This window comes from Girardinichthys multiradiatus, chromosome 11 (genome assembly GCF_021462225.1).
Source record: "Girardinichthys multiradiatus isolate DD_20200921_A chromosome 11, DD_fGirMul_XY1, whole genome shotgun sequence".
NCBI lineage: Eukaryota > Metazoa > Chordata > Actinopteri > Cyprinodontiformes > Goodeidae > Girardinichthys > Girardinichthys multiradiatus.
Window position 1 is genome coordinate 25731987 of NC_061804.1, and position 61495 is coordinate 25793481.

Below are 61495 nucleotides of genomic sequence, written 5' to 3' on the forward strand. Positions count from 1 at the left end.
GCAGTGGTCTGATACTCCTTCCATTTCAATATGATTGCTTGCACAGTGCTCCTTGTGATGTTAAAAGCTTGGGAAATCTTTTTGTATCCAAATCCGGCTTTAAACTTCTCCACAACAGTATCTCGGACCTGCCTGGTGTTCCTTGGTCTTCATGATGCTCTCTGCACTTTGAACAGAACCCTGAGACTATCACAGAGCAGGTGCATTTATACGGAGACTTGATTACACACAGGTGGATTCTATTTATCATCATCAGTCATTTGGGACAACATTGGATCATTCAGAGATCCTCACTGAACTTCTGGAGTGAGTTTGCTGCACTGAAAGTAAAGGGGCCGAATAATATTGCATGCCCCACTTTTCAGTTTTTTATTTGTTAAAAAAGTTTGACACATCCAATAAATTTCATTCCACTTCACGATTGTGTCCCACTTGTTGTTGATTCTTCACAAAAAATTTGAATTGTATATCTTTATGTTTGAAGCCTGAAATGTGGCAAGAGGTTGAAAAGTTCAAGGGGGCCGAATACTTTCGCAAGGCACTGTATGTTGCGCGTTCTCGTTGATGGGTTCGAGTGCGTAGTGTGTCCCAATTCTCCAGAGTGGTTCTTAGCCTCGCCCCCTTTGTGCCCTCAATCCGCCCTTCGCCGAAGTATATTACCCACAATTCACTGCTGCTGGTGACGTTCTGTGCAAAAACCAATCACAACCGTCAACGTAATCAGCCATCAAATCAGAATAATAAGAACTGCGTAAACTTTAGACAGCAAGCCGACAAATATTTTTTTTTACCGGTTTTCCAGGCTCACCATTGTAAGATACCACTGGGTTCAGAGTGAGTCTGGGCAGTCAGTAGGCCATAACACTGAAGTTACCTTTCAAACAAACACTGGCGCAGCGAGAGTCTGGTATATAAGCCTCCGTCGCTTCCTACACTTTCTTCTCCTCAAAACAATTGCTTGTTGCAGTTTTAAATATTTTTTTTTAGCAGCAAGACTTTGAAAACAGCGCTGGTTCCCGCCCTTTTTGATGTTGCAGTTATGGTGCAGAGGTGCAAGTCGATGACGTAACCCTTACTGTCCCAATTCTCCAATTTTGCATGCTTGTAACCTGCGCACTTCAACCCCTACATGCACTTGTACAAAGTAAACACTTCATAGAGGGGCGTAGGGTGTAGTGTGGGTATTGGGACAGGGCCTATTGGCTGCCATTGTTCTGAAAAGGAGCTAGCAAAAACAGCTAACTTAACTTCTATCATGTCGCTAAAGAAGTCAGGAGCATTGTGGATTTGGACGTAGATAGTGCTGTTAGTCGGGATAGTTTACTTTATCCTGTTGACTCTAACTGAGAGAATACTCAGGGCCATAATGAGGCTCAGCAGCCACTTCCTAGAAGCTTGACCTCAGCCAATAGGTGAGAAGCTGAGGCGGTGACGCTGGTCCAAAGACCGCCCCCTCTGTCTCAGTCCCGCCCCGTTCGTATTTACATTTCTTCCTGATGTTGAGGAGAAGACAATACAGAGACCAAGTAATGTGAAAAAGAAAGATGGAAATAAATGGGCTCAGGGAAATCCATTGGGTAAAAAAATACAACAGGGATATATTAGAGCGGAAAATATATTGGTGCTTAACAAATAAAAGGATGGTACAATAATTTGAAAAATAATATATTTTCAAGGAAAGAAACTTGTTTTAAATATATTTGAGTGGTAATAAATTTCAAAGAAATAAAAGGGGTAGGAAAAATAAAACAGCAAGAAATCCAGTTATATTAAATAAACAAAGGAAAAATATCGAGTTCGAGAAAAAAAATATGATTTGAAAATTTGTGGTTTAAATAAAAATAGTTGATTAAAATAGAAATATATATATATATATATTTATATCTGATTAATTGATCAATAATTTATTAAATCTCTTCTTTTTATTATGTTTTTGCATTTAATGGCACACTAATTTATATTTCTAGCTACTTTTTGGCCCATTAATTATTTTATTGAGTCATTTATTTATTTTTATATTCATTCTTAATTATGGCAGTTGAAGAAGTTAAAAAAAGTTAAAAATAAAAAAAAGTCTGAGGGGTAAAAGTGTGACAAAAAATTCATTATCAGAATTTCAGCCCCCACCAAAGTGGAAAACAATTGCTGTTTCCACAACCTCCAGCCACCAAAAATCAGCTTTCCAATGTGCCACAAACAGATGATCCAAAGTAATTGGATTAAGAGTGTTAAATTATTTCATTTTTAGGTTTTCTCTTCAGAACACCTTATTTACATTGTGTCAAGTGTCTGAAGGTGACTGCTAACCTCTCCTTTGGTTACAAAGTTGTTCTGAATATTCTTTGTGTATAAAATGTCTCTTCTTGTGATTTTTGAATGTAGGAGTAGGACATTGTCGCAGTATAAATCACACCCACACATATGAGCGGTGGTAGAAAATTAAAAGACTCTTATTCTGTCCAGTTGACTCTCGGTTACAAACCTTCAAACACTTCAAAAAGCATCCATGAAGACCCCTAATCCAGGTACCCCATTTTCTTGCAGGATCCCTCAAAAATGTCCCAGACATGGTAGAAGGCCTCCCTGACAACCAAATTCCCATGACCTCCGCAACAATTTCTGAAGGTAAATATCTGACCCACTGTTTCACAACTTGGGTAGAAGCCTCCCTGTTCCCATTTAATATTAGGATCGCTGATCAGTTAAAGCCTCAGTTGTTCAAGACTAGAGTGAATTTTTCCTGGGGTTGAGAAATGTGATTTTGTGACTGCCAGAACATTGTCTCTGGTCCCCTTTTTAAAAACTAAGACTGATATCTTGGACTGCCACCAAAGAGTTATTGTCTATTGGACACTGATGAAGTAAATCACATAAATCACAGACAGTGCAGAGTTTTCATCTTCTCAGAGCAAACTTAATCTATTTGTCAAAGGTTTGAACTTACACTTTAAATCCTCCCATGACCTCTTAACCTCATAGTTCCCCACCCAACCCAAGCCTGTAAAGAAAACTAATTTCGTTTTCTGAGATATTGAACCCTTCGCCAAAACCTCAAGCAACCGAAAGTATTAACAGCTTCCATGAAAACAGAAGTCTGAGTACTTTTTGACACTTATTACCTGTCTGATGCTTCAAAACTCTGCAAAAACAGCCAAGTGCTAAAAGGAGTCCTTTAGCCTGACAGCTTTCATCCCTTCATCTATTCAGTCCATTAGTTGTCATGGTGACAGGCATCATCAGGCATCACCTGCAGCTCCAGAAGGCTGAATTTGCAATACAAGTTTTAAACATGGCCATTTAGATTCTATGTCTCTAACCACCCTCAGGACATGATAATAGCTTTCCAGGAGATGTGCGTTGAAGATTTCATGAACAGGGGCATGTGCCAACCCACCTGCTCCAGCAATAATATACCCACCACAAATTGACCTTGTACAGGCTTAGGGATACACAGTTGCGCTTTGCTAAAAAGGCCTCTGGGAGGCAATAAACTGAACTAATAACCTTGTATCCACAGACTGAGCTCTTGTCTAAAATCAGTGACTATGAAACCATTATAATAAACTGTTCATTTAGTGGGGGTCTATGGCAGACAATGGGCATATTTAAACAGGTTACCAGTCCATTGCACCCATCGCATGCATGTTATTGTATTGTGGGGTGAAGCTGGAATAGCAACAAAAAACCCAAGCATAGTTGGGGTTTAGAACCTTCTTGCTCAAAGGCAAAAGTCCTACCACCTGAGACAAGGGATGCTAGTGCCTATCTCCAGCAGTCTTTGGGTGAGAGGCCAAACAAACAATCATGCGCCCACACAGTTATCCCTAGGAGTGATTTACAGGGACCTGTTAACCTAACAGTTATGTTTTTGGGCTGTTGGAGGAAGGCAGAGTATCTGGAGAGAACACACACATACAAGGGGAAAACATGCAAACTCCATGTAGAAAGATCCTGGGGTGGGATTCAAAACCAGGACCTTCATGCTGCAAGGCAACAATGCTACCCACTCTTATTTTTATCATATTAAGAAATTAGTTTATCTTTTGACTGTAACTCAATGAGCTTCATTCAGCCCTGGTAAAAAGTCTGTGCAGATGTGATGTCACAAAAGGTTCTGCTCAGTAATAAGTACATCTCAGCTTCAGAGCAGACTGTGTTTAGGGAAGTGAACATTAGTCGTCAAGACTTAAGCAGGACAGTTTGGACACATCAGACAAAAACAAATCAAGGGAAAAAAAATAGAAGAAATGTACAGCAAAGGTTACAAAGAGAACATCTCAACTACGTGAGTGTCTGGATGAAACAGTGTACTTTTACTTGTTTCTTTTGGCCTTTTTACGTATAACATAAAATGACGGTTGACTTACATAATTACTGGTGTTTGAGCAGAGAAAGCAAACACCTGGGTAAAATATTTGATTTGGCTTTAAGAAAATATGGACAGACAAAGGAGCTCCGTGAAAAACTAGTCAAGCAAGACCAGATAACTGATGTCAGAAACAGAGCAAGAAAATCAGTCCCTGGCCAACAGACTTGAAGAGTAAGATACCAAAGAAACTAACTTAAACGTTTTTACAGGAACCATGAAATTAAAATGACTGCGTATATGTATGCTCTCTGTTTAACGTCAGACATCTAGTTTTTAATATGAGGCTGATCTAAAAACAAGCTAGGCACTGATATTCGGACTGCCTCTCAAAGTACTATCTTCATTTTAAAAGACCAGACAAAACGTAAAAAAAAATCTATTGAAAATACAGAAATCCTGCAGCAGAACCATTCAACAGAGAATAACATGAAGCTCAGAAAAATGGTGAGTGATGAACCATGTATTTATTACAGTTCTTACAGAGATCAACTCTAAGTATATTGGTGTTGGTTCTCATTTTCTTGTTTGACTTTGTTTTGTGCAGAAAGACAAGCCTAAGGAGCTGATGGAGGAAAATGAACAGCTGGCTGAGGAACAGGATGAACACAAAGTGTTGAGAGAAATAAGCATCTGCTAAGAGCCTGGTTGTCAGGAACCAAGCAGTACAGAGTAGAGGACACAGGTGTTGAATTCAAAAAAGTGGGTTTTATTTACCCAAAAAACATGAAAAAATGGTTAACAAAATGGGCAATTATACAGGCATGCCAATAAAAGAGGTCAACTCAAGATACTAGACTCAAAATCATCACTGACAAGACTCATACAAAGACAGATACAAACTAAAACCAACCTCCTGAACTAACACAAAAGGAAAGGGAATGTACCAACGGGAGTAATAACGGGAGCGCTCATGGTGACCCGAGATTGACAGCAATCGAGTGGTGTTTGCCCCCATTTTCACAACGACTCCTTCAAATTTTCTGCTACTGGACTGCATTAGGTGTGACAGATGCAAATAGTCATCCTTAAAACATATTTCAAGTGCTAAGAGCTCACAAATGATCGCACTATAAAACATGATATGAATATATTCAACAACTTGGTAAAAGATACGTGGAAAATGTCTAACATTGGCATCCAGGAGGAGCTTGGAGTAGAGCCGCTGGTCCGCCACATCGAGAGGAGTCAGTTGAGGTGGCTCGGGCAACTGTTTTGGATGCATCCTGGATGCCTCTCTCCCAGGGAGGTGTTCCAGGCACGTCCCACCAGAAGGAGGCCTGGGACATGCATGGGAATGCTCAGGCTTCCCCCCAAAGGACCTGGAGGAGGTGTCTGGGGAGAGGGAAGTCTGGGCATCCCTACTTAGACTGCTGCCCCCAGGACCCCGTCCCCGATAACCAGAAGATGACAAGTACAAATATTTTGAGTTATTTAGCTTGTCATCAGAGAAAAAAAATGGGGGTCAATTTTTCAAAGTCATATTTTCACCATGTCATTCATACATTTCTAAATGTTACAGTTCCAAACTAAATATTTAATTAGCAAATTAAATAATTAGTTTTCGAACTGAATATTTAGCTTGCAATTTAAATATTTAGTTAGCAAGCTAAATATTTAGTTCCAAACTTAATGTTTAGTTTACTGTGATGGCAAACCACACATGGCAAGATCCACACATCACCATTAGTTTGTTTCCCTTTAGCTTACTTTGTAGCCACTACTTAAAATAGATTTTCCTCATTGTTTAATATAGTGTTTATTATTTTTGGCTTATTTTTCCATAACACCGTACAATGTTTATATGGAATGCACATACATGTATATCAACACTGCAAGGTCAACATTCTGTTATGTTGTATTAATACTTCTTTCTTTGTTTGAGTTACCTGGGGGTTTGGCTTCTCCTTCCTGGTTGGCAAATCTTCGTGTCTTGCAACCAATGTTGTAGGTGCATAAAGCTACCTACTGTACCCGAGTCTGTAATCTCAGGGATTATACTTCCGGTTTCATTCTAATAAAAAAAAACAAAACAATGTAACATGGACTAAACATGCATCTTTTAGAAATACAAATAACGCTTTACACCCTTCACTTATATTTCTATTAATACCCAATATTCCTTCCAAGTCCGATCCCCGTCCCAACTTATAGATCCTATCATGCATTATACTCCTCTCATAATCATATTTGCTACACCTTTTAAGGTGTAGCAAATATGATGAATATGATTCTTCACATTCATGACACACAATTATCCATTAAATAAAGATTTAATGGATAATTGTCCTTATGTCCTTTAGTATCGGTGTCCCACCTCTCCTGCCATATATCCTTCAATACTGCTCTTATTAGTGATTTGGCCTCACCCTTCCCAAATGGAACATTCATTATTTAATCATTTTTTAACTTTGACTGCTCTCTTTGCAATCTCATCTGCTTTTTCATTTCCCTCCTCACCAACATGTGCAGGAACCCAGCCGAATTTTACATCAATTCTTGTTCATTTTTAAGAGCAATATAAATATAAATATTTCCATCAAAAAATCTCTATTGCTGTTTCTTTTTAAATCAAACTATTTAATGATGCTGTAGAGCCTGAACAAATGAGTGCCCTATCAGGTTTTACCTCCTCTATCCATTGTAACCCTAAGATTTTAGCAATTATTTGAGCTGTAAATACAGACAAGTCTTTTACATATTTCTACATTAAACTCCGGTATAAATACATATATATTTATATGTATGTATATATCCTTCATGAACATGCATGTCAAAATTCACACAGCATAATATAAGAAAGTTATAACAACCTACAGTATATTATTTTCATTCACACAAGTTACTCATATTAGTCGAAACTAGAGTAAGATTCAAACATGAAACTATATTTTTTGTAACATCTACCCTAGTACCTCTTCCATTATTAATACACAAAAGCGATCTTGTAAAAATAACTATTTTAATATTCCCTCTGGGGATACACAATTATATCACTATAATTCCTGTATAGTATTTACGCTTTTATATGTTATATTATCCTGAATGTTATGCATCCCCACCTTGTTTCCCAAGATGATCTAATTTAAGTGCAGTGTACCCTAACATAACAAAGTCTAAGTGTGGTTTTAACCATGTTTCTGGAAGACAGATAATTTCAGGTTGAAATTCCAATTCAGCCACAACTCTCTTGAACTCTTGTCCATTGGCAATTAGGGTTCTAGTTTTTCATTGTAGGATAAGAAATACCATAATGAGGCAATCACCTTGAGACATTCTATCTTGTTTAGACTTGGACATCTTTGTTTTCCTTTGCATTGATTTGTTGTGTGACCCATTCTTTGACGCTTGAAACGTCTCAATAGTGCTGGAATGAACTCTCTGACCTCATAAATGATACAACCTATGTTAAGTTTCTTAACGTTTTCAACCTCGCAAACTACTGACAGGCTATCAGTTTTAACCACCTTTCTTTGAGTTAGCAATCTTGTTGCTTTCATCACCTTTACATCTGTTACTTCACTATGGTGAGGTACAGGGGATGGACAATGAAACTGAAACACCTGTCATTTTAGTGTGGGAGGTTTCATGGCTAAATTGGACCATCCTGGTAGCCAGTCTTCATTGATTAATCCAACAGGATTAACTGTGGACGCAAGAGGAAGCTCTCTGAAAGGGATGTTCGGGTTCTAACCCGGATTGTATCCAAAAAACATAAAACCACGGCTGCCCAAATCACGGCAGAATTAAATGTGCACCTCAACTCTCCTGTTTCCACCAGAACTGTCCATCAGGAGCTCCACAGGGTCAATATACACGGCCGGGCTGCTATACCCAAACCTTTGGTCACTCATGCCAATGCCAACGTCGGTTTCAATGGTGCAAGGAGCGCAAATCTTGGGCTGTGGACAATGTGAAACATGTATTGTTCTCTGATGAGTCCACCTTTACTGTTTTCCCCACATCCGGCAGAGTTACGGTGTGGAGAAGCCTCAAAGAAGCGTACCACCCAGACTGTTGCATGTCCAGAGTGAAGCATGGGGGTAGATCAGTGATGGTTTGGGCTGCCATATCATGGCATTCCCTTGGCCCAATACTTGTGCTAGATGGGCGCATCACTGCCAAGGACTACCGAACCATTCTTGAGGACCATGTGCATCCAATGGTTCAAACATTGTATCCTGAAGGCGGTGCCGTGTATCAGGATGACAATGCACCAATACACACAGCAAGACTGGTGAAAGATTGGTTTGATGAACATGAAAGTGAAGTTGAACATCTCCCATGACCTGCACAGTCACCAGATCTAAATATTATTGAGCCACTTTGGGGTGTTTTGGAGGAGCGAGTCAGGAAACATTTTCCTCCACCAGTATCACGTAGTGACCTGGTCACTATCCTGCAAGAAGAATGGCTTAAAATCCCTCTGACCACTGTGCAGGACTTGTATACAGGTCCTTCTCAAAATATTAGCATATTGTGATAAAGTTCATTATTTTCCATAATGTCATGATGAAAATTTAACATTCATATATTTTAGATTCATTGCACACTAACTGAAATATTTCAGGTCTTTTATTGTCTTAATACGGATGATTGTGGCATACAGCTCATGAAAACCCAAAATTCCTATCTCACAAAATTAGCATATTTCATCCGACCAATAAAAGAAAAGTGTTTTTAATACAAAAAACGTCAACCTTCAAATAATCATGTACAGTTATGCACTCAATACTTGGTCGGGAATCCTTTGGCAGAAATGACTGCTTCAATGCGGCGTGGCATGGAGGCAATCAGCCTGTGGCACTGCTGAGGTCTTATGGAGGCCCAGGATGCTTCGATAGCGGCCTTTAGCTCATCCAGAGTGTTGGGTCTTGAGTCTCTCAACGTTCTCTTCACAATATCCCACAGATTCTCTATGGGGTTCAGGTCAGGAGAGTTGGCAGGCCAATTGAGCACAGTGATACCATGGTCAGTAAACCATTTACCAGTGGTTTTGGCACTGTGAGCAGGTGCCAGGTCGTGCTGAAAAATGAAATCTTCATCTCCATAAAGCTTTTCAGCAGATGGAAGCATGAAGTGCTCCAAAATCTCCTGATAGCTAGCTGCATTGACCCTGCCTTTGATAAAACACAGTGGACCAATACCAGCAGCTGACACGGCACCCCAGACCATCACTGACTGTGGGTACTTGACACTGGACTTCTGGCATTTTGGCATTTCCTTCTCCCCAGTCTTCCTCCAGACTCTGGCACCTTGATTTCCGAATGACATGCAGAATTTGCTTTCATCCAAAAAAAGTACTTTGGACCACTGAGCAACAGTCCAGTGCTGCTTCTCTGTAGCCCAGGTCAGGCGCTTCTGCTGCTGTTTCTGGTTCAAAAGTGGCTTGACCTGGGGAATGCGGCACCTGTAGCCCATTTCCTGCACACTCCTGTGCACGGTGGCTCTGGATGTTTCTACTCCAGACTCAGTCTACTGCTTCCGCAGGTCCCCCAAGGTCTGGAATCGGCCCTTCTCCGCAATCTTCCTCAGGGTCCGGTCACCTCTTCTCGTTGTGCAGCATTTTCTGCCACACTTTTTCCTTCCCACAGACTTCCCACTGAGGTGCCTTGATACAGCACTCTGGGAACAGCCTATTTGTTCAGAAATTTATTTCTGTGTCTTACCCTCTTGCTTGAGGGTGTCAATAGTGGCCTTCTGGACAGCAGTCAGGTCGGCAGTCTTACCCATGATTGGGGTTTTGAGTGATCAACCAGGCTGGGAGTTTTAAAGGCCTCAGGAATCTTTTGCAGGTGTTTAGAGTTAACTCGTTGATTCAGATGATTAGGTTCATAGCTCGTTTAGAGACCCTTTTAATGATATGCTAATTTTGTGAGATAGGAATTTTGGGTTTTCATGAGCTGTATGCCAAAATCATCCATATTAAGACAATAAAAGACCTGAAATATTTCAGTTAGTGTGCAATGAATCTAAAATATATGAATGTTAAATTTTCATCATGACATTATGGAAAATAATGAACTTTATCACAATATGCTAATATTTTGAGAAGGACCTGTATGTCATTCCCAAGACGAATTGACGCTGTGTTGGCCGCAAAAGGAGGCCCTACATCATACTAATAAATTATTGTGGTCTAAAACCAGGTGTTTCAGTTTCATTGTCCAACCCCTGTAGGTAGAAGCTGTTTGATTACGGACATGAAGAACAAGGAATAGAAACAGAAGAAGAAGCTGCAGCAGCCTCCATCTCGCACCAGCAGCAGCAGACGTACAGAGGACCTTAAGGACTGTACAACACAAGTTAACCAGAAGGGGGCAGCACAGTAACTTAAGGGAAGCCGGCTGCCTCTAAAAACGCCAGAAGAAGAATCAGAAGCCCTTTCCCTTGAAACTTCTTCCATGCTTTCAAAACCCCTCATAGAGTCGCAGGTATGAAATGTTATCCATGAAAATAAGATCTGCTGAACTAGGGGCTTACAGTTAAAGCTTTAAATCTGTGTAAGTAGATTAAGGTCAGAGACGTCCCGGTGTTTGCATTGAGGACGCTAACTAGCAAGGCTAGTTTCTGTTTCAGCCCACAAAAAGTAAAGGCTTGTTCATTCACGGAACCACCCAAGCCTTAACTATGTGTAATGTGTTATGTTTTCGCAGATATCTCTGAAATGAACTCAGTCGAAGAAACACAAAATATTATGGGTTAGTACATGGTGTTTGAGCTGTGGTCAGTGGATATAAAAATGAAGTAGACACTTTTGTAGAAGAGTCTCAGATGAAGATCTGGGCATATGACAAATGTTTGTCAGTCTCAGATTGTCAGCCACGAGTGTGTTATTGTTGCTAAAGAGGCCAAGTCCCCTTGTAAGGGGACCGTATGGCTTAAGAGGTCTTAACTAAATTATGATGAATTGTTTCATATCAGTTTTAGTCATTATACAGTAGTTTAACAGTGTTTTGCTCAGCTATTTATATTTTTCTAATTATTTAAGCAATTGAGTCAATTTTTTAACATGATCATTTTAGCAGTAATAATAGATGTGTTATTATTAAAAAATTATTTAAATTATTTGTGACAGCGTTGATGTCCAATCTAGGTGCTGATGTGGCTTCATCTGTTTATGGAGTTCATTTATCATAATCTTATCTTATTTAACCGTCTCTCTGAAGTAGAAGCTTGAACAGAAGTTGATTTATGCAGGTTAATTTTAATTGCTTATTCACAAAGTAACCCAGAAACGTTCTGCCTCTTATGTAGAAGTGAATGTGCTGTAAGTTTTCTGTAAATGTTTGCAGGTTTAGCAAACACTATGGATGTGTTATACGGTCCCCTGGGTTTGGGTCTCGTCGCCGGACTGGGCTGCGGACTCCTCCTTGGCTGGCACCTCCGGACACGCCTCGGCCCCTCATCCAAGAGCCTGATGAAAGCGGTGGGGAACGGCACCGGGGAGGACAGCATGATGGGAGAAGGAGGGGAGTTCAAGATGGTTCTGGTGGTCCGGAATGACCTGAAGATGGGCAAAGGGAAGGTGGCAGCCCAGTGCTCCCATGCTGCAGTAAGTGCTTATAAACAGGTTCAACGAAGGAACCCTGAGCTGCTTAAGCAGTGGGAGTACTGCGGTCAGCCCAAGGTGGTGGTGAAGGCCCTTGATGAGGACACCCTGATAGATCTGCTGGGCCGAGCCAGAGAGGTGGGACTCACTGTCAGCCTCATTCAGGATGCAGGAAGGACACAAATTGCGCCTGGCTCTCGCACCGTGCTGGGGATTGGTCCTGGTCCAGCCAATCTGGTTGATGGTGTCACCGGAGACTTGAAACTCTACTAAAGTTTTTGTTATATCTGCATCTTAGGACAAGATTTTGTAATTATTAAAGCTGTTGTGAATAGGAATAATCCGGATCTGTGTTGAATTTACCTTTTACACATCACCCATCTGTAAAGCAGAAAGTAATTTAATTTGTGTAGTAGTAATTACAAATTGGGATGTATATATTTACTTTTTTTGATGATTTAACAGTGTTTATCTTTAGAATGTACAGGCATTAAATTTCTTTCCTGCAACAGCCTACAGCATGTGATTATAGATGTTTGTTAAAACAATCAAGAAGAAAATGGGGTCAATATACAGTGCATTGCAATATTATCCATACTCCTTGAACTTTTTCACATCCCCAAACTTTGTTTTTTTTTTGTGAAAGACCTGCACTAAGCAGCAAGTAACAGTTGAGTGAAATGAGAAAGACATGTTTCTCTTGGAGCTGGTGTGAAACACGGTGGTGGTAGCAGCATCATCCTGTGGGGTTGCTTCTTTTCCAACAGGGACACCCGGGGTTATTAATTAATTTGATTCAGGTGTGTTGGAAGGGGGAAACATCTAAAACAAACATGATACTGGTCCTTGGACACCACTGGTTTAGATCAAAGCATATTCATGTTAGAATGGCCCAGTCAAAGTCCAGACCTAAAGAATTTAAAACTGATGTTCACAAAGGTTTTCACATACGTCTTTGCAAAATAGCTCAGGCTGTCTAGATGTGCAAGGCTGATCAGCATGTACAACTAAAAAGAAATAGAATGTGAAAAGTTCAGTATGTTTGTCACTCATTTTAGAAAGTAAAAATATGGATTCATTACACATTGAAATACAGGTCCTTCTCAAAATATTAGCATATTGTGATAAAGTTCATTATTTTCCATAATGTCATGATGAAAATTTAACATTCATATATTTTAGATTCATTGCACACTAACTGAAATATTTCAGGTCCTTTATTGTCTTAATACGGATGATTTTGGCATACAGCTCATGAAAACCCAAAATTCCTATCTCACAAAATTAGCATATCATTAAAAGGGTCTCTAAATGAGCTATGAACCTAATCATCTGAATCAACGAGTTAACTCTAAACACCTGCAAAAGATTCCTGAGGCCTTTAAAACTCCCAGCCTGGTTCATCACTCAAAACCCCAATCATGGGTAAGACTGCCGACCTGATTGCTGTCCAGAAGGCCACTATTGACACCCTCAAGCAAGAGGGTAAGACACAGAAAGACATTTCTGAACGAATAGGCTGTTCCCAGAGTGCTGTATCAAGGCACCTCAGTGGGAAGTCTGTGGGAAGGAAAAAGTGTGGCAGAAAACGCTGCACAATGAGAAGAGGTGACCGGACCCTGAGGAAAATTGTGGAGAAGGGCCGATTCCAGACCTTGGGAAGCAGTGGACTGAGTCTGGAGTAGAAACATCCAGAGCCACCGTGCACAGGTGTGTGCAGGAAATGGGCTACAGGTGCCGCATTCCCCAGGTCAAGCCACTTTTGAACCAGAAACAGCGGCAGAAGCGCCTGACCTGGGCTACAGAGAAGCAGCACTGGACTGTTGCTCAGTGGTCCAAAGTACTTTTTTCGGATGAAAGCAAATTCTGCATGTCATTCAGAAATCAAGGTGCCAGAGTCTGGAGGAAGACTGGGGAGAAGGAAATGCCAAAATGCCAGAAGTCCAGTGTCAAGTACCCACAGTCAGTGATGGTCTGGGGTGCCATGTCAGCTGCTGGTGTTGGTCCACTGTGTTTTATCAAAGGCAGGGTCAATGCAGCTAGCTATCAGGAGATTTTGGAGCACTTCATGCTTCCATCTGCTGAAAAGCTTTATGGAGATGAAGATTTCATTTTTCAGCACGACCTGGCACCTGCTCACAGTGCCAAAACTACTGGTAAATGGTTTACTGACCATGGTATCACTGTGCTCAATTGGCCTGCCAACTCTCCTGACCTGAACCCTATAGAGAATCTGTGGGATATTGTGAAGAGAACGTTGAGAGACTCAAGACCCAACACTCTGGATGAGCTAAAGGCCGCTATCGAAGCATCCTGGGCCTCCATAAGACCTCAGCAGTGCCACAGGCTGATTGCCTCCATGCCACGCCGCATTGAAGCAGTCATTTCTGCAAAAGGATTCCCGACCAAGTATTGAGTGCATAACTGTACATGATTATTTGAAGGTTGATGTTTTTTGTATTAAAAACACTTTTCTTTTATTGGTCGGATGAAATATGCTAATTTTGTGAGATAGGAATTTTGGGTTTTCATGAGCTGTATGCCAAAATCATCTGTATTAAGACAATAAAAGACCTGAAATATTTCAGTTAGTGTGCAATGAATCTAAAATATATGAATGTTAAATTTTCATCATGACATTATGGAAAATAATGAACTTTATCACAATATGCTAATATTTTGAGAAGGACCTGTATTTCAAGTCTTTTATTTCTTGTAATTTTGATGATCATAGCTTATGGATGATGAAAACCCAAAATGTTGTCTTTTAGAATATTGTGATAAAGTTGCTGCAAAAGTTTTCTGAGCGTTTAAATAGCCTCATCCTGGGTCAGTAGGCTACACCATCATGGTGATTGGCTGATTTGACTAAAGTCCAGAAGAGTCATTGACACCCTCTAAGCTACAAAAGGTCATTGCTAAAGTTAAAGAAGCACTTTCATAGAAAGTTGAGTGGTATGAAAAGGTGCACCAACAACAGGGATAACCGCAATCTTGAGATGATTGTCAAGCTAAATCAATTTAATAATTTGGTGGAGCTTCACAAGGAGTGGAGTCAGCATCAAGAGCCACTACACAAAGATGAAACCTACACATGGGCTACAAATGTCTTACCAGTGCTGGAGAGGAAGAGAAATAGACTGTTGCTCAGTGGTCCAAAGGCCTCTTTTCAGATGAAAGTTTGCATTTCATTAAGGAGTTAAGGTCTATGTTGCTTGAAGTCCAGTACGACCTTTCTATAGCCCATAACGATTTGGGGGTGCCATGTAGTCTGCTGGTGTTGGTCCACTGGGTTTAATGAAGCCCACAGTCAATGTAACCATCCATCAGGACATTCCATTTTCCTCCATGCTTCCTTCTGCTGACAAGCTTTAATGGAGATGCCAATTTCCTTTTCCAGGACTTGGTATCTGCCCACATTGCTAAAGGTACCAAAATCTAGTTCACAATGACCACGGTGTTACTGGGCTTGATTGGCCAGTGAACTGGGTTGACCTGAACCCCCATAGAGAATCTATAGAGTATTGTGGAAGATGAGACACCAGACCTCATGGCTGCATTCAAAGCAACCTGGGTCACCATTGCACCTCAGACCCACAGGGTGATCTCCATGCCACACCCTCTATGATGCAGTTATTCATGCAGGAGAACCAACCAACCAAACACTGAATGAAATATACTGCATACTTTTCTGTAGACCAACAATGCTGTAAATACAACTTTCTTTCTGCAAAATTGAGTTCGAAGTTCTCTAAAATACTCTTCTGAAAAACTAAAATACCCCAATAAAGAAACCATGACACCACTCTTGACAAACAAGAAGCCTTTATTTATTTTTTTAAGTGGAAACAAAACTGCCGTTTCATTCATTAGGATCCTAATTATGCACAATCGAGTATCGTAAGTGCACAATTTAAATCTAACGTAATTTAGATAAGAATATAAGGAGTTAATGATTGATTTTCTGTATACAAGCAAGCCTTTAGTAAAAACGTCAAACCCCCACGTGTGTTGACATTGTTTCAGATTTTGATGAGTAGGTCAACTGAAAACATTAAATGCAACCCACAACAGGACACAAGAAGAAGAAAAAGAATCTCTCCTGCACACTCAGTAACAGTGACCAAACCGATGCAAACCAGAGTAGGACAGGGGCATGCTAGTCACACACACACAGGTCTGCAGTCCCTCCTGAGGCAGAATGGTCCCGTGTTAAAGCAGTGTGTAAAGCACATGGAAATGTTATCCGAGAAGAACTGAGTTTGGAGACTTCTGCATAGGCTTTACTGGAAAGAATCTAACTTTCCTGTACATCGTATGTAAAATAGTTTTAGATTTTCTTCACCAACAGGCCTGAAGAGCGAGCGTGGAACAGTGACTAGTAAAACGTAGTGTTTCAGGATTATGGTCGTGAAAGCAGCAGTCTGATGTTGCAAGAAAAGAACACAGTAGCAGTTTTGGTGTCTGAATATACTACAATTCAACGCATTGTACAGTCGGACAATAATGAAGCTCACACATGGACAGGTTCTACAATTCTTCTTACTAGAGTGCAAATCAGATGCTTCACAACATACCTTAATCTGGGAAGAGAACTGGCTCTCCCCCCAAGCCCACACATTGTACATTAACCATTTCCCATTCAAATAAAATACAAGAAAATTAATCTAGTCAATACGGAATGCGAGAAAGTTGATGTAATATATACCTTTTGAGAGCAGAAATAAACCTGGAGTCCTTCATGAGAGTTTAAAAAAAAAAAAGGAACAGTAAAAAAAACAAAAAAAGTAAGTTTGTCAGTATCATCTCCCTGTTCTTAGCAGAAGGCAGAGAGATGATAATAAAAAGTGTGGTGAAGGACTGTGGGAGATGGATGGAGCCTGGATGTGGACAGATTCAGGAGAGGCAGTCTTCACATGCCGTAGCCAAAGCCTGGCTGAGCTGCTGGTTGACCGTATCCCGCAGGCGCCTGGTAGCCATAGCCGTAAGCTTGCTGTGGAGCCACAGGTACGCTGGGGCCTGCGGTCAGCATCAGCTGAGGTGTTCCTGGAACACACAAAAGCTGTTATGTAGACTTTTTATTGTTACACTCCTTCTGATATAAACATGAATCATTTATTTATTTTGTAGTTTTCCTGTGACAACTTAGTGTGGGATTTAAAAAAACAAATGAACTGAAGGTTTTCTGTTATATTTACTATCATGGTCATAGATTCTTTGACTGGTTTTAAAGGTTCAATTTCAATTAATATTCCTGGATTACAAAGACTAGCAGGAGAAGATAAAGGCACTCTTGTTGACAGGGATCACATAGATGTGGACACTGATGCCACTGCTGGACTGTTACCGTAGACGATGGGTTGCGTCTCTGTTGCCTGCTCCTCTTCTTTCCTTACGGATTCTGAGGTTTCAAGCTTGTCTACCTGTATTGGAGAGAAATAAACACACTTAGGACAAAGTCTCAATGCTTTGCATGTAAAAAAAAACTAATAAAAAAACATGCTGACATGCTTGAAATGAGAAAATAAATATTTAATTTAGATCCTGATCTATCATGGCAGTAATAAATGGGTAATCTCCAGCAGTCCTATAAATGGTTTGCCAACAATTTAATCCATAAGTGGTTTTATTAAGTGAGAAGCTGCCATGTAGCTGAGCAGAATGTTTCAATCAACAGGTTGGTTTGTCCCCATAATCTTATATTACACTTAAAAATATTCACACAGCATTCCTTCAACAATAATCCCACAGGTGATGGCCATGTGATCTCTTTGTAGCTTTAGTGTCATTAGAGCTCTAAATATCCAATGATTTGGAGTAATTCTCTAAATTCTACTCTGTCTACTGTAAGTAACTGCAGTTATATGAGTCCAATAAATAATATCCATCAACATGAACTTAGTTTGGCTTGATCATTGACCCCGACAGCTCATATTCTATTGGAATGGATCCAATGAGGATCAGAACCACAATAAATGGAAAACAGGGTGAAATATAAAACCTTCAGAAATGAATCTAAAAGTGCGGCTTGAATGTTTCTCCATAATTCATGACAATCCGTAACTACAAGCAATCTAAACGGATACACAAAAGTTTAGGTGCTTGGGGAAATGGGGGTTGGGATGTAAAAGCAGAGCCTGATCCCATGCATGACATGTTTGCTAAATGTCCTGTAAGGAACGTAACAGAATAACAGCTTCCAGCTGTCTGCGCCAAACTCCTTTTCTGGTGGATAAAACACCAACCGCAGATATCATGACACATCAGCCAAAACATGTTCTGGACTGTCTGACAAAAATAAAAACATGATTCGTCACAAAGACAAAAGAAAAATCTCCAGGCAGCAAGAAGCAGAATGTGTCCTGAGAGGACGAGCAGAAGCACAGGCAGTAAGGAACGCTGAACAGTGCATCATCTTCGCATCCACATTCAGTTTGTCCATGCCTGTTAACGGACGTCAGCTCTCACTGGAAGCAGTTCCATGCTGTCATGTAAAAGCTGCAACACTGAGATGCAGTGTGGTGACAGGAAGCAAACTCTCAGTCCAGGTGCTCCCAGCAGTCTGCTGCCACGTGTCAACAAGACATGCGTCCTACATAGCATCAGACGCACGCTAAAACCTCCAAGAGCTTCTTTACTCCAGTCTCTGTGACAAAATGCACTTTTTAGGTTGAAAGATCGGTGTTAAGAGTCTTTCTGTAAACCAATGGCTTAAAGTGAATTTTCTCAACAGAACTGAAATATCTTCTGCTCTTTTTCCTTTTGTCCACCACTACAGCTCTGAGGTTTTCTTCTGAGAATTGAGGCTTTGAAAAATTTAACAAAACACTGCAGTGTTTGAAAGATACAGCAGTGACTAAAGCCCGGTGATTCTGTACTGTTAAATTAAAACCATGCACAGCAAGGGCTGCAATCTGTCAAGCAAAAACTGCGTTCAGCTTTCACCTTCTCCTTAACTGCTTCAACCTGTAAGGGAAAAGGCGCGGCACAGGAGACCAAGATGAAATATTTCCTACTGAACACTGACTGACAGCAAGCAATGCCAAAATGTTAAACATGAAATTCTAAGTATTACTTTTCCTTTAGAGATGCATCACTCAGGATTTTCTTGACCAATTTTTGATTTTGTTAAAGGTCTTAACCAGCCAATTCCAATTTTCTTAGAGGACCATAAGACACATAAGAGAAAAGGTGTTATGTTCTTTGACAGACATGAACTTTGAATCCAACAGAAAATGAAAAGATGATCCCTATCTATCAAAGCATGTGCTACTGTTTGATCCATGTATAGACCAAAATGTCAGGAGGTTAGTTTTTATGAATTTCATAAGGAAATATTTTTAGTTTTTGACTAACTGATCATAGATCAGAGCAGATCAAAGAAAAATTGGCCAATTCTGAGCTATGGCTCTGATTGGTGCATCTCTATAGGCATAGGCTTTTTTAAACTGCCATGAGAAGTTGTACATGTGTGTGCGGGCTTTTTGATATTTGCACACAACTTCACCCATACCTTGGAGAGGTACTCCCTCATGACCTGAATGAAGTATGGCATCGAGAAGTCCATGATGTTGTGCCTCCAGGAGGTCTCCAGCACCACGTCAGGCCGCAGCAGGTCGTAGCACGAGAAAAGGCAGGCAGCGAAACACTCCCTCTTGTTCTCCTGTAGGAACCAGGACAGCAGCTCTTCTGCCAGTTCTATGTCTTTGGACTCTGATGCATACTGCATGGCATCCTGTCAGAGAGTCGACATGGAAAAACTCAGTGGCACAGTCAACAACAAGCTCCGTTTTCAATTTCTACTTTGTCATGTCTCCTTTTTTCCAGCATTGGCTAAAACAATTTCCCAGAATAAAACAAGTAGAGGAAGTACCTTGTATAGCTTGTCCTTCTTGCACAGCTCCACACTCTGTTTCCAGCGGTTGTTGCCTTTGAAAAGGTAGGCAGCGATTCTTCTGAACTCAATCAGCTCGTGCTTCTCCAGGCGCTGGGCCAGCGAGATGTTGTCAAAGTTGTCGTAGGCATCTATCGATGTCCTCAGGGCCTGAAGCAAGAGACAAATGGACAATAAAGATGTGTTTTAGAAAATGTAAAAATAAGAAAAGAAAATCTTATGGTGTCAGTAGAACTTACCTGATAGTCCTCCTCTGTGATGAAGAGGTTGTTAAGTGCTTCGTTGACAGGTTTGTTGTTGTGGTTCTGTACTGAGCGTAGGTAAGGTTTGACCAGAGGCAGCTGTTTCACCTGGAAACACACGCGTTCATTATTAATGGCAAATATAACCCCCCAAGAAAGGGTGGACCTAGGTATGTGTTTCAGGTGCAGGGTACCTTAGTGAAGAAGTTGACAGCACGTGAATGGTCCAGTCTGGGGGAAAGCACCATCAGCAAATCATTCAGTAACAAAGGCTTGAACTCCAGGTAGTACTGGATGGCTTTGTAGTACAGCTCCACATTGGCCACCTACACATGAAACCGAGGGAAAGAATGTTTTTAGATCCAGTTCAAAAATGAGAAAAACATATTTATTTAATCTGATTAGGCCATACTTTGGTGATGATATCTTTGAACTGGCCTTCCTTCCAGGCATCTGTTGGGTGATTCATCATGGTGATGATGGCATTGTCAAACTCCTCATACTTGTCATAAAGGAAGACCAGCTCTGCCCACAGATGAGCCTGCTCAGCTGCTCTCAGAACCTTCGGGATGTTAACTCTGGACCAGAACAGCTCCAGATGCTCCCTCATCTTCTGGGGTTTGAACTTTGAGTAAAGGATGGCCAGCTCTGTGAACATGCCCATGTGAGCACGCTCCAGGCCCAAGGCAGCCTCAAGCATAGTGATCAACTCCTCAAAGTAGCCACGATCCTGAGAAACAGGAATGAGGATGAAGATGCTTGCAGAAGAATGTCTAAATGTTACATCAATGAACATAGGATCTATCAACAATGAAGCTCTTCAAAATGTCCAATTTCACCTACTTGGTAATAATTGATCAGCTCCTCCAATTCATCAGCATGCACCACTATATGGAGGCCACACATCTGGGCCAGTCGGAACTCCTGGCCGTCCACGCAGGCAAAGCAGACCTCCTTCCAGGTGCGGGTGCTGTTGGCCTTGCGGGCTCCATCCACAGCAGCTTGATACTCTCCCAGATGCACCAGGGTGGAAGCCAGGCGACCAAAGTTGGAGACATTGTTGTAAAGCAGTTTAGCTGCTTCATACATTTTCTCGTCATAGCAACGGTCACCAACCTAAAAAACAAGGTATAAAGATTTAGTGTTAAACACGGATCCGGCAGAACAAGACGGTGCCATATATCCGAGCGAGGCCAACCTGCTGAATGTGAGCATTATTGGGTCCATTGATGAACTCTTCCAGTTCAGCCAAGCGGTTGGTTTTAGCCAAGGCAAAGATCAGCTCGGTCTCCACATAGGACTCACGAGCCTTCTTGCGAGCCATCTGAAGGAACTTGACAAGGTCCTCCCAGTTACCTGGAAACATTTACAATAATGACGAGCTGATTGGCCATTTCTCATTCACCAATTACCAGTTAATATACACCCGTCATTGCAATTACAGCGGCAGGTCGTTTAGGTCATGTCTCTAACAGCTTTGCACCTCTGTAAGAGTTATTTTGTCCATTGAGTGTAAAATAGTTACAGTATAAGACATGAATATGCTTTGATCTAAACAAGTCCCATTACAGCCTCCAACAGATTTTGTTCTAGTATTGCTCTGTAGTTTGCTCCATCCATCGATACTGACCAGCTTTGCTGTCCCTGCTGAAGAAAAGCATCACCTAAGGATGATGCTACGACCATGTTTCACTGTGAGGATGGTGTGTTTAGGAACTACCCATAGTTTCTTTTATGTGCAGGACCAAAAGCTGAATTTTGGTGTCATATGAGCTGAGCACCTTCATCCAGATTGGAGCCATGTCCTGTCGTTTGGCTCGTAGGAAATTGCAAAAAGGACTGGTTTTGACTTTTAACTAACAGTTGTCCAGTTAACAGGTTCTCCCACCTGAGCTGTTGATCTCTGCAGCTCATGCAGAGTTACTATGGCCCTCTTGCCTGCTGCTCTCCCTGCCCAGTCTGCCAGTTTAGCTGGTTGGTCATGTCTTGGAAGAGTTGCATTTGTGCCATCGTCTTCCTTTTCAAACGATGGATTGATTGCGAGACGTTTGGAGCTTGGTTATATTGTTTAAAACCTCTGCATAACTTTCTCCCAGACCCGACTCCTGTGTTCGTTGGTCTTCATGATGGGGTTTGTTCACCAATTTTCTCTAACAAACCTGATGCCTTCACGCAACTGCAAGATCTATACTTGCTGAAGAAGATTCCCAGTAAAAACCGTTGACGTTTTTGGTTGTAACGACAACGTGAAGAATCTGTACATTAGGAGTTTTTGAAGCCACATCTACACTTTCTTGTTGGTATAAAGAGAGTTGCATTACCTTACCAAGTATGAAATAAGATCTCTTTCTGGGTGATCAAATTCTCTTACCACTCTTATCAGCTGCCTGGACCACCTCCATGTATGCAGATGGGTCATCAGCCTTGATGTAGGAGTCAATGGCTTCTTTAACAAGCTCCTTCTGCAGCTGAGCCTTGGCCAGCTGGCTCCACACAGCAGGTTCATTGCAGCGTTCTGCAAACTCATAGGCCCGGTCCAGGTTGCTGATATGCTCAATGAGCACCTAAGTAGAGGGAAAATAAACACATTACTCAACCCTTCTTCAATCAAGAAGGCATAAGTGTAGGTGATGATAGAATTTGCCGACCTGCACAGCGGAGGTGTTGACATCAAACTTCTTAAAGATGGCAAATGCCTCCTCAAAGAGCTCATTGCTGATGGCGATGTTTGCAATATCAGGGGCATCATAGTTGTCCAGCCTGCTAATGTATTCCATCACACGTGTGTTGTCAGCTTTGATTGCAGTCAGGATCAGCAGGTTCTGCAGATTTCTGAAGAGGAGAAAAACCCACTCAGCACATTTCTTGGGTCAAGTATGTCTAAAAACACTATAAGGTTAACAGCTGACTTGCAGAACATTCCAACTAAGCACCTGTGTTCACTGAAGACAGAGTTGTCCAACACAATTTTCTCTAGCAGCTCAATGAGCTCATTCGGCAGGTCAGCAGTCATGAAAGCTTTGACAGTGACTGAAACCTCCTCAGGGTCCTGGGTTTCTGACAGAGCAGTTTGCACCACCTGAGAATACAAGCAAAACAGAGTCTTAGAGAAGCACTAGGAGAAGGTACGAAGGAAGGGTTATCCTCCATGTCTTTAGACCCTACCTGGTCAATAAGTGGTCGTCTGTAGGGGTTGCTCTCAAGCAACACGCTGGCCCACAGCTCAGCATCTCTGCGTCTGACTAGGTATCGAGACAAGCTCTTGAACAGGGAGTTCTCATTGCAAACCTGATGTGAGAAGAGGCAAATGACATGGAGCTCCGTCAGTGTTTTTCTTACATTTCTATCCTGTATCCACCCATTTACTCTACAGCAGGGAAATGTATCCTCACATTGATTAACTCCTGGTCACACTGTCCTCGCTCATAAGCCACACAGGCCAGGTGAGGGTCTCTCTTCTCGCAGTACTTTCCCACCACACGGCTGTCATAGTAAGGGTTTTCCCGCAGGAAGCGTTCAGGGTTGTTATTGCTGTCAATGTATATCTTTGCCAGGGCATTATGGGTAGCGGGTTCTTCGCAGCCTTCGTGGATACGGGACTCCAGCCAGGGTAGCAACAGCTTCAGTCTGGAACAAAAAGAACAAAGTCAACTCTTGAAGGCTCAATCATCAGGCAGAACCGTAACAATACGTTCAGAACTAGGATGTTTTTCAGGGGTTTTAGAAACAACTGTCCTCTTCACAGCATTATTTATTTTAACCCACAACAAAAAGTTGCCTACATTGAAAATTCATTATTTAAAACTATGACTTTTAGGACTAATAAACATTTCATACAGAGGCAGAGCAGTGCCAGGTAATTTCAGTGGCACTGGGATAATGGCAAAAACAGTAACAGTCTGGAGTAAACTTTTGGATTTTGAATCAGATTGGCTCTTTTTTTTTTTCTTTTGCACTAATGGCCTTTATTGCAAGTTACCAGACAGGAAAAAGAAGAAAAGGGATGGAAGACATGCAGCAAAGGTCTCCAGGTCAGGATTTAAACCGAGGACTATAACCTCCGTATGTGGGGCGCTACACACCGTCAGGTCAGCATTTGTGCAGCACCATAGAGATCTTATTTTCAGATCTTATATTTTTCAAGGAATGGTAGCAGTTTGGAAATTATTCCAGGGGAACCACAATCATCTCAGGTGGATTGATATAGCTGCAGTCTTCACTGGTGTAATTTTGTGCAGTAACACATTGTTTAGCTGTGGAAACAAGCGTTTCTAATACAAGTGCAAATGTTTGATGATTCCTAACAAGATTGGTGTATAACGCATAAAATATTTCAGTGAGTCATTTCAAATAGCTTAAACCCAGTTAAATAATCTTCATCCAACTGGCTGCTAGTCTACTATTGCACAGATTTTATCCGCTTGTAAAAGACAACAGACCCATTTCTAAAAACGTCATAGATTACCATTAACCAAATTAAATCAAGAATTAAATAACAAAAAAACAGTGAATAGTTATTTTGTATAATGGTGGAGAAATAGAGCACCTGTTCCTCTTTTCCACCTCAGCAACCAGTTCATCAGTGGAGAACTGTCCTCTGACAACCAAGATCAGACTCTTGATGACATCCTCAGAGCAGTCCACATCCAGGAGACCACCAACAACGACCGGTAGACGGCTGGGATTCACCTACAACAAAAACTGGTCATTAAGTACGAACATCTCAAACCAGGATTTTAGGTACTAGTAGACCGTCTGCATCAGATCTTACCTTCTGAACATAAATCTCAATGTACTTCTGCAGGTTATTTCTGTACAGGTAGAGGACCAGGTCATGGACAAAATCAAAGCGATCACAGACAATGATGAGGGGCAGCTGGTCGGTGAGCTTGGCTTCCTGTGCGTCACAAAGTGAAAGTGGGGGATGGGGATTGAGTCAGTAAGATATAACCTGTACAACAATTTATACAAGCCCATTTATCCCAACCTGACAGGACACGGTGGATCTACCAGTTATCAGGTCATTACAAGCAGCAATATTCAGTTCTATGTCAATGGAGTGATAAACAATTGCACTGCCTCCATCGACCAAATCAGTAATTTGGGATTGAGCATCCAATCAGGAACGTGGAGCATTGACTACAACTCCCACATACAGGACTACAAACACTCAGGGTATTCACGGATTTCATATATATATATAAAGCACTAATTGTCAACTACCTACAAATAACTGCAATTACACCAACCAATAGACTAGCACTACACAACTAATACAAGGCTGGCTGCCGTCATATGATGTATTGAGTGGTGTGTATACAAATATACGCCTCCATACAAATACTAGTCTTAATCCCATATTTCTAGAGGAGGCATGAGGACAAAGGAAAGAACAGGGATCCTGTGCAGTGGAGGAGGGACAGATTTACCTGAAACATGTCCTGCCATTTCAAAGAAAAGCAGAGAAAGAAAATTCACCACCATCAAGAGTTATAGGCAATACAGCCAAACTGCTTGGAGCCAATTAGTTTACACTGATTATTATATTACGGAGCTATAATGTATATATCGGCAGCGTTTTATTATTGTAATTTTTTTAAACACAATTTATTCCCCAAAAAGACTTTCAAGGTAATTGCAAATAAAGCTCATCATAGGTTACGCATTTCAGGAAAGAACATCAGAAAAAAAAAAAAAGATCAGAAAACTGAACCGTCTGCCCATCTGTGTCTGTAACTTCACCTTGAGGAAATTCTTGACACGCTCAGGGTCGTAGCAGTTGCTCTCTCTACAGATCCTCTCTACCTCTTTAATCTGGCCTGTCTTGCAGGCAGCTTGAATGTACTTGAAGTGGACTTCAGCATCCTGACTGAAGTTAACAATAGAGCCCAGGAAGTAGAACAAACCTGAGGAACAAAAAGACATAACCCAGGTCTATGAACAACATCGATGACTTCAAATACTCATTAAAATAACTTAATGCATAGGACACCACCATGTTAATAGTTTTTATTTTGAAAAAACAGCCCCTGGGAACAGCTCAGCGTTTATACTGTCTTGCTTCATTTACACCCTGATGTCCTTATATCCACAACGAGGGCTTGACATTAACACCCGCCAACCCGTCAAATGCGGGTGAATTTTAGCAGTGGCGGGTAACACAGCCACTCCGACTAGCCACTTTGGCGGGTTGAATTATATACAGTTTTTAATTGTAGTTTTCTCAAATGGGATCCAAAATAATAAGCAAGTTGAAATGCGACACTACAACTCCCATGAGCACTGCCTGCGTACAGTGTTTGCCCTCTGGTCTGTTCTTGACCGACATCGCTTTAGACAGATGGTCCCTGTGGAGAACACAGTTGTGAAGTGGTGGGGGCGGTAATGTGGAGGTAATGTTTCTACTTTGTACACTGCCAGTGATGCCAAGTCCGCTTATTATAAGCGACTTTGGGCTCGTTTTTCTCTAAAGTCGCTTGCAAATCTCGTGGGTTGCGGTTTTGTGGCCTTGTTTTTGAACGTGAAGTTTGGGCTTGGCATTCCTTCCGAGTGAAACCCCTTGATTATCTCCCAGCTCCCACAATAAAGCAAAACACAAGTGGTAGATAGTTTGTCCTTTCCACATCGCTGTTTCCTGGTAATAGCTCCCACCACAGTTGACGGCACACCCCAAACACACTCACGGTAGAACCCAGAGTGACAAACAAACTTGTACAAGGCAATGATAGTTGATGGAAGCAGGTATTAGGAATCTGCATGAAACAGAGGAACTAATAACGGCTTATATTAAGGCCTGAATATTATTAACAAACCTCTGCTGACGTTTCAGAGAAGTACTGCATTACCAAGATGGTACAGGAGTCTGGAGTCACATAAATGAGGAATTTTCCACAACCAGATTGCTCTGAGGAACAATTAGCACATCTTGCAGCATTCATGCGCAGTCTGCATGCGTAACTGACTGCTTCATCACTGGCTGAAATTAAAGCCCGTTGCTTCAAATCAGTCCTTGAAGTTTTGAAATAGGTGACCAATTATTGGAATTTTTTTGAAATTCTGCATTACAAATCTATAATCCCATACTAAAAATCAAGCTGTTAAGTTTGACTAAGTAAATCATGGAGAACTGATAGTAACTACACAGGATGACTTTAACCCTGGGTTCTCACCTTCAAAGCTCTTGAAGGACTCGAACAGTTCAGTGAGAGCCTGTGTGGAGAGCTGTTCATGGTACTTTGAAGCCACCTGGACGCAGATCTGTAGGTTCTGGCGGATGTTAGCCGAGAGCATGGCCCTGAGGCACTCCATTGAATCTTCCACAGACAGCGAGCCAAAGAAGTTCACCAGCCACTGGAGAAGCAGGAAGACTTGTTCACTTATTCATTAGGAAATAAATAACAGCAATGCTGTACTGACAAAAAAAAGATAATATCCTACCTCTGGGTTGAGAAGGTGTGTGTGCACCACAGCACGCTTGATGTCATACAGGTCTGTGTAGTGCTCCAGTGCCCTTTGAAGAAGTCCAGCCTTCTCACACAGCTGGGCGATGTGGGCACGGTCATAGTGTGTGAACATCTGGTTACCCAGGATTGCATCAGCAACCTACAACCACAACAGAAACGTTGGAAAACAAAGGTCTTCGTAGGACTAGCATTTATTTAAAAGTAGAAGCACACTGGTCTACCTGTGGAGCATGCATGAGATTCATCTCCAACAGGCGAGTCTGCAGTGGCCCTTCTGAAGGTCTGTTGTTCTTCAAAGCATCCAGGAGGAAAGAGGTGCACTGCTGGATCAGGTTGTACTCCATGAACACATCCACAATCTGACAAAATACAGAGACACAAAGGTGAGAAATGATAAAAAATAACTTCAGACAGAGACAAATAAGCAACTTCCAGAAGCTATAAAGCCACTAATAAAGTTTTCTTGATTTTATGGGTTTAAACACTTAGTGAACATTGAACAAATAAGATTCTACAGCACTGTGTGCCACTGGGCTTACTGGGATAAACTGTCAGAAGTACTAAGAAATTGTTTATAGCCTCAACCTTCAGCACATGTTAAATGCTTGCCAACCATATTAGCCACTAAACAGTATGAAGCCTTCTCATTGCATTCCCAACTAGGAATCCTGAAAATCCAACTTTCAATTACAATGCATAATAATAAACTAGACTTTCTGAAGTCAACATACACATTACCCAGGGTTCGTGCCAGCACGTAGCTGCCTGCTACGCTGAAAGTTATCGCCGCTACGCTCATTTTTTATGAACGTATCGGAACCTTTGACTGACATCTGGGTAGCGTATGCACAGAGTCTGCTCCCGCTTCCTTTCACCCTATGACCCTGTGCGACCGCCAACGGTAAAGCTTTCTAAAATCATGTCAGCTTCAAAGGGTGGGTATAAACAGTGTGGCATCCCTCCCCATATAAATTCTGTTTACTATTCCCACCAACAATATCAGAATCCATTTCAGAAGAAAATCTCACTAAATAATGTGATCCAAAAAGAACCCATTAACCATTGAAGACAAGGTAGAGCATTATCTTGTTTGATCGTATTTCTATGAAAAACAAAGCTGAGTATATACAGAGAGACTTCCACTCAAACAGACTGCCATATTCATCTTATGTATTCATTTCAAAGAAAAAGTCAAGTAATGAAGATCAACTTGTTCACCTAAGATGCAACTTTAACAGCAGATAAAACTAATGAAAGTTGTCAACAATTTTAAGCTAATAAATAAAGAAAACAGTCTGATGCATCCATTTCTGGACATTGGAAATAGCAGAACCTAAAGTTTCCTCAATCATAAGTTATTTCTAAAATCTTCAACTGCCTGCGCAGCACTTTAGGCAACACAGAAAGCTCCGTCAGCAGTTGGTGTTTACACTGCAGAGATCCTGCAGCGGTAGGAGTGAAGGAAGTAGTGCATTTCCTTTATACTATAGGGTAACTCAAGTTCACAGCTGTATCCTGTGCTATCAGTCATTTATGTGGTACACCCTGCTTCAAAGGAAAGTTGGGATTAACAAGTTCGTAGCAAATTCTGATAAAGTTTATTTGCACTAGAAAAAACTGTGGTGTTCAAAGCTTGGAGGGCATAGACCCAGACTATACTTAAACAAAAAAAGATTAGATTTCTTTTGCAATACAAAACCTATTTCACAAACAAAATCATGTGACATGTCAGTAAAGGTAGAGGATTCCTTCTGACCTGTGTGATGTCTGCTAGCGGCTCTTCATCCTGGACCAGCATCTGTGCAAACTGCAGACCTTGTTCTGGGTTTATGCGCATCACGTTCCTGAGCAGGAAAATCCAGTCTGGGGTGTAGCCCACCTTCAAAAAGCAAAACCATGCAGTTTAAATTAAAACCTAAACTTAATGAGAATAACACTTTAGCCAAACCTTTAATTAGTGAAATTCAATTGAGAATAGCTTAGATGTTGTTTTAACTATGATACAGATCCATCAGGTTTAGTGAAAGCAGATTTCATACCTTCTTGGCGTACAGGACGATTTTGGGGAACTGACCAGTCTCTGCAAAGCACTGAATGACCTTGTTGGGGACATTTGCCCGCAGATACACACTGAGGGCCAAGGTAGGATCCACTGCCTTCACTAGATCACCCAGCTCCTCTGAACACTCCAACTAAAATGCACAAACATAACATCCAAATTTAAGAGGTTTGGTTTCTGTAAAACATTATTGTTGTGGGTGAACATATTATATCTTTGTCATGTCAAGGGAGAAAAGGAGGGGAAGGATAAATCTGTTAAAACACACATTAGTTAAAAAAAATAAAGCATTTTAGCCCCTAACAAGCAAGATGTAGATTGTTAAGGCATCCAGGATAGACTCAGCTTCAAAGGGAAGAGCAGGAATTCCTTGAATATCAGATGATATCATCTATTTAATAATAAGCCACCCATGTAAACAAAAGACAGGATGTGCCAGGAAATGCCTCTGAGAGGAGGCTGAGTTAAATGCCTACAGTACCTTGTCTTCCTTCAGCCACTTCTCCAGAAGCTGCTTTCGTCCCTGCTGGAGGACGGGTCTGCAAAGCTCCAGGGACTCAAACTTGTTGAGCTGGCCCTGGTCCAGCAGGATACCAAAGTACTGCAGCAAGGGAGAGGTCTGGCCTGGCTGAGTGGGAACGCTCTGGAAACGACGAATGGTGTCTGGTGTGCGCAGGATTCCCTAAAAAGGAAAAATTGTATTGAAAGGCAAGAACATGTAGGAACAATGGTAAAAACAATGGGCTAGCACAATCGAAAGAAATTAAACAAAGACTTTAACCCTGGAATAATCTAGCCAAACCTAAAAAAAAAAAAAAAAACTCAGTGGTCAAAGAGGTGTTTATGAACCCCTTCTGGGAAGAATAAGTACCTTTGGTGCATTAGCAGCAACTTTGGCAGCTTCAGAGTAGTTGCCAGAAGCAAACAGGTTGTTGAACTTTCTTGCAAAGAGCTCTTCAGCTCCTGCCAGGTTGTTGCGGACAGCTAAGCGGAGCGCAAGATCTGGATTCTGCAGCACATTGTTGATGTATGGAATGATATTTTCTTCTTCCACGCAAACAGACAGCACCTGGGTCAAAACAGACAGTTTCAGTGCCCTGTACACCAGACAAGAACAAGTAAACTGATTTTGAATTTTAGGATTAATTAGTTTCTTTTAATGAACCTCAAAGAAAACCAGATATATAAAAAAAAAAATAACTATTTATATGCTCTCAAACTCAAAAAGTAAGGATTCACTTTTTTATATGAGAACTTCTTAAAAACTCACACAGAGCTTCCCTTGTTTTCACAAAATGAGGTGTAATCTAGCACCATGAACAAATGGCTAATCTGTGAGCTGGAACATTACAGTTGACTAAATGCCAGCAGGCCTCAGGATTTAGATGCTGAAGGAAAAAGTCTTCCTTACTGGGTCAATTTAATGCAGGGTGTTTGGGAATGGTCACACAATAGACAGAAAAAGTCAAATTAAAGGAGCAGGATAAGAAAGGTGGGTGGTGGTGTTACAGGAGGCAGTGTTGGGTTGTTGGGAAAATGTCATTCAGACAAGAAAAAAAACACAAGACATCTTATGGTTTTTGAAAATACTTGTTTAGAGGAAAATACATACTTGTATAATTATACACAACTAAGCAGCACGCATCAAATGTGACATAAGCAGTAGTATCAACTTCATATGTTCACTTCATTTCATATGACTTAAAATATTCCTTCCCTTCCAAAATTGCACATTACAGCATCTAGTTGTATTGCTTTTTCACTGCTAACCCAACCAAGCTGCAACAGATTATGTTATGTATTAATATAAAAGTATAGTTACTACTCCCTTGGGTCACCACTGTCACTTCCATAGGACCCAACACTGTTGCGCCACTTTAGAGTCTTTGTACTTTTATTGTCAAATAAACAGCTATTCTCATCCATGTGATTTTATGACTATGTGGGATTTAACGGTTTGTGTTGCTTAAATGACTGAATTTCCCTCAAGGGTAACAATAACAGAGCATCTCAAACAACCAGTCAATGCTACAAGAAAGTCTAAAAGCGTAACGTAAAAGTAACTTTCTGCCAAATACAGGACATTTTTGAGACAAACGGTAATAAAGATTTCTGGCTCCAACTGGCTAAGCAATGTCATTTCTCCTCCTCTGTGATTGTACACCCTTCTCCTAGCAGTACTAACACATGTTTACCTTTACTCCATAAAACAAGATCGCACAAGTGAGTAAATGCTTGAATGTAAAATCATGTGACTGAGCTTTTAATGCATTTTATGTCACTGCAGTATTATAATGAAGATACAGTACAGACCAAAAGTTTGGACACACCGTCTCATTCAATTGTTGTCTTTATTTTCATGACTATGAATATTGTAGCTTCAGACTGAAGGCATCAAAACTATGAATTAACGCATGTGGAAACATATAGTGAACAAAAAAGTGTGAAACAACTGAAAATATGTGGAAATCTGTGCTTTGGTCGGATGAGTCCAAGTTTGAGATCTTTGGTTCCAACCACCGTGTCTTTGTGCGGCGCAGAAGAGGTGAACGGATGGACTCTACATGCCTGGTTCCCACTGTAAAGCATGGAGGAGGAGGTGTGATGGTGTGGGGGTGCTTTCCTGGTGACACTGTTGGGGATTTATTCAAAATTGAAGGCATACTGAACCAGCATGGCTACCACAGCATCTTGCAGCAGCATGCTATTCCATCCAGTTTGCGTTTAGTTGGACCATCATTTATTTTTCAACAGGACAATGACCCCAAACACACCTCCAGGCTGTGTAAGGACTATTTGACCAAGAAGGAGAGTGATGGGGTGCTGCGCCAGATGACCTGGCCTCCACAGTCACCGGACTTGAACCCAATCGAGATGGTTTGGGGTGAGCTGGACCGCAGAGTGAAGGCAAAAGGGCCAACAAGTGCTAAGCATCTCTGGGAACTCCTTCAAGACTGTTGGAAAACCATTTCAGGTGACTACCTCTTGAAGCTCATCAACAGAATGCCAAGAGTTTGTGGAGCAGTAATCAAAGCAAAAGGTGGCTACTTTGAAGAACCTAGAATATAAGACGTATTTTCAGTTGTTTCACACTTTTTTGTTCAGTATATGTTTCCACATGTGTTAATTCATAGTTTTGATGCCTTCAGTGTGAAGCTACAATATTCATAGTCATGAAAATAAAGAAAACTTTGAATGAGAAGGTGTGTCCGAACTTTAGGTCTGTACTGTAAAAGATTACCAGATTTTGTTGCTACACTAACCAATGCATCTGTTACCACTAGAGGCCAAACCAGTGGCCTATTTCCTCTCAGATCACTGCCTCCGCTCTCATCAATGTCCATGTGATGTGCGCACACACACTTGACTGCTCCAGCATACAGGCATGTCTATCATGGCTCAGATCAACTTTCCTCCCTCCACTCAATTATTCATGTGGTGTGTGGCCTGAATGGAACATTATTAATCAGCTGGCTGTATCCAGTTCTCCTCTCTGGTTCAGCTTCACACACACAGCAACACACAGCCTTCTCCACTCTCTGTGTGAAACACTATACCATGGATCATTTATAATGCCTCCTGGTAGAGTCTGAGCTTGCCTGATGATGACACACAAACAAAGCAAATGCTTCTTTCAGTGACCCATGTCACAACATGATGTTTGAGGTTGTGGTTTCTAACACTTACCAACATGTGTCACATGCTTGATACATCGGTGCAAATGAAACGAGAGGTATACAATATACTGTGATAGATTATAAAGAAGGTTAGTTCTCTGGTCACATCAATATGACCGAGCTTTCATGTTCAGGATCAACATCATTACATCATACAGTCTGAAGATTGGTGGGCAACCTTACCTGTCCCTTTCGGTTGACCCCAATGATGCCTGAGGTGGCGTCATGTGGAGCGGTGACAAAGATGGTCTCTCCACTGATGCGGTTCATGTAGATGCAGGTGCCCGTCTCCAGGTCATACAGGTGGATGTAGCCATATTTGGTAATAAGGAAAACCACATTGTGCTTAGCACTTATCTGCAAAGGAAAGCAAAATGCAATTATGTCCCTTATCAATAAAAAAAACAAGGATAATGAACTGAGAGTAGTAGCCTTCTTTAAGCATAGAGCAGCTCTGCATTAATTAACACTCCTTATAGCCAGTCACTCTAGCACTTCAGAATCTTCTCTGGCATAAAAAAGACTTCACAAAGTAAACAGAATACATATATTTACTGCAGTTTTCCAACCATAGCTTTGTAAAAATTAAAAAAATGAATAAAACTTGATAACAGAAACTGCTATGCCAAGTGAGGCATGTTTTACCTAATTTCAATTTATACATGTGTTGTCAAACATACCTGCATGGCCACAGGAAAGTCATTCTGTGCTTCAGGAGGAAAGAAGACATCCACTGCTTTCTTGGCAAACGGCTGATTACCAGTCGGTGGGGTCCCCACCTCAATGATGTGCAGCTAGGTCAAGCAGAAAAAAAACAAAAACAAAAAAACGGATGAGAACCTGTTTATTTATTTATTTTTTACAATTAAACTGAGCAGATGATCTCTTATGTTAGTTCACCTTTCCTCCAGCCTGGCCTCTGACAGCAAAGCAGAACAGAGTTGACTCTTCTGCATTTCCTTCTATCTTGAACTGGGCGAAGCTGGCAGCGTGGCCTTCGATGGGCTGAGAAACTTTTCTTTCAACAGAGTAGAGCTGCATGGCTCCCACCACTCGATTTTGCTGAAAAACAAAAAACGTACATAAAACACACAAGTGTACTCACAAATCAACACATTTAGGTAAACATCTACACATATGATCAATTCAAAAATGTTCACAAGCTATCTTTATTAATTTAACCAGAGGCACGTTTAAAAAATACCACTGAACCTCTGATGGATCCCTGGACATTTTATTTTTGGATAATTTTGGCTTCTTTGGTGCAAATGCAAAACATTTGAGAAGACTTTGTACTTTGCAGGGATTTAAATAGTTTTTCCTTTAGTCTTTCACATGGAGTGATATGTCCTTTAGTACACCCCCATTGTTTCATTGCTTTTTTTATATACTTTAAAATGATTTCTCCATCCCCCGGTGTAAACATCCATTGAATATTTTAGGTGGTATTGTTTTTCCACTAGGTACATTGTCTGTACTGTAGATCTACCAAAATGCATGTCTGGGAAAAATATTAAAAACTGTTTTTGTAGAGTTTCAAACACAAAAGATTCAAGATCAATGTTGGTGCCCATTTTTGAAATTCCCAGGGTCAAATGATGCCCCCCCCCCCCCCCCCCCCCCCCCCCAAAATATAAAAACTGTACCTGAGCAGAGATACCGATGAGAAGGAGCCATTTCTGTTTCTCGTCAGTGCGGTAATTGATGATCTGGCAGCCTGCCAGGCTGGAGTGGCGGTCAAAGACTTTGACAGGTTGAGAGTCCCCCTCCATGCTCCAGTGGTACACAGCGGTGTCAGTCACAAGTGCAACTGTGTTCAGAGAGATCCACTTCCAGAAAGTCACGTCGTCTGTCATAGTGTGTGCTTTCATCTTGCTCTTCATCTCAATGTTAAAGATCTGAAGGGTTTTGGCCGCTATAGAGAAGAGGATAAAAGCAGGAAGCAGGCCAAGAGAGAATGTTATAGGTTCTGATGTGCCATTATCCACATATGCACACACAGAGTGAATTCATTGCAAAAGAAACATTAAATTTTATTAGATGCAGGAAATTTATAGTAAAATTAATAAGGAATGATGTCAGGAGTGATAGGCAGGGGATACAGGACATGCTGTAGTCAGAAACTACCAAATCAAACAAGAGTAGAACTGAAAGGAGGAAATGGAAAACTTATTTGGCTTCCAAAGTAGCCACACAAAAAGAAAATGTGCAAACCAAATTATATACAGGTCCTTCTCAAAATATTAGCATATTGTGATAAAGTTAATTATTTTCCATAATGTCATGATGAAGATTTAACATTCATATATTTTAGATTCATTACACACTAACTGAAATATTTCAGGTCTTTTATTGTCTTAATACGGATGATTTTGGCATACAGCTCATGAAAACCCAAAATTCCTATCTCACAAAATTAGCATATTTCATCCGACCAATAAAAGAAAAGTGTTTTTAATACAAAAAACGTCAACCTTCAAATAATCATGTACAGTTATGCACTCAATACTTGGTCGGGAATCCTTTGGCAGAAATGACTGCTTCCATGCGGCGTGGCATGGAGGCAATCAGCCTGTGGCACTGCTGAGGTCTTATGGAGGCCCAGGATGCTTCGATAGCGGCCTTTAGCTCATCCAGAGTGTTGGGTCTTGAGTCTCTCAACGTTCTCTTCACAATATCCCACAGATTCTCTATGGGGTTCAGGTCAGGAGAGTTGGCAGGCCAATTGAGCACAGTGATACCATGGTCAGTAAACCATTTACCAGTGGTTTTGGCACTGTGAGCTGGTGCCAGGTCGTGCTGAAAAATGAAATCTTCATCTCCATAAAGCTTTTCAGCAGATGGAAGCATGAAGTGCTCCAAAATCTCCTGATAGCTAGCTGCATTGACCCTGCCCTTGATAAAACACAGTGGACCAACACCAGCAGCTGACACGGCACCCCAGACCATCACTGACTGTGGGTACTTGACACTGGACTTCTGGCCTTTTGGCATTTCCTTCTCCCCAGTCTTCCTCCAGACTCTGGCACCTTGATTTCCGAATGACATGCAGAATTTGCTTTCATCCGAAAAAAGTACTTTGGACCACTGAGCAACAGTCCAGTGCTGCTTCTCTGTAGCCCAGGTCTGGGGAATGCGGCACCTGTAGCCCATTTCCTGCACACACCTGTGCACGGTGGCTCTGGATGTTTCTACTCCAGACTCAGTCCACTGCTTCCGCAGGTCCCCCAAGGTCTGGAATCGGCCCTTCTCCACAATCTTCCTCAGGGTCCGGTCACCTCTTCTCGTTGTGCAGCGTTTTCTGCCACACTTTTTCCTTCCCACAGACTTCCCACTGAGGTGCCTTGATACAGCACTCTGGGAACAGCCTATTTGTTCAGAAATTTCTTTCTGTGTCTTACCCTCTTGCTTGAGGGTGTCAATAGTGGCCTTCTGGACAGCAGTCAGGTCGGCAGTCTTACCCATGATTGGGGTTTTGAGTGATGAACCAGGCTGGGAGTTTTAAAGGCCTCAGGAATCTTTTGCAGGTGTTTAGAGTTAACTCGTTGATTCAGATGATTAGGTTCATAGCTCGTTTAGAGACCCTTTTAATGATATGCTAATTTTGTGAGATAGAAATTTTGGGTTTTCATGAGCTGTATGCCAAAATCATCCGTATTAAGACAATAAAAGACCTGAAATATTTCAGTTAGTGTGCAATGAATCTAAAATATATGAATGTTAAATTTTCATCATGACATTATGGAAAATAATGAACTTTATCACAATATGCTAATATTTTGAGAAGGACCTGTATTTAAGTAAACACATGTCCCACTTTTAAATGTTAGAATATAACATGGAGTCCAAAACATTAAAATTCAATTTTTCCAAATGCCAGATCCCACAAAATTAAGATAACTTCTGTCAGATGTCAAATTTCTGTTATTAGGAAATAAGAATTTAGCAATTAATAAAGTTTTTACCAAAACTGTATGACTAAGGACTACACGTCACTAAACAGGCCAGAACTGTGACTCCTCTGTAACAAATACAATAGAGATAATTATTTGAAAAGATCAGCCTTCACCAAGAAAAACGAAGCAGAGGTTTGAGGGAAAAAAAGCTGTTCCAGCTTACAAACATACAGCAGCGGAAAAGAATGAAGAGAAATACAGAGGCTAATATAGTTTGGCACCTTTAGTCAGACAAAACCTGAAAAAGTATCCAATGATGATGGTCAAGTCATCTTTTTATGGAACTTTGAAAACCAGAGACTAAAATCTTATATAAAAAGGTTCACTCACCTGCAAATGTTGTTTATTAGTTGGAATTAATTTAGTGAGCTTAAGCTTTATTAAAATAAGCAGTGTGACTTTTGTTTGCTTATTAAGTACTCATCCACCAACGCATTGGCACAGCCATCGAGATCATTTTGTCATCACAAAGCCATAGAATCAAAGTACAACAAGCAGTCTGTCAAGCGGACCACTTGATTAGGCAGCCATATTTTAGAGAGCAAGCATTACAATATTTAAGTGGATCATGGTGAGTAGTTGCAACTGTGCACGCACAATGTTAATCTTTCAAGTGTAGTTAAATGAACAGGTTAAGGCTCATACTGCGTCACATGAAAAATGATAATGCACTAAAGGGAAGGCAACGTATGGAAACAGCGGGGGAAAGGTCAGAGCTAAATCTCAACAGGACTTATTGCTTTCCTGTGTTCTGTTTGACAGTCTAATAACACCTGGACTTCTTGAGTCAAAACTCGAGGAACAAATGAACCACGAGTGCATTTCTCAACAAAAAAGGAGGAAAAAAAAAACTGATTAAAAGACAAACTAAATTTAGAACCTAGCATTGAATTGTTTGGTTTTTTAAGAGTTTAAGGCTTAACATTAAAATTGATAGAATTATTTGATGACCAATATCTTGCAGAAACTCTAAAATAAACATGGGATCCTCTTCATTTCTTTGACATCTTTACATTTGATCATTAATAACAATATATTAACCATATTAATTACAATTAATGATTCACTGATCGGACTTGTCCTGGTCGACTCCAGTTTTCTTTGTGGTCTGATCTATCAAGGTGGATTTACACTTTTTTTCCTTAAGACTATAACTTAACAAAAATCAGGCTTAAGATTCTGATTGTTATGAAACTGACGGAAATCAAAGGATTGAAAAATATACCAATTTATGAATTAAAGCCATTGTTCCCAATCCGGTTCCTCAGGTCCACTGTCCTTTATGCTTTAGACGTCTCTGATCCAGTACCCCTGATTCAAATCCTTGCTCTACTTTCTCAGCATAGGATCAAGCACTGCAGAAACCTGTTAATTACCCGGTCATTTGGGTCAAATGAGCGAGAGCAGGGAAACACCCAAAACTTGCAGGACAATGGCTCCTGAGGACCTGAATTGAGAACCACTGAAAAGTGCATCAAACTGCATGCTGTTGGTGGAGTTGTTTACAGACCCCAAAATAGTGGAAGTCCTTATTTTGATGCATTTAATGAATAGAAAAAAGGACCGTTCCCTGGCTGATTAAGTGGTGTATCTCCATGTACATTATATTTACTGAAATCATGAAGAAATTAATAGCTTGGATTATGTGGCTTGAATATTGTGACTTAGGTTGCTCGATAAAGAAAAGGTCAAGATCTGAACACAGATTGACATAAATATATATTTTTTTGGATAAATGGAATCAAATATGCACAGGGAAGCTACACTGTTCACAACTGCAAATTAACTTAGCATGTTTTAACAACCCTAGCAAAGTAAGCAAGGCTAACTACTTCCAAGTTCTGTTTTAAGTAAGTCTGCTCTTTAACTTAGAAGACCAAATTGAGTCAATATATTAGAGTAACATGAGGAACCAAATCAGGTGCCATCAGAGCCCACCGAACCTCCCAAGCAGATAATGTATTTTTATTTCAACTCCCTTACAGGTAATGAAAACCTTTAATTTAAACATTCAGGCCAAATGAAATGAATATACATTAATCAGTTTGAAGATGAGTGAAAACAGGTTTCCGTAATTTCAATTTCAGATGGAGAACACAGATTTCAAATGGAAACATGAATTAAAATGAAATTATTCTTACCCGTAATATTACCGCATCAACATGTTCCAAATCATTTCACATATAAAATGATGGAATGCAGCAAGCTGTAAGGCTGTGAAAGCTAAATCCTGTTTACAAAGAGTTTATGGTGAACGTCATAAAGACACACTGAGCAAACTTTGGTTAACGGCTTAATGTATAACTGAACTGACAGAAATGTACTCCAATGGTTTGAATGCCTTAATACTTTAGAGAAGCAATATGAAATGACATTATTTTAGATAGGACTAGTTTGCTCAGAATTACTTGTCTTTAAAACAGGATTTCTCTTCCACAGTAAATATTGAAATTTCAACTCACCGTCTGCAAACATAAGAAAGCAGTAAGAAAAAAAAAAAGAACATACAAAAGACAAAAACAAAAAAAGTCAAAGTAATCATAGAAGCTGGACAAAAAGAATAAAATGTGCTATTTTTAGCCTTTATAAGACATGTTCATGTTTCATAAAAATCCAATCACTGGCCAATAAAACTGAAGTAGCTGTATGTGTACAGACTTTAATGAATGAAAGTAACTGAACATGCTCTTCAAATATCAAACCAATGTCACATTAAACACGTTAGAATTCAGTTTGTAAAACAATTTAGCCTTAAACTCTGGTAGAGCATATCTCTAAAAAGCAACACAGATTTGCATAAATAAAGGCCGCTGTGGGGCCACAATAGAGCCGTACCTTTAAGTGCAATGACCTTGCTGGCGGGATTCATGATGGCGCTGTCAGCCGAGATGGGTCTCCGGATCGGAGTATTTGGGTCGGCCATGTCGATGATCACAACTTGAGCCTGCTCCCCTACTTTCTCCCGCACACAGATGAATTTGTCAGACTCCATGGTCAGGGTGCTGAAGCCTATGTTGGCTGGATTGATTCCCAAATTCTGGAGCTGGGACAGACAGGTAAAAGGCAGAAGACATGTCAGGCTGAACACAAACAGGCTACAAAGGGTTATAGTAAAGCTCTCTATACAACTCAGCTCCAGAACTGCTGCAGCTGCTTCACAGCTCTGCATGTGCTGCTAAATATTATCAGTGGTATTTGAGTATAACGGATGACAAACAAAAACAAAGCCCAACCAGTTTCTTTTTTTGGAAGACCAAGAGACAATTTAACTAAGGACTTAAGTAAAAAAACAACACATTGGGCCGTTCATTATTCTTCACTCCCTGGTGGCGTGGCTTAATTATAGTGGCCAGAATACTAAAGAACCCAGAGAGAGTTGGGAGAAACATGTTGAGAGAAGGGATTTTAAATCTTGGTTTTTAAAGTAACTGATACATTCACTGCCACATTCTTAAAAGTGTGTTTTTGTGTACTGCCTGCGCTTGCTCAATCTCAGCTTTTTAAAAAGCAACAAGCGTGTTTGCTAGAAAGATTCCCGTCTACAAGATTAACATGTGATTTGCGATATTACTGTTAAATATTGCAATGGCTTTATCTTTTAAAGTAAATACACATTTCCCTGCCTTCTCTTTCTCATGCATCACTGCTATGCTTCCAACAATATTCCTTTTTTACCGATCTTGTGTACTTCCATCTCTATCAGATATGAGCATCTACTGCATTGACACCTTATTCGACAGGCTGAGAATATTAGGCAGCAAACTTCACATTCAACAAATATTTTAAAAGCTGCATTCCTAACAGTTCTTTGTGATGATATTGCATCCAAGAGGATATTGCAATAAAAAAGGTAGACCCTGCAGCCCTACGATACACAAAAAAAAAAACATTTGCAAAAGTTTAACATTACACTTTCTTCTTTTCCAATGAACCAACTGTTGATGACATCGATATTATGATTTCAAACCAAGAGGAAATGAAACTGCTTCCCAGATCACGTTGTGTTGTTGCAACTTCCTTTAGTTTTGCAACCCATGAGTAGCATACCACATTTGTACAACTTCTCCTCAAGAGTAATGCAAATAATACGATTATTGTTACTGTGGGAAGAACAACATGCTTTTTTATGATCATGGATACATGTTGGAAAAAAATACTATAGCAATGGTCAAGTGTTTACAGCATTTTTGGTCATAGCTTTTATAAGGCCATAGGAGGTTTTTTTTGGTCTGATGGGCTTCCAGGCATTAACCAAAATCTATCAAATTTTAACAAGCAAGTGTCTGCATTACAAATTGCTATCATTCAAAGCTAAGCAGCAGACAGACACTTTTCTAAGAACTACCCAATGAAATGGTGACAACGTTTATCAATGGTGGGACACACGCTTGCCACAGCCCTGCCCCACCCACATTCTTTCAACACAAAGTAACCTGCTTCTCACAGAGTGACACTGCAGTAAGGGAACTTCACAATGATAACTGAAAACTACTGAGGCAGAGCTGTTTTTTCCCCTTTAGTTTCAATTACACTAAAAGCTGGGCCTAATTGGAACATTATAGGAGCAACCATCCTTCGTTGATTCAAACTAGGGGAACATTTAATTTATATGCAAACCTTGTGTGCAATACCAACATGGTCCAAGTCCATGACTGCTCTGTTCGACCTGAAATAATTTCACTAAACTGAGTAAAACCACACAGGGACACATCTGCATGCTCGGTAGAAGGCTAATTATGTAAACATTTAATGGAAAAAAAAAAAAAGGTCGTCTAGTTTCTGTTGCTTTTTGCTCACCCTCAATGCAGTCATCTAGTCTGAGATTAGCAGGAAGTTCCTTCATTCACAATAAAAGGCACTTGTAAAACAGGAGAGGCAAGGACAGTAATATGACAATGAATAGAAAAATCATGCACAGATGGGAAACTGACAAGACTACGGTTTAGTCTAGGGGGTTGGTTTCCTACGAACACATTTAGTAAACCACTACAGTCTAAAACAGCTGTGACATCAATAAACAGGAATTTGGTGAAAGCAGGTCAAACCTGTGGAGCTACAGTTAATGTGGAAAATCATTTAGTCAGCAAGGCTAGCCTGCCTTTACTTCACCACAGCTGCTTTTAGCTTAGGTGAGGACAGTTATCAAGACAAGCATTGATGAAACATTTATTAAGAGTTGCTTAACAGGATTAAAACAAGACTAAAAAGACTAAAAAACTAATCTTGCCCCAGTGTACCGTAAAAAATGTTTAACACTTTGAAAATGAACTAAGCCTTAGAGGCCATAATTGTAAAAAAAAGTACAGTAAAAAACAGAAATATAAAAATCCCAGATGTCACTGAAATTATCTAGTTAAGCTGAAATGTGAATAGTGAATACACTAAGCACCATTATTAATATACCTATACAACCAACTACCTTCTAGTGTTAGAAAATGCCAGTACCAGAAACATCCCACATTAGGGTTTCAGTAAGTACCAACATCCTGATGAGACTGCTGCTCTAATGGACTAATGTTCCTCTGAATTGTTAGCATTTGGTGTTTTGTATTTTCATATTTGATTTAAAAAAAACTGAAATGGGAGCCTTTAGACAACACCGTTTACTCATCTGTGATTTAATGATATCTGGGACAAAAAAACAAACAAAACAAAAAAATACGTATTCAATATAAATGAAATCTAGGCTGCAACCTGAGGTATGTTCACATGTACAGTGCATCCAGAAAGTATTCACAGCACTGCACTTTTACCTGATTTAGTTATGCAACAGCCTTATTCCATATGGTACCAAATTAATCTCTTCTCCAAATTCTACATACAGTACCCCATTATGACAATTTAAGTATAAGTATTCACAGCCTCTTCCATCAAACTCAAAACTGAGCTGAGGTGCATACTTTTTCCACTGATCATCCTTGAGATGTTTCTACAGCTTAAATGGAGCCAACCTTCGATAAATTTCAGTGATTGGACATGATTAGGAACTCACCTGTCTATATGAGGTCCCACAGTTGACAGTGCATCAGAGAGCAAACACCAAGCATGAAGTGAAAGGAATTGTCTATAGACCTCTGAAACATGGTTGTCTTGAGGAACAAATCTTTGGAAGGATACAGAAAATGTCTGCTCCTTTGAAGGTCCTAATGAACACAGTGGCCTCAATCACTCGTAAATAGAAGAAGTTTGGAACCACCAGGAATCTTCCTAGAGCTCGACGGCCGTCTCAACTGAGCAGTTAGGGGAAACGCTTTTGTCAGTGAGGTGACCGAGATTCCCTTGGTCACTCCGTCAGAGCTCCTGCGTTCCTCTGTGGAGAGAGGACCATATTCCAAGGACTACCATCTCTGCAGCAATCCACCAATCTGGCTTGTATTCTAGAGTGGCCAGACGAAAGCAGCTCCTTAGTAAAAAAGGGACATGGCAGCCCGTCTGGAGCTAACCAAACGGCACCTGGAGGACTCTGACCATGAGAAACAAATTTCTTTGGTGTGATGAGACAAAGATTGAACTCTATGGTGTGACATTATGGAAAATAATGAACATTATCACAATATGCTAATTTTTTTAGAAGGACCTGTACAAGTCCTGCACAGTGGTCAGAGGGATTTTAAGCCATTCTTCTTGCAGGATAGTGGCCAGGTCACTACGTGATACTGGTGGAGGAAAACGTTTCCTGACTCGCTCCTCCAAAACACCCCAAAGTGGCTCAATAATATTTAGATCTGGTGACTGTGCAGGCCATGGGAGATGTTCAACTTCACTTTCATGTTCATCAAACCAATCTTTCACCAGTCTTGCTGTGTGTATTGGTGCATTGTCATCCTGATACAGCCGTGGTTTTATGTTTTTTGGATACAATCCGGGTTAGCACCCGAACATCCCTTTCAGACAGCTTCCTCTTGCGTCCACAGTTAATCCTGTTGGATGTGGTTCGTCCTTCTTGGTGGTATGCTGACATTACCCTGGATACCGTGGCTCTTGATACATCACAAAAACTTGCTGTCTTGGTCACAGATGCGCCAGCAAGACGTGCACCAACCATTTGTCTTCTTTTGAACTCTGGTAAGTCACCCATAATGTTGTGTGCATTTCAATATTTTGAGCAAAACTGTGCTCTTACCCTGCTAATTGAACCTTCACACTCTGCTCTTACTGGTGCAATGTGCAATCAATGAAAACTGGCTACCAGGCTGGTCCAATTTAGCCATGAAACCTCCCACACTAAAATGACAGGTGTTTCAGTTTCATTGTCCAACCCATGTATTTCTGGGCTTTCGGGTAAACCTAGATTATATTTTGCACTATTCTCAGACAATACTACAGAATACAGACAAATTCAATATAATATTTTCCATCAAACATATTACACTCCATACAGACAAAGTAAACTGTGTGATGGTATGTCTGATCAATGTCAAAAGGTGTAAAAGCTCTGATGGGGATCTCGTTCATATGCTTTGGAATTTTGTTCTGGAATAATGTCATTACAAAGACATCAGAGGTATGTGGATATTGTTTGGAATCTAATCCCAAGATCTGGATACTTGGAGATGTTGCATCCCTCAAACTACAATGTTGCAGGAGATACTTTGTTTTCCTGGAATCTACCAAAGTAGAAATGTATAGAACCTCCAAACCAAAAACAGTAGATTAATGAGCCGGAATAAAAAAAAAAAAAAAAAATCATTCATTCAGTGCAGGGATCGGACATGGACTCCCTTCGTGAACACCCTAATACGAGTCTATTATCCTTTACTGGTTTGTTTGTTTTTTAAGGCTTCTTAAATGTTTGTACATTGTTATTCAAAGAGAAGGTGCTGGGTTGGTTATTGTAGTTCTGCTTTTTTATTATCTTTATCAACAATTGTGAGTAGTGTTAAGTATTCGAACTACAAATTTCTGTTAATGATTGTGCATTCTCAAAATTATCTGTACAAATTTTGCACCATTCAGTAAACATAATTTCCTGGAAAAATAACTCACTAACAAAGTTTTGTTAATCACTGTAGATAAGAACAACCTGCTGACTCTTAAAACTTCACTTCTGCATTGGCAGTCTTACTTAACATGTTACATGTTCAAAGATTAAATTCTTTACATCACAATGTGATGAAAAGGACTTCTATGCAAACAAGAATTTAATAAATGCCTGTATTTAAAAAGTATCTGAGGTGACCATAAAAAAGGTTGCACAATCAGATTTGTTCTTTAGGCAAAGTGACCAATGTGGCCAATATTATAAACTAAAGCTAATTAACCATTTCTTTTGTCAAACGAACTTAAAAACTCATTAAAAGTCCCCTCATTAAGTTCCTCACATTCATATTTCATAGTTCTTTCTTAAGCAGCTCACGAAAGTTAAAATTCACACCACATTCCAGCACTATCAAGTTAAATGTAAATTAATATTGTATTATAACTGCATCTTATTCGTTTCTCCTATCTGTTGGTTTACTGACAGCAACTTTGATTCTCATTCACAGAAATCCTGCTGGACAGCTCTCACTACAGATTAACTGTTTTCCACCCGGATGTATCATGTTTGAAAAAAGTTTCAGCTGCAAAGTTCTGAATAATCTCGTGTTCACTTCCACTGCTGTGTTTTTATGTGGAAGAGCTTGTTGAGGTGATAACATTAGCTCTCTTCCTTTCCATTTAGATAAGTTCATATCCTTGTATTTTTGTTCCAGTCAGCCCAGGTCACAAATCATTCTGATATATTTCTGTTTTAAACTTTGAGCTTAGGTAGAAAGGATGTTAAATTAAGATTTGTTTTTTTACACTAACAGTGGCTGATTGTATGTTTTTTTTTTCCGAAAGTTATCGTAAAGTGTGAAAAATAGTTTGTGAAGGAAAACATTTTAAGACACCTTAAATTTTTCCTTTATTCAGCACCACAACCAATATCTTGTCTGAAGTTCTAGAGTCAGAGGGACGCCAATAAAGCAGACAGTCAGCGGGGTCAGAACTGAGTTTAAGTTCCAGCTGACAAGTTACCTTTTCATCTGGAAAAGCCCCAGCTGATCATTTTAAACAGAACATGTCATAAGTACTTAAAACAAACCGCATTCAAAACTTTGAAGATGCAACATCCAGCAATAAAATGAGCTCATCTAAGTAAAGATTGTAGACACGGCAATAAGAATCTGTGCATGTTTTCCTGTTATCAGGGAAAATTTGCAGCAGCCAGCTATACAAACATTCCTAGCCTCCATGTCAAATACAGAGTAAGGAAAAACATTTCCACCAGAAAATGGGAGTTGAAATCACAAGACAGGAAAATAATAGCAACAGCAAGAAAACTGATTTCCTCTTGCAGAGATGCACCACCACATAAGCTCCAATTCATAGAAAGACTTGCTCTTTCATCAGGTAATAAAAGTAACCGGAAAATCAGTTTGAAACATCCTGGATTAGCTTATGACCATGGGATATATGAATATGACTCCAGGTACCTTTCTGAATGTAGTGTACCAACTCTGCTTTCATCAATCCATCCTTAATGGTTAATTTATATTAACTCCTGTGCTGCACCACTTTCACATAGTTAACCCCTCCCAAAACACAAATAGCTACAAGATGGAAATAAACAGTTGTTAATATCGGCCCAGTTTTACAAATTGGACGCTACCGATATGTTAAAAATTGACAAATACGGCCGTAACGGATGTTAATGCACATATATCATGCATCCCTAATTTTGATAGAGTAAAGAATTAGTAGGAGCAAAGCACCATTTTTAGAATTAATGATACATTAAAAATTAAGTAAGAAATGACAAAAAGTGTATGAAGATGCTAGAAATGCAAAGTACTTTCTACACAGGCATGTCAGCTGTTTATTCAGGGTGGCACAACAAAGAGCTAGACTTTGTTGGATATTGGTCCTTTTGTTCCTTTGACATTTTCTGCATTTGCCAATTTGGATATAAAAATGAGGCCTCTACTGAATGTTGATTCACATCCAGCTTGGGAACATTTTACTGAATTGGCAAAGGGAGCGCTTAGCACAGCAGACTTTAGAAGACACCAGAAAGGCTGAATGTATTGCAGCTTAGCTGCAATATCAACATCTGTTATGGAATATGCCAGATGTGTAAATGTTTTAAAACAGAAAACCTGACTTAGATTATGTGCAACATCACTTCTGTCTTTAATCTTAATAGCTACTCAAGCAGAAAGACCATATTCTGAAAACTTAAAAAGGAATATGGCTTTATAAAGCCTTACAAAAACTGGAGATTGAAAAATCAGACAAAACTCTAATCAGTGCATCTCTATGACCTGTAATTGCGCGCTTTATACTTACTATTGAACAGTACATTTAAACTGTTGCTACCTAATCTGAGCAATCAGCCAACACTAAGGGACAATTCTACTGATTACTATAACCTTTATATTGGTTAATGTGTTCCCATAAAAGTACACTCCTGCTCAGCAGTTAAAAAAAAAAGCTCAGTTTAGGTGGAACATAAGTAAAGTTCAAAGTATGGCAGGAAAGGATAGGCTATACAATGTGCTGAGGTTTGCAGTAGTTCAGTGCAATGTTCTACAACAGGAAACTAGGGTTCCATTGTGTACAGGGACTTAAAAAAAAAAACAAAGTCTGCACAGCACAGTAATGCCTCCTCCACTACCATGATCTACTGAGGGGATGTGACCAGCCAGAGACAAAAGAGTGAGGAGCTGCCTTTAATGTCAGATAAAGTCAGGTGACGCACAGGAAGGAAAAATGTGCTTCCAACTCCACTTCATGTCAGTTTCAGCGAGGTGGTTTGAAAAGAGCAGTTTCCTTTATCTCAACTCTCAAATTCAGGCAGTCCTGCAGAATGTCAAGTGTTCAGCAAATCAGCATCCCTGCCAGCCTGTCACGAGTTATCAGCTGGTCATTTACAAGCATTGTTCAAAGTGCAACATGGACATCTCATAATGGGACATTATAAAAGCTTGGTACAAGAAATGGACAGACCTCCCTGTGGGTCAACTCTAAGCAAGTTCAAGAAAGAGGTTAGATTTTCAATCAAACACCTATGGAAATAGATCTTTGTGAACTCATGTTGTCTCCTTGTGTTGTATGTACATAAAGGCAACTTTTGTAAACATAAATTACTTTGTACACTTAGAAACCTTGATTTAAGCACAGAAAAGTAAAATTAATGCAACTTGTAATTATGGGCTTTTTATGTGAGACAAAATGACAAAACATTGTCATTTTGTCTCAAATGAAACTTGGCTTTTCAAATCCTGGTTAGTAAATACTTGTAACATGAGAAGGCTTTGTGATGGCCATTTTGTTCCCATGACATGAAATGGTGTTAACTACTGTTTGTAAAGATTAAAGAGAATTAAACTGAGGGAAGAACACTGAGTTTATACCAACTCCTATGATGAGGTTTAAAGACATCCTCCATGCCAGGCAACACTTAACATTCCCACTCATTTTCTTGCGATGTTTCCTAATGTGTAAGAAAATATATTACCCAATTAAAAATCCAAATACATGTGCAAAAATTAAAAAAAAGAAATCAATATGGCAACAAACTAAACCATCTTGTGAGCAGCCAAAAGCTCAGAAACAACCAATAAAAATGACACTGCCAGTTAAATGTCTTAAACCTTACATCTACCATATATTATATAAATGGATGATGTATAAATTTGCAAGCTGTGCATGTTGACTGGATAGCAAAAGGCACATGCATGCCGAGTTTAAAGGAGTGTAACAAGACAGGAAACAGATAGAGAGTAGCCAAAAAATGACACTTCTTGCTGACTGAGACTTCCTGCTCTAAAACTAAAACAAACATTCAGCTTATTATACCAATGAGCTCCAACAGCATGAAATTAGATTTACTTTAGCATTAAATGTAAAAAGGTTAAATATTTTTAATTATGCACCTTTACCTCTTCAGGTAAAAGCTGAAAGTAGTAACTGCAGATATGATGGGCCTCTCCAAGACATTGGTCCCACCAATCAGGAGGCAGAAATTTGTTCAAACTACAGTCACAAGGGTCTTTAACTGTTTTCTAACTTTTATTTTTCCTTTTTAAATTAATTTTGAAGGTCCACCATATAGTTCATATTAAGTGCTTCTAGTGTCATCTATACGTACAGGCATGGTAGAATTAGGTTTTTAATTTAACTAAGAGTGGGCACTAGGTGATGTAATCCACTACCCCAGGAATCATACCCAGAAAATGGATGCTTGAAAATTAGAATGATTAATAGATTTGAGCACATTGCAACAAGCATCTTCACATTTTAAATCCAAATTATGGATTCACTCCATCTCTACACATTACCAGTAATAGATAAAAGATGTTCAAGCCTGTCTGAAAACTCTTTCATGCAGTGACATATCATCCCCATCTTTGTACTTACTGTGCATTTGGTAGATATTATTAGAAGGAGGCTAAAACAAGAAACTTCCAGACAGTGGGTTTATTCAACTGGTTTAAAAACATGTAATTGTGTTTAAAAAAAAAGGTTTCAACATGCCATTTTTCACCAAAAATGTATTATACCTCCTAACGAACCATCACTTAAAAACATTTTTAAGAATGAGAACCCAATCCACAGTCTTTGATCCAGACCAAAAAAAAAAAAAAAACTAATTTAAGGGCACATTTGGCTTTCCTTCTACAGAACAACCAGTTACAAATGGTGGAAGTGTTGAAACATGTATGAAATGACATATGCATGTCATCCATTAATGATGACTACAAAAGGTCTTCTGGGAGCTGATTTGTCACAAGAAAACGCGTTGCGAGACCTAAAAATGACAAATCAGGGAAAGCCTGAGCAAATCACAGATTGGCTGTGAACTCATCATAGGTAATGAATAAACTACTTGGGATCCAATTATGGTTCAAATTGGAAAAAAAATTAACTACACTACATTGAGTTTCATGAGAAGGTATTAGTCAATTGAATATGAAAGTAAATTAAGACAGTTTGCGAAACAGAATGTTCAAAAAGGGAAAGATGCATCACTGCAGATAATTGGGACAAAATGTTAGTTTAACTTTGAAGCACAATTAATGTATAATGTACATTTGTGGTAACTTCTGTTTAATCCCCCTCCTGCAATCAAAGTATTTTAACAAGAAGTCAAAAATCATCCAATAATAATTTAATTGTAACTGAACACAAAAGATCTTTGCAAGGCCCAGCCTTCATATAACCTCGTGACAGGCCCACACATTAACTCATCAAGTCCTGTCATAATAACCAAGAGGAATAGTTTCCACGCCACTTGTTATAGGAAGGTGTAGCAAATCTTTTGTTATTTTTAGCAAACCCAAACACATGCTGATGAAACTTACAGCATCACATTCACCTGGCTTGAAAAGGAACAACACAGCAATGCACCTTGAAATTCCCATGGGAACTGTAATTTGGATTCAGTTTTTGGAAAGCTGAATATGACAAAAAGCTTTGGGTTTAAAAAAAATAGAAGGCTGTACATAAAAGTCACAGAATATACTAACCATGACCTTTTCTCATTCATCAATGTCTGAGCTTCCCACAATTAACAGTGAAGGGGTTTGTAGTGCCTATATAAAAAGGTCTATTAATTTGTGGTCCCAAGTTAATACTTCAGCTGAAAACTCACTAGTCTAATTGTTGTATAGCCAAGAAGCTGAAATATGTCTATTAAAACAAGTAATTTTACCTTAAAGCCAAGAAGTAAATGCATTACTTATTAACCTTAATTGAAAACTTTAAGAATTAAAGTTTTATGTCTGGAAAAATAGCATACACTTTAATCAGGTCATAGTAAAGGTTTAGCTTTTTAAAATGGAAGGAATGGGGGTAAAGGTAAAATCACAACAAACACTTGAGGACCAAAAAAAGATGTTTAATTCAAAAAGACATCCTGTTCGGTGAGTCCATGAGCCTCAGCCAGTAGTTATCCGACACACCACATGATTCTTTCTAGAACCAGCCATGATGATACGCTTCAAAGCCACGAAAATCTCTTTCAGAGAAAAATCAACATGAGTAAATACAAGTTCACTTGATTTTACTTTCTCCCCCTTTAACATGTTGACCGGGTTACCAATGGGCGTAGAGTCAGTTAAGATAGGTGTTACATAATTGATTGACCTAAGTCAACAAAATCTGGAAAGGATTTATGATTAAAGCAAAAAGAATATAGCTGTATGTACTCTAACAACCAACTTTCAACAATGCCGTAAAGAACGAACAGGTTTTCGAAAAAAACATCTTTTGAATAAAGTTTCTAATTGTCACAATCTCGTTTCCACAAACTATATCATTATATTAGAGGGGGTTATGGTTATTTTAAGAGCAAGTGCGTCTAGTTAAAGTGTTAGCCAGCTGACTAGATGCTAGTTCAGATAAACGTCATCCACCCTGTCAAGCTAGTTAGCATAGCTCCTGAAAGCTAACTTAGCCTGCTAGCAACCTCAAACTTCTGTTCAGAAAGTCTCTGAAACCACAGTTTATCACGTTGCGGGTGATAGAGAATGCCAAACTTCACTAAACAAGTTTGTATGTCATTCATTCGTTTCTCCACGTACCTGCAGGTGCTCCTGAAAGCGAATTGGCAGGATCTGAGCCATGGCGGTTCCCCTGTCACCCTCCTCCGATTTCTTCTAATGCTAACAAACTAAGGCTGCTTCTCACAGGTCCTAGCCGGACAGCCAGGGGGCCTCTACTCTAAAGCCCACTTCTCAAATGATTCTAAACCTTCAGCAGAGCGTGTTGTTGGTAGGATGGTACTTTTCCTTCGTCCCGTCAGCGTTCGGTTGAGGTGTTTCCCCGGCTAATTACCGACTGCCACTACACCGACAGCCTGGACCTGCAATGGCGATGGAGGCTGGTCAGCAGAGAAAACATCCCGGAAATGAAAGTGCAGTCGACGAGGCGGATGAATACCTTGTCACACTTCTTTAGAAGCTGTATAATACTGTAAATAAATAATATTTGAACATGTATTTTTACTAAGCTACAGTAAATATTATTTGTTAAAATGTAAAACCGACTCGTTTGACTTAGTTGCTTTAGTACGAGATTATAGATGTAAAAGTGGGACTACTTTCTTCTATTTGCCCTTTGATTTTTGCCACATCATTCGTCTTTGTAAATTAACGTCATTACTACGCGGTGTGTAGGGATTGTAGCCAATCAAAGCACCCAAACTCAAACAAGACATTCAACTTTTTTGAGAGGTGCATTAGACATTTTCCCTTTTAAGTCGATGCATTGTTGTATCGAGTTACATTGACAACACGTCACACGTAAATTAAATGTCTTGTGTTACCCACTTTGCAAGGCTCATTTTGAAGGAATGCCGAAAATATTTCCTGTCCAATTCTTAATTAGGCTTCATGTGTACATGTAGAAAACAAAAGATAAAATATTTTTTTATTTAACATGGATTGATTTTGGCTTCGTAAAAACCTTTTGCCAGGATATTCAATGTTTTAACACAAACATCCAATATCTGTAAGGTGGAGTGAGACATGCTAGTATTCATTTCCCTGTTTTACATCCACAATTTCTGTAGGCAGAGGATGTGACAGTATTACTCAATGTTTAACTGACTGCTGAGACCCATTCGTAGAGATCTTATTTTCATGAGCCAGCAATAATGGCTTCTGAAAGAGTAGAGTTTGCAGGAAAGTGAGTACATGGCATTTGTCAACTGTGTGTGGTTGACAAATACCATATAAATATATATATATATATATATATATATATATATAGTATTCCTGTACAGAGCTCTACAGAAGAAAGGTCAGCAAGCATTTGCAAAAAGTTGATAAAAGAAGACCCCATTAAATATCAAAATAATATATTTTTTAAAGTAGATTTAGTAGTTTTTAAAGTAGTAGTAGTAGTTTCTGCTCTGTGAGCAACAACAGAGATATTTAATTAGTTCTGCAACTGAACTTAAATGTTTGCTCTTCCCAGTGGGATTTGGCCTCCAAAGGGAGGCATCTAGAAGGCACTTTCATCAGATGCCCGAACCACCTCAACTGAATCCTTTTGATGTGGAGCTGCAGTGACTCTACTCTGAGCTCCTCCTAGATAACAGACTTCTTTATCTCTAAAGCTGAGGGGAGCCACCCTGTGGAAGAGGCTCATTTCAATAGTTTATATCCAGAATCATGTTTCATGTCCAAAGGTAAGGACTATAATAAAGTTAATTGCTTTTGTTTTGTGTCAGTTCTTTCTTCACCACAGCAGGTCAGAGCACCACCAACATTAATAAAGACAACACCCAAGTCCATCTTGTTTTATCTTACCATCACTCATGAACCAGGCACCAAAATCCTTGAACTCCACCACCTGAGGCAAAAACTGGCCCCTTTCCGGGGTGGAAACCAGGTTCAGACTTTGAGGAGCTGTCATCTCAGCTGCTTCAAGCTGTCACTGAAGGTCTTTGCATGCCAACAGAATCACACTATCTGTGACAAGCAAATTGGGACCCCAAAGTTACCTGACCTGACAAACATCATGTCAAGTTGGTGAACACATCAAACAGTACAGGTGACAAGAAGCTGTCCTGGCAGACTCCAACCTGCACTGGAAACAAGCTCTGCTTTGTACAGCTCCTTCTCAAAATATTAGCATATTGTGATAAAGTTCATTATTTTCCATAATGTCATCATGAAAATTTAACATTCATATATTTTAGATTCATTGCACACTAACTGAAATATTTCAGGTTTTTTATTGTCTTAATACGGATGATTTTGGCATACAGCTCATGAAAACCCAAAATTCCTATCTCACAAAATTAGCATATCATTAAAAGGGTCTCTAAACGAGCTATGAACCTAATCATCTGAATCAACGAGTTAACTCTAAACACCTGCAAAAGATTCCTGAGGCCTTTAAAACTCCCAGCCTGGTTCATCACTCAAAACCCCAATCATGGGTAAGACTGCCAACCTGACTGCTGTCCAGAAGGCCACTATTGACACCCTCAAGCAAGAGGGTAAGACACAGAAAGAAATTTCTGAACGAATAGGCTGTTCCCAGAGTGCTGTATCAAGGCACCTCAGTGGGAAGTCTGTGGGAAGGAAAAAGTGTGGCAGAAAACGCTGCACAACGAGAAGAGGTGACCGGACCCTGAGGAAGATTGTGGAGAAGGGCTGATTCCAGACCTTGGGGGACCTGCGGAAGCAGTGGACTGAGTCTGGAGTAGAAACATCCAGAGCCACCGTGCACAGGCGTGTGCAGGAAATGGGCTACAGGTGCCGCATTCCCCAGGTCAAGCCACTTTTGAACCAGAAACAGCAGCAGAAGCGCCTGACCTGGGCTACAGAGAAGCAGCACTGGACTGTTGCTCAGTGGTCCAAAGTACTTTTTTCGGATGAAAGCAAATTCTGCATGTCATTCGGAAATCAAGGTGCCAGAGTCTGGAGGAAGACTGGGGAGAAGGAAATGCCAAAATGCCAGAAGTCCAGTGTCAAGTACCAACAGTCAGTGATGGTCTGGGGTGCCGTGTCAGCTGCTGGTGTTGGTCCACTGTGTTTTATCAAGGGCAGGGTCAATGCAGCTAGCTATCAGGAGATTTTGGAGCACATCATGCTTCCATCTGCTGAAAAGCTTTATGGAGATGAAGATGTCATTTTTCAGCACGACCTGGCACCTGCTCACAGTGCCAAAACCCCTGGTAAATGGTTTACTGACCATGGTATCACTGTGCTCAATTGGCCTGCCAACTCTCCTGACCTGAACCCCATAGAGAATCTGTGGGATATTGTGAAGAGAACGTTGAGAGACTCAAAACCCAACACTCTGGATGAGCTAAAGGCCGCTATCAAAGCATCCTGGGCCTCCATAAGACCTCAGCAGTGCCACAGGCATATTGCCTCCATGCCACGCCGCATTGAAGCAGTCATTTCTGCAAAAGGATTCCCGACCAAGTATTGAGTGCAAAACTGTACATGATTATTTGAAGGTTGACGTTTTTTGTATTAAAAACACTTTTCTTTTATTGGTCGGATGAAATATGCTAATTTTGTGAGATAGGAATTTTGGGTTTTCATGAGCTGTATGCCAAAATCATCCGTATTAAGACAATAAAAAACCTGAAATATTTCAGTTAGTGTGCAATGAATCTAAAATATATGAATGTTAAATTTTCATGATGACATTATGGAAAATAATGAACTTTATCACAATATGCTAATATTTTGAGAAGGACCTGTATACACAGGTCTTGCTTTGGGGATATAAGGACCGGATAGCCTTTAAATGCAACCCAGGTACCTCATACTCCTGTAGAACCATCTATAAAATACCTCGAGGTCACAGTCGTAAACCTTTTCCAGATCTACAAAATACAAGGAACAGACAACAAAGCTAATCAGAGTAAAGATCTGCTCCCCTTTCCACAGCCAAGACAAAAGCTTCCTCCTAAATCTGAGATTCAGCAATTGGTCAGAGCTCAGGGAGACTTACAGGGGTTGGACAATGAAACTGAAACACCTGGTTTTAGACCACAATCATTTATTAGTATGGTGTAGGGCCTCCTTTTGCGGCCAATACAGCGTCGATTTGTCTTGGGAATGACATATACAAGTCCTGCACAGTGGTCAGACGGATTTTAAGCCATTCTTCTTGCAGGATAGTGGCCAGGTCACTACGTGGTACTGGTGGAGGAAAACGTTTCCTGACTCGCTCCTCCAAAACACCCCAAAGTGGCTCAATAATATTTAGATCTGGTGACTGTGCAGGCCATGGGAGATGTTCAACTTCACTTTCATGTTCATCAAACCAATCTTTCACCAGTCTTGCTGTGTGTATTGGTGCATTGTCATCCTGATACACGGCACCGCCTTCAGGATACAATGTTTGAACCATTGGATGCACATGGTCCTCAAGAATGGTTCGATAATCATTGGCAATGATGCGCCCATCTAGCGCAAGTATTGGGCCAAGGGAATGCCATGATATGGCAGCTCAAACCATCACTGATCCACCCCCATGCTTCACTCTGGGCATGCAACAGTCTGGGTGGTACGCTTCTTTGGGGCTTCTCCACACCGTAACTCTCCCGGATGTGGGGAAAACAGTAAAGGTGGACTCATCAGAGAACAATACATGTTTCACATTGTCCATAACCCAAGATTTGCGCTCTTTGCACCATTGAAACCGACATTTGGCATTGGCATGAGTGACCAAAGGTTTGGCTATAGCAGCCCGGCCGTGTATATTGACCCTGTGGAGCTCCTGATGGACGGTTCTGGTGGAAACAGGAGAGTTGAGGTGCACATTTAATTTTGCCGTGATTTGGGCAGCCGTGGTTTTATGTTTTTTGGATACAATCCGGGTTAGCACCCGAACATCCCTTTCAGACAGCTTCCTCTTGGGTCCACAGTTAATCCTGTTGGATGTGGTTCGTCCTTCTTGGTGGTATGCTGACTTTACCCTGGATACCATGGCTCTTGATACATCACAAAGACTTGCTGTCTTGGTCACAGATGCGCCAGCAAGACGTGCACCAACAATTTGTCCTCTTTTGAACTGTGGTATGTCACCCATACTGTTGTGTGCATTTCAATATTTTGAGCAAAACTGTGCTCTTATGCTGCTAATTGAACCTTCACACTCTGCTCTTACTGGTGCAATGTGCAATCAATGAAGACTGGCTACCAGGCTGGTCCAATTTAGCCTTGAAACCTCCCACACTAAAATGACAGGTGTTTCAGTTTCATTGTCCAACCCATGTAAGTAGGAACCTGTGATAGTTGGACCACACTTTCCAGCCCTTTTCTTTGCATGGGGGGCACCAATCTAGTCTGCCACTCCACAGGTGGTGTTCAAGTTCTTCATGTGACATTAAAGAGATGTGTCAGCCGTAACAAGAATGTTAGATATACCTCAAATAAAAAAAATGTATACTTGTTTACTGGCAGCAACACAGACAATGCAAAGGTCCTACAATCATGTCAAAGTTTCATGGAAGAGTCATCAACAGAAGATAAGCCAGAACTACACACCACAAGATTATAGGGCTGCCCCAGTACTTCTTTTTCTAAGAACACATTGTAAAACACTTTCTAGTTTATATTTAGGGAGAAATGTGAAATCATCTACATATTCTTAATAAATGTGCATTAAAATGTGATGTTTTTGTATCTTGAAACCTAGGGACTCAAGTCCTGATTTGAGAACATTATTCATGACTCATTCACAAAACCATTTAGATTTTTTCCCACTGCGACCCAAGCCTGATAAAGTTATTCACCCAGTCGTCACCTGTGCATACGCTTTTTATTCAGTCTGCTAAATGAGTGTAATTCAGAGGCAGCGTCCAGTGAAGGCTGCCCCAAATGGCCTATTCATCTTGCTGTTGCCATGGATTCACAGGCCAAGGAAACAGCAGACACAGACCCTCACAGAGAACCAATGTGTGTCACCTTCGGTCTCTCTACGAGAGGACCACACCAGCTTCCTTTGATAACCTAAACCTTAAGTTTCATAAAAATGATGGGTGCAGCTGAAGTTATACAGGCTCTGCCCTTAAAGTCAATCTGCAGCCATGCTTGAATTTGAGAGATGCAGAGCAAATGGTGTGAATCATGTACAGTAGCAACTATACAGACTTTTGGCTGCCACAGTATGCCTCTGTGCTTTGGCCAGGATTAAAGCACAGATGGGAGCTCTGCATCTTCCTGTGGTTGAGAGGATCCGACCAGGAACGACTGAGTGGGACTGACACTTGGATCCAGAGCCAAAATTGAAAAAAAGCTCTAATGGGTCTTCTGTTCTCTGTTTCTTTCCCTTTCTCTCTTTTTCACATCCTTTTGTTTCACATTAATAAGGCTTAGATTAAGGAAAAAGTCTATCCTCTTCCTGTTTTTTTTTTTTTTTTGCTGGTCATCTTGCAGATTGGAATACATTTTGGATTATCTAGTATCCCTCCTATTATGTGTGAATGTTAATAGCATGGTGTAGAGAAGTCACACATCACCGTACACTTCTTTATAGTTTTCAATGAGCTGGACTGACATGTAATCTTTTAAATTTGTCTTAAGAGTTCTCCTGGCTTTCAGAAGTTCTTAGAAAGTTGGCTGCTATTTCCACTAATTATATTAAGAGGAATGTTGTTTTGTTTAGCTACTCAAACTTGCTTGCAAATCTACAAATTTAACTTGTCTTGTATTCACCTTTATCATGTTGTTAAGAACAAACTAGCACATATGCTGTCATCGTCAATTAAAATAACTTGACGGAGACTTAGTAACAAAGCATGCTCAAGTGTTGTAAGGGGATGGGTGGTTGAAGAAAAACTGGAATCAAAATATCTGTCAATATCACCTTCTCAACACAATGCAGCCATAATTTTGTGATAAGGTGTGTGCTTTCCAGGATGATGGAGCCCCGTGTCACAAGGAAAAAGCAATAAGTAGGTGCGTTAAGAAGAAACCAAGGTCACCTGTCATAAGGCAGGTGGAGAAACAGAAGCCAGCAGACAAATAACCTGCGTTAATAAGTCAAGAAAGCTCTTCATCGGTCAAGATTTGGTCCAAATGTTGATGTCCAGCGTATCACAGCAAACTGCAGTTCTGCAGAAGGATCAACACTGTAAATATGTTGATCCTTCTCTCAAATAAATGCAGTTGCTAATAGTCTTTAAATCTTACATAATATTTTAATTGTTCTTCAATATGCTACAGAAATACGTAAACAATCTAAAATGATCAAAACTATAAAAAACAACACTTTTGTCACTGCCAGCATTGTATATGGAGGCTGAGAACACATGAACATGTCTCTCTTAACTTCCAGTATTGGTCCTTTTATCATTCCTCTTCAGTCTCATGCAGCCAAATATAGCTGAACCTTTGAACCCTGGTTGAAGAGAAGTTACTAATTGATTGTGTGTGGCTCTTTGCTACTCTGAAGCATGTAGACATACAGTTTGGCAAGGGGAACGAATGACAGTGTTGAGTAGGCCCAACAAAAAACATGAAAGTTTGATATAAAATATGAAACTAGTCAGTGTGACACTATTGTCATCATTACACAGAAACAGGCTTGAAAACCATTAGCATGGGGCTACAGTTGCTTATCAGGCTAAATCTGTACTCTCGGTGTTTAGCAGGTTGTCATTGATTAATAATATACACAGCTTAATCAAATATATTCAAAAGTCATTTTGACAGAAAAAGGCAATCGTGCCACCCATGACAAAATTGAGCTTTCGAGTTTGTTGTCATCTAGTGGTGGGATGAATAAATTGGCTTCCAGTGATTGTTTTTCAATAAAATAATATGATGCAATTTCCTGGTTCCAAAGTATAAAGTAAACTCCCCCATTAAAATTAGACCATATCATCATCTGTATGTTTATTGTGCTGATTACCATCTAAAGTATGTCTCTCTGATTATGTTACAATATTTGTTACTATTTTTTGAAAGAAAATCATTTTTACCTACATCTGTGGGTACATACATCTATCAAATAGATATGTATCTACATCGATGTGAAATAATTTGATCAAGTTTACACTAACATAGTCTCCAGTAAGCTTCTGTTTGCCTAGCATAAATACATTCAAGAACATACAGGGGTTGGACAATGAAACTGAAACACCTGGTTTTAGACCACAATAATTTATTAGTATTGTGTAGGGCCTCCTTTTGCAGCCAATACAGCGTCAATTCGTCTTGGGAATGACATATACAAGTCCTGCACAGTGGTCAGAGGGATTTTAAGCCATTCTTCTTGCAGGATAGTGGCCAGGTCACTATGTGATACTGGTGAAGGAAAACGTTTCCTGACTCGCTCCTCCAAAACACCCCAAAGTGGCTCAATAATATTTAGATCTGGTGACTGTGCAGGCCATGGGAGATGTTCAACGTCACTTTAATGTTCATCAAACCAATCTTTCACCAGTCTTGCCGTGTGTATTGGTGCATTGTCATCCTGATACACGGCACCGCCTTCAGGATACAATGTTTGAACCATTGGATGCACATGGTCCTCAAGAATGGTTCGGTAGTCCTTGGCAGTGATGGGCCCATCTAGCACAAGTATTGGGCCAAGGGAATGCCATGATATGGCAGCCCAAATCATCACTGATCCACCCCCATGCTTCACTCTGGGCATGCAACAGTCTGGGTGGTACGCTTCTTTGGGGCTTCTCCACACCGTAATTCTCCTGGATGTGGGGAAAACAGTAAAGGTGGACTCATCAGAGAACAATACATGTTTCACATTGTCCACAACCCAAGATTTGCGCTCTTTGCACCATTGAAACCGACGTTTGGCATTGGCATGAGTGACCAAAGGTTTGGCTATAGCAGCCCGGCCGTGTATATTGACCCTGTGGAGCTCCCGACGGACAGTTCTGGCGGAAACAGGAGAGTTGAGGTGCACATTTAATTCTGCTGTGATTTGGGCAGCCGTGGTTTTATGTTTTTTGGATACAATCCGGGTGAGCACCCGAACATCCCTTTCAGACAGCTTCCTCTTGCGTCCACAGTTAATCCTGTTGGATGTGGTTCGTCCTTCTTGGTGGTATGCTGACATTACCCTGGATACCATGGCTCTTGATACATCACAAAGACTTGCTGTCTTGGTCACAGATGCGCCAGCAAGACGCGCACCAACAATTTGTCCTCTTTTAAACTCTGGTATGTCACCCATAATGTTGTGTGCATTTCAATATTTTGAGCAAAACTGTGCTCTTACCCTGCTAATTGAACCTTCACACTCTGCTCTTACTGGTGCAATGTGCAATCAATGAAGACTGGCTACCAGGCTGGTCCAATTTAGCCATGAAACCTCTCACACTAAAATGACAGGTGTTTCAGTTTCATTGTCCAACCCCTGTAACTATATAAATGTAGGGTTTTAAAGGTGAATTAAGATCACTGTAAGGGGGTAATAATCAGAATACAAAACTTATACAGCTCATATTTTATACACACACAAACATTTGGGTTAACATGCCTTTGCAAGTTGAAGAGAAACCACTCACTTTCGTAGCCATCGATGTTACTCTAACTTTCATGTCCCTCTACTGTGACTGCTGTTTAAGTTTGGTTACATGCTTGATTGTCTGAGCAGCAGTGAAATAAATCCCAGAGAGAACAACTCATGTAACAGTGAAATGAGGAGGTTGGTTGTGCTAACTGTATCCTTTTTTTGGGGAGACTGTGTTTTCTTTGACCTCAAAATGTCCCAGTGAAAGTTACATTTTTCTGGGCAAAGTTTTGTCCTATTTAAGCTGATAGCAAATCAACCTTTAATTCTTTTATTTCTTCCTGTGTAAAAACCTTTTAACAAA

At 40.2% G+C, this 61495-nt stretch overlaps 2 protein-coding genes across 4 annotated transcripts; one reads left to right on the forward strand and one right to left on the reverse strand.

The window, feature by feature from the left end:
• Positions 1 to 10646: 10646 nt before the first annotated feature.
• On the forward strand, positions 10647 to 12434 carry ptrh2 (peptidyl-tRNA hydrolase 2). 2 transcript variants are annotated; one of them, XM_047379580.1, is made up of 3 exons: positions 10692 to 10800; positions 11023 to 11067; positions 11662 to 12434. In XM_047379580.1, the coding sequence occupies exons 2-3, from the start codon at positions 11034 to 11036 to the stop codon at positions 12189 to 12191; spliced, it is 564 nt and encodes a 187-aa protein (XP_047235536.1). In that variant the 5' UTR covers positions 10692 to 10800; positions 11023 to 11033; the 3' UTR covers positions 12192 to 12434. The 2 variants fall into 2 exon arrangements, with proteins under 2 accessions (XP_047235537.1, XP_047235536.1); XM_047379581.1 differs by lacking the exon at positions 11023 to 11067 and having other exon boundaries at positions 10647 to 10800.
• Positions 12435 to 15726: 3292 nt separating this feature from the next.
• cltca (clathrin, heavy chain a (Hc)) lies at positions 15727 to 52059 on the reverse strand. Of its 2 annotated transcripts, XM_047378871.1 has the most exons (31): positions 51759 to 52059; positions 40045 to 40252; positions 39672 to 39674; positions 34900 to 35168; positions 34154 to 34315; positions 33934 to 34047; positions 33437 to 33610; positions 30448 to 30645; positions 30058 to 30258; positions 29557 to 29709; positions 29274 to 29396; positions 27739 to 27876; positions 27492 to 27656; positions 27224 to 27404; positions 25797 to 25960; positions 24826 to 24951; positions 24601 to 24743; positions 23447 to 23681; positions 23220 to 23342; positions 22988 to 23133; positions 22703 to 22886; positions 22426 to 22618; positions 21253 to 21410; positions 20898 to 21170; positions 20467 to 20784; positions 20249 to 20380; positions 20052 to 20162; positions 19792 to 19962; positions 19432 to 19653; positions 17266 to 17341; positions 15727 to 16964 (listed from the first exon to the last, which is right to left on the reverse strand). In XM_047378871.1, the coding sequence occupies exons 1-31, from the start codon at positions 51798 to 51800 to the stop codon at positions 16831 to 16833; spliced, it is 5040 nt and encodes a 1679-aa protein (XP_047234827.1). In that variant the 5' UTR covers positions 51801 to 52059; the 3' UTR covers positions 15727 to 16830. The 2 variants fall into 2 exon arrangements, with proteins under 2 accessions (XP_047234827.1, XP_047234828.1); XM_047378872.1 differs by lacking the exon at positions 39672 to 39674.
• Positions 52060 to 61495: the final 9436 nt, after the last annotated feature.

Bases quoted from the DNA above. Each gene is read 5' to 3' on its own strand.
- ptrh2 (XM_047379580.1), top strand. From the start codon at position 11,034: ATGAACTCAGTCGAAGAAACACAAAATATTATGG. The intron at 11,068-11,661 runs GTTAGTACATGG...AAATGTTTGCAG, and splicing joins AGAAACACAAAATATTATGG to GTTTAGCAAACACTATGGAT.
- cltca (XM_047378871.1), bottom strand. From the start codon at position 51,800: ATGGCTCAGATCCTGCCAATTCGCTTTCAGGAGCACCTGCAG. The intron at 29,710-30,057 runs GTACTGTAGGCA...TGTGCATTTTAG, and splicing joins AGTGGCTGAAGGAAGACAAG to TTGGAGTGTTCAGAGGAGCT. The intron at 19,654-19,791 runs GTACTTCCTCTA...ACTCTCTGACAG, and splicing joins AGAAGGACAAGCTATACAAG to GATGCCATGCAGTATGCATC.